The sequence below is a fragment of the Hemitrygon akajei genome, chromosome 3 (assembly GCF_048418815.1).
Source record: "Hemitrygon akajei chromosome 3, sHemAka1.3, whole genome shotgun sequence".
In the NCBI taxonomy this organism is placed as follows: domain Eukaryota; kingdom Metazoa; phylum Chordata; class Chondrichthyes; order Myliobatiformes; family Dasyatidae; genus Hemitrygon; species Hemitrygon akajei.
The window spans coordinates 123,459,395-123,531,483 of NC_133126.1; the positions used below are offsets into that span (position 1 = coordinate 123,459,395).

The 72,089-nt window shown below is 42.3% G+C and overlaps 1 protein-coding gene across 1 annotated transcript; it reads right to left on the reverse strand.

Moving 5' to 3' along the window:
• Nucleotides 1–3,280: 3,280 nt before the first annotated feature.
• Nucleotides 3,281–39,703, reverse strand: map6d1 (MAP6 domain containing 1). The gene is made up of 3 exons (XM_073038250.1): nt 38,801–39,703; nt 11,183–11,408; nt 3,281–4,125 (listed from the first exon to the last, which is right to left on the reverse strand). The coding sequence occupies exons 1-3, from the start codon at nt 39,352–39,354 to the stop codon at nt 4,042–4,044; spliced, it is 864 nt and encodes a 287-aa protein (XP_072894351.1). The 5' UTR covers nt 39,355–39,703; the 3' UTR covers nt 3,281–4,041.
• Nucleotides 39,704–72,089: the final 32,386 nt, after the last annotated feature.

Genomic DNA, 72,089 nt, shown 5'->3' on the forward strand with positions numbered 1-72,089 from the left:
CCACTTTGAGGCAGCTGAAGAGAGTTGGACTATGCACATCAATACTCATGTCATCCTCTAATGCACGGTAGAGAGCATCCTAACAAGCTGGATCACTGCCTGGTACAGACACTGTACTGCGATGGACAGGAAGGCTCTACAACAGGTAGTCAAAACTGACCAATGCATCATTGGCACCAGTCTACCCACCATCAAGGACATATGTACAGAAAGATGCCAGACAAGGGCTAGTAACATCATGAAGGATCCCACACACCCTGCTCATGGGCTGTTCACACCCTGCTCATGGGCTGTTCGTCCAATTCCCATCAGGAGGAGACTATGTAGCATCCATGCCACAACTACTGGACTCAAAAACAGTTCCATTCCCTATGCAACAAGGCTGACCAACACCTCTACCCACTAACCCAACCCCCCAACACTCCTAACCACCACCACTTCATTAATTCTTTTCAGTCACCTTATGTGTAGACACACCTGTGCCTAGCATCACTTTATGAAAGTTTATGGACATACAATCAATGTATATAACTATCTTTCATCTTTATATTTAGTGTTTTTTCATCATTATTATTGTGTTCTTTATCTTTTGTTTTTTTTGTGCTGCATCAGATCTGGAATAACTATTATTTTGTTCTCCTTTACATTTGTGTGCAGGAAATGATATTAAACAATCTTCAACCATAATCCTTTGAGGTATCACCTTTTGAAGATGTCCTCGATGCTCAGGATGGAGCTGGCTGGGTTTGCATCTCCCTGCATATTTTCTGATCCTGCGCAGTGGTCCCCCCCCCACCCCCCATACCAGACAGTGATTCAACCAGTTAGAATGCTCTCCACATTACATTTGTAGAAATTTGATAAAAGTCTTCGGTGACATCCCAATGTCCTCAAACTCTTAATGAAATATAGCCTTTGTCATGCCTTCTTTGTAATTGCATCACTATGTTGGACCCAGAAATGGTCTTCAAAGATGTTGACACCCAAGAACTTGAAACCGCTCACCCTTTCCACTGCTGATCCCTTGATGAGGACTGGTGTGTGTTCCCATGATTTACTCTTCCTTAAGTCCACAATCAATTCCTTGGTCTTACTGATGGTGAGTGCAAGGTTTTTGTGGCAACACACTAAACCAATGGATCCATCTCAATCCTGTACGTCTCCTTGTCACCATCTGAAATTCGGCCAATATTTGTGTCATCAGCAGGTTTATATTTGGTGATTGAGCTGTGCTTGGTCACGCAGCCACGCATGGAGAGAGGGTAGAGTAGTGGGCCTAAGGTGCACCAGTGTTGATTGTCAGCAAGGACATTATTTCCAATCCACACTGACTGTGGTCTTCCAATGAGGAGATCAAGGATCTAGTTGGAGAGGAAAGTACAGAGGCCCAGGTTTTGGAGCTTGTAAATTAGTACTGATGGCATAAAGATGCTGAATGCTGAAGTGTAATCAATAACTAGCAGTCTGACATAGGTATTGCTATTGTCCAGGTCATCCAAGGCTGGGTGGAGAGCCAGTGAGATCGCATCTGCTGTAGGCCTACTGTTGCAATAGGTAAACTGCAGCGGGGGCAGGTCCTTGCTTAGGCAGCAGTTCATTCTGGTCGTGACCACTCTCTCAAAGCACTTCATCGCAGTAGATGTGAGTGCAACTGGGCGATAGTTGCTGAGGCATCCTCTATGCACCTCAGTGACCATTTGCCTCTCCAACTCATCCAAGCAGTCTGAGAGTAGCTGTAGCTGGACACATTTCACACAAAAAGTCATCAGGGACATTTGACTTCTGCCTAATCTTCCACCTTTCACAGGAGCATACCACACTGTTGACTGCCATTTCTGCCCCTGTAGTTCTTACTGGGTTTAAAAGACCTTACCTTGATGTTACTGCTCAACCTTCTTGCCGAAACCTTCCTTGTCAAAGTTTAGACCTCAAGATCAACACAGTGAGCTCATATAATCTTCTTCAAAATGAGCACATCAACCAGAGCTTGACACACACACACACACACACACACACACACACACACACACACACACACACACACACACACACACACACACACACACACACACACACACACACACACACACACACACACACACACACACACACACACACACACACACACACACACACACACACACACACACACACACACACACACACACACACACACACACACACACACACACACACACACACACACACACACACACACACACACACACACACACACACACACACACACACACACACACACACACACACACACACACACACAAAAAAACATTGCCTTACCTTGCACCACCTTTTTAAGCACCCTCCTTGAACACAATGTTAGGCCAGCTGGTAGGAAAACATCCAAAATGCTGAGAATGTGGAAGAAGAGGGATCGTGAGGTCCATGTCCTTAGATATCTCAACGTTTACGTTGATAGTGTGGTTGAGAAGACATATGGACTGTTGCCCTTCTTTAGATGAGGGATCGAGTTGAAGCAACATGGATAATATCGCAGGTCTTTAAAAGTCTGGTTAGACCACACTCGGAATATTGCGTTCAGTTCTAGTTACATCAGTATGTGGAGACTTTGGAGAAGGTGCAGAATTTACCACAATACGGCCTCATTTAGAGGGCATATATTATTAGGACAGATTGAGCAAGCTACAGTTTTTCACTTTGGAGTGTAGGGGGATGAAAGGAGACTTGTAGTGGACAGCCAGTGCCTTCTCCCCAGGGTGGCTATAGTTATACAAGAGGGCATACTTTAAGGTGATTAGAGGAAAATATAAGCGGTCAAAGGCAGGATGGTTTTTTTTTTAAAAAAGGGGTAAGTGCATGGAATGCACTGCAAGGGATGGTGATGGAGGGAAATACATTAGACATTTAAGAGGCTCTTAAATAGGCACATAAATGAAAGGAAAATGGAGGGTGAAATGAGAGGGAAAGGTTAGATTTATCTTGAAGTAGTTTTAAAGCTTGGCACAACATAGTAGGCTGAAGGGTCCGTACTGTACTGTTCCACGTTTATGTCCAAGAGAGGATGCAGAAGAGATTTCCAGGGACAAATAGTTTCACTTGGAAGATTAGACTGGAGAAGTTGGGGTTGTGCTCGGAGCATTGGGGGGTTGAGAGGAAGTCTAGCAGAGCTGTGCTGATATCAGACTACACAGCACAAAGCTGGTCTCCCCAGCCGGTAATTCAAGGACCAACAAGGGCAACGGAAACATGGGGATGCAAGAAATATTTTTATTTTGCAGAGCATGGTTATGGCCGAGAACCCAACTGTGTGTAAAGGTGGAGTCAACAACCAGTATGGACGACCATCCTCCAGAGTCTCACTGCTTTCAACAGTAAACTAGACACATGGACAGACTTCCAGAGCTCAGGGAAAAGAACATTAGAGTTGGACTGAACAGACTGTTCTACTCAAACCAGCCTGGACTTCCTTGTCCTTCAGTAGTTCTATAATTACAGGATGAGAGCCCCATGAACAAGGTGAGTAACTATTACCTATTCCTAATTGGTTTTGGAAGGATCTTGGATGAGCCACTGCAGTCCTTTTTGTGAAGATATTGGGGACAATCTGTTAAAACTGCGGGTGTGTTTTGCTTCAGTTAATGAATGACAAAATGAATCATTCTCCCTCCTGTTAAGAAGCTCTTTGCAGTGGGTTCAGCAGCAATGGTAGAAAAACTCACAGAGATGGCAATTTTCTCTCAACTTTTATTGGCTGATCTACTGCTTGTTGTCCAAGTCCTTCAGTGTGCAATCAGCCAGGCTATCCTTACACAACATGCAGGTGAGACATACGTACATTAAATAGGATTCACTCAAATCCCAATCAGTTACTGTACAATAACAAATATTTATCAGGCAACTGGAGACAACCATCCTGGCAAGGGTCCCTTCAAATGCCAGCAGCCCTCTGTTTTGGAGCTTATGTTGCATAGTTTGTTTTGGCAGATTTAATGCAGCTGCCTTTAGTCTTTGATGGCATCAGCACTGGGACCAGTTCCTCCGAAGGGGAAGCTGTGACTGGGTTTATATGTTCAGCACGCGGGAGCGGGTCTGGAACACTGCCGAGGAATTCGATGATGGTGATAACTTTGTCTTCACCACTGGCTCCTTTGAATAAATCAGAAATAGTTAAGGAAGTTTGTAGTTAAGTAATAGTTAAGTAGTTTGTAGCAATTCCACAGTGCCTTTCACACACAAAAAAAGATGCTGACAGTAAATCACTGAAGCAAGGCCACTATTACTTGGACAATCACACAAATTTCCCTCAGTGTATTAGATGAGAATCAGAATCAGGTTTGATATCACCGGTAAATGTTGTGAAACTTCTTGTCTTTGCGGCCGCAGTACATTGCGATGCATTATAATAAACAGAAAAACTGAATTAATGTACAAATACATATATACAGACACATAAACACATAGATATATACATGTCAATTAAGTTAAACATTTAAACAGTTAAATAAGTAGTGCAAAAATAAAAATATTAAAAAGAATACCACCAGATAATCTGAATCAGCAGCATGGGGCTGAGGGATAAACAGGGTCTGGACCAATCTCCTTCTGAAATATTTATCATTCTGGGTGATTTAACGTCCACCTGAATCGGCAGACGGAGCCTCATAGGTTCAGAGCTGTCACATTATTAATATCCCATTAATTCCCTTCCTACCACAGCAGGGCAGATGAGATAATTTTGAGATTATGTCTGCAAATTGTTGGTCCAGTTTGCATTTCTCAAGGTCACCACTTCCACCTTCTTCAACATTCTAGCGCACAACCCTGCTTGCTTCTGCACAGTGAAACACAGTGGCGAGTGGAGTAGGCAGGAGTTAAACACCCTGCATTCAGTGGAAGAGCCACGGGCTAGTGATGGTCCTGTGGGCATCTGAACCTCGCCACTCAAATATTTTCAATCTCAGTCCCATACATCCAAGGATCAACTTTTTTTTTTAAAAAAAAAAAGCAGAAAATGATAGAAAGCTACGTGATCAAAATAGCGAAATTAGCTATCAATCAGCTCCCTTTGTCCTAGAGGCCTACTGTTTATTATTTCCTTCATACAATTCAGAACGTGCAGTGTTTTTAAAAAGTCTTAAATTAGACCTATCGATCAGAGAGCTGACTATACAATTTTCACGGTTGAGCTTTGGAACAGTTTACATATCACCAAGGGTACGCAGCTCCTGCTGCCAAGTTTCTATGTTAATGGCACAAACAAGAAAATCTGCAGATGCTGGAAATCAAAGTAGTACACAAAATTCTATAGAAAAGAGTGAATAGTCAACATTTCAGGTCAAGACCCTTCATTGGGACCGGATCTTAGCCCGAAACATTGACTGCTACTCTTTTCCATATGAGCTGCCCAGCCTGCCCAGCTCCTCCAGCATTGTGCGTGTGTTGCTTTGTTAGTTAAATGGGTCAGGAAATGCTGATAGGTGCAAAACTTATAGTTTTAGGTGGCTGCTTGTTGTGAGTAAGCTGGCTGGTCATTGGGTCAGGGAGATGGTACATTGGAAAAGAAACACAAATCAGTTCCTTTGAGATCGAGTCATTTCAGAAGTGATATTTAAAGCTTTCTTCCAAATACAGCACCATCCCTATCGCTCCACTGGCAAGGCAATACATGGGCTCCACAGAATACAGTTACCTCAGGTACCTCAAGTATTTGTTTTCTGGATGCCAGTGTATCCTGACACTTTTCTTAAAGAAAGAAAGAAAAAAGTGACCTTGAAATAATCTTTAAACTCCCATGTACAACTCCACATCACAAGTTCGTTAACTCTTCTACGCCCATCTCTGATCACTTCAAAGCCCAAACTGGACACTTAGCCAATTGCCAGCCACTTCCTGCACTTGTTAATCCTATTAACTGCCAAAGTAACTTCACCTGAAAAAAATAGGTCACTGTGTCCTAACTGTTTCTTAATGCAATCCCATGGGATACAAAGATAATCATAATCTTTCTGGAAAAGAACTGAAGGTTAATGACACATAACTTGAAACAATGTGAAAATTTTGCAGCAAATCCAAACATGAGATACACCAATGCTTTGCCAATCTCTGGAACTTTATTCATGCCCTTCCATTATTTTGAAAACTTGCATATTAATTGTCCACTAAAAAGTTGAATAAGGAAAAGGAACAAGGAGTGCAGGGACCTTTTGTTTTAAGCTATATGTTAAAGCAATGGCAATCAGCTCCTCTGGCCCAAATTTAAACTATTTTATGGCATCTCATTTCTTCAAATGTACTTTATTCATAGATAATTTAAAAATATAATTACGGTGAAATGCAAAACTATACAGATGCTATAAATTGAAATTAAAAGTAGATTTCTGGAAATACTCAGGTCAGGCAACATGTGAAGAATGAAACAGTCAACAGTTTTTGACGTAAAGGGTTAATTATTTCTCCACAAAGTATTTCCAGCATATGATAAATTTAACTTGCTTTTCATCCCTTTTCTCATCTTCTTTATTTCCCTCTTCCAAAAAGTTCAGAAAGGAAGGAAACGTTGATCTTAATTCTCCTCAAACCTCCTTTAGTTTCTCCAACACTCCAAAAATATCATTGATAGAGGAGATACACTGATGGCGCCAGCACTCAGGGAGATTGCAGATGCCCAGTTGCTCTCTGCTTTGTTCTGAGCTCCTCCATCCATCAACGTTTTTTTATGTAAAAAGATACTGCAGAGTCTAGTGGGGCACTTTGTTGATGCTCTGCTCAGAGAAGAATTGGCCAGTTGATACAGTACCAGGACAGGAAGGTTAAAACAATGGGTGATCATATCAGCTAGTCAGTGCCTTATCACATACTATTCATATAACTCTTCTGCAGCTCCTGAGGATACAACTTAAATCACTGACTCCATCAGGGAACAGCACACAACTGTGAACTTTTCACCTCCCAATAACTTACCAATGACTGGATGGGCCAAGGGTTGAAAGATCTGCTGCAAGATTACTCCAGCCTGCTTTTATCACTAGAGTCCATACCTTTCCTCCCATTTTCCACTCTTCATAAACTGATGCTCGGCCCGAAGATCAGCTGTCTGTATTTTACAATGCCAACTTGCACATGGTGACAAGTTTCAAGTTTCTAGGTAAAAACATCACCAATAACTTGTCCTGGTCCAACCACGTAGACACCATGGCCAAGAAAATCCAGAATGGCCCCAATTTGTTGATATATATAGCCTCAGTAAAACAACCAACCCATCCCAAACATTCTTTGTTCTCCCCCATCCCATCGGGAGCCTGGAAACACATTATCACCATGCTCAAGAATAGACTCTAGACCACTGTTATAAAACTATTGAATGGTTTCCCTAACATGTGCTCTTGACTCATCACAGCTTTGCACAATCTGCCTGCTCCACCCCCTCTCTGTAACTAGCACTATATTCTACATTTTGTATTGCTTTTTCTTTGTAATACCTCAGTCTACTGACGTGATGCAATGATCTGTATGGACGACATACAAAATGAAGCTTTTCACTGTACAATAATACATCAATTTAATGATGCTTGCTAACCAACAATGGCTGCACATCCCACAATATTGCCATTTTAAAGTTTGTGATTTCAAATCGTTCCTGGCCCTGCTCTTGAGCAGCTCTATGCCCCATGCCACCTCCTCCAATTCCGACCGCTTGAACACCACCACCCTACCTCGGTTTTAATCTCTCTCACGATCTTAGCTATTTAGGCCAAGATCCAGGAATTTCCTATAATTTCCTACCACAACCTCCCCCTTTAAAATGCCCCTTAAAATATATCCCTGACCATCTTCTCTAATAATTCCACCTGGTTTGAAAACACTCCTGCAAACTGCCTGAGACATTTCAGCACATTATAGGCAAAGCAAGAGCACATCTGTGCATAGCAACTTGTTGTGGGCTGCACGCTGCTCATCTACTCATTACTTCACTCTGCTCTTAAACCTAAAAGAATTACTAATAATGTTCTTTCAAATCTACTCACAGGTCTGGCGACCTTCCTACCTCCAGGAGTAATCTACCAGCCTGACTCCTGGATAAGATGGGACTCGACCTCACAAACTACCTCGTCGTGGCTTTGCATCTTACTCCGACTATAATGCAGTACCTCAATGTAATGAAGTATAGACAGCTTGCACGTTTTCCACTGTGCCTCAGTACATGTACAGGGGTGCAGTAGAACAGAGGAATCTGGTAGAACAGATCCATAATTCCATACAAGTGGCATCACAGGTAGATACGATCATAAAGAGATTTTGACACATTAGCCTTCATAAATCAAAGCACTGAGTAAAGGAGATGGGTTGCTATGTTAATTGTTTAAGACATTGGTGAGGCCTTATTTGGAGTATTGTATGCAGTTCTGATCACCTTACAGACAGACATACTTTATTGATAATTGGGTAAGAACAAGTCTCTCCAGGGTCTTCATGATGTGGGAGGTCAATGCCACTGGTCTGTAGTCATTGGAGCCACTGGGGTGCGGCGTCTTCGGTCCAGGGATGAGGCAGGACATCTTCCACAGCACAGGAACTCTCTGGAGACTCAGGCTCAGGTTGAAGACATGGTGAAGTACTCCACATAGCTGGGGGGCACAGGCTTTGAGCACCCTGGGGCTGACACCATCAGCCTTGCTTGGGTGGAGACGTTTCAGCTGTCTTCTCACCTGTTCAGCTGTGAAGCCCACCGTGGTGGTTTCAGCTGGGGGAGGCGTGTAGTCATGAGAGCAGGGTGGGGGCTGTGAGGAGGGGTAGGAGGGGAGAGTGGAGTATGTGTTGGTTGGGGGCCAATAACAGATGAATCATGTGGGGGATGGGCAGGGGCCACAGTATCAAATCTGTTGAAGAACAGATTAAGTTCGTTGGCCCTGTCCACACTGCCTTCAGCTCCTCTGTTGCTAGTTTACCGGAACCCAGTGATGGTCCTCATCCCACTCCAGACCTCTCTCATGTTGTTCTGTTGGAGTTTCCACTCAAGCTTCCTCCTATACCTGTCTTTAGCCTCCCTGATCTTGGCTTTCAGGTCCCTCTGTATTGTCCTCAGCTCCTCCCTATTTCCATCTCTAAATGCCCTCTTTTTAGCATTCAGGATGTCCTTTGTTACCCATGGCTTGTTATTTGAATAACAAAGGACAGTTCTTGCCGGAACACTGCAGTCCACACAGAAGTTAATGTAACCGGAGATGCACTCTGTGAGCCAATCAATGTCCTCTCCATGTGGCTCACAGAGTGCCTGCCAGTCTGTCACCTCAAAACAACCCTGGAGTGCCTCATAAGCCTCACCCGACCATTTCCTCACTCTCCTCGAGGTTGCAATTTACTCTTCACCAGAGGCACGTAGCAGGGTTTGAGATGCACCAGGTTGCGATCTGACCTTCCCAGTGCGGGGATGAGGGAGGAAGAGATAACTATAGGGAAGATATCAACACAATAGAAAGAGTACAGAAAAACTGTAAGGATGTTGCCAGGCCTTGAGGACCCGAGTTATCGGGAAAGACTGAATAGGTTAGGACTTTATTCCCTGGAGTGTAAGAGAATGAGGAGTGGTATAGATAGAGTAAATGCAAGCAGGCTTTCTTCACTGAGGTTGGGCAAGACTAGACTAGAACTGGAGGTCATGGGTTAAGAGTGAGACGTGAAATGTTTAAGGGGAACATGAGGGGGAACTTCTTCACTCAGGGTTGTGGAATCAGCTGCCAGTGGAACTGGTGGATGAGGGTTCAATTTCAACATCTTGGATAGGAGGGGAATGGAGGGCTATGGTCGATGGGATTAGGCAAAATAACAGTTCACATAGACTAGATGGGCCTGTTTCTGCACTGTAGTGCTCTATGACTCCATGATGCAGACATAAATCAACACTTTTCCAGCTTACAATAAATGGCTGAATAACAAACTGAAAAGATCACAAAGTTAATGACAGTGACATCAGCATATTTCTGTTCTGCCGTGGGGCTAGGGCTGAGCATGAATAAAGCACCCACACGTGGTTTGGCTAGTCACCAGGTAAACCTTGCACGAATTCCGTAAAACAGAAATTGTACCTCACCGAAAGGCCTACTGGTTGCCCACACCTGCATTTCAAATACATCCATAAAAGGGATCTCAAGCTGTTGGATTTTAACATGGATCAGTAGATCCATGATCATTGCCAAACAACTGCTGAAGGGAATCACGCAGTGTAATAAAGAGACTCGAGAGTAAAAGCTGCTTGGACAGGAATTCCCACCTTCCAGGGCAGATGTAAAAGGCAATGGAACTTCAGTTTGGATCCCTCTAGCTAATGCAATCACTGTTCCCCAGGAGACTGAAGGTGCCATCGAAGGAACAAAGCCACAGGTTCTTGGAGAAGTTTACTTGTATCTAATTTATCATCGTTATGTATATAAATGCCATGTTATTGCTCCACAGAGCTAAATATGTTAAATATTATGTTGCAAATCCAATGGTTTCACCAAACCACCTACACATTTTGGTCCACTTTATTTCTAAAGTGACAAGGCAAGGTGAGCAAGACTCATGTCAAGCTAGACTGCACATGCCCAAACTGTATTAATTAGGTCAGATTGTATTTAAACCTACTGATTAGATATTAATCGTACTTAGGATCTATATAATACTTGTTTGGTGGCATAAAGGTTATGACTATTAATTAACAAAAACCTCAAATCACACCACCGAAGTTAATCTTCACTCCAATCCCATTTTAATACTTGACAAGGCAGCAAACCTAAAGCACCAAACACTCGAACACAAGCCAAGTACAATGAAGTCTGCTGAGTGGGAAAACAATTACAAAAGTCATCAGGATAGTTTTAATTTCACCAGTGGCCAACAGCCAATGATAGCTAAAGGCCCATTTTAGTTCAGGAGACTCCAATTGGACATAAACTGAGGCAAAGTGTGAAGGAGGAATTTTGGGAAATGAATTGAACATCCAGAATTGGGGAAAAGAAAATGCAGAGCTGATGAGGGATTTTTTTGATTTAATATCACAGAATCAATATCACGTCTTTTCAACTCCAAGTATAATGAACTTAATTATTAAACATGAGCCAAATCCGCTCACATAGACAGGAGCAGAATTGAAATTGATGACAACCAGAAACCCACACTGTAGTTGCCACTATAGGGAATTTAAACATTCTGTGTTAAATGGACTTACTGAGCTCTCGGTCTTCGTTACGTTGCCCGTCTCCGACACTGAAGCTATTTGGTTCTGAGACTTGCTGGAAGCGACCTGAAGTGGCTCAACGCGTCGGAAAGCATCCTCTGTGAAAGCTGCCCGGTAGCTGCTCTCAAGGACAATCTTATCTCCTGGAGGACAGTACATCTGCCTCGCCTTCACCGGTTTGGCCACTTGAACGCCAGTCCAGGGCTGGAACTCCTGTCTGAAACAAAATGTGGTCTTATGTCAGTATTGCTGCCACGTGCATTGCTCAACAACTGCTTTCATCCTCTTTCCTTCCAATGTTACCACATACCGATAGGGTCATATCTTCCTTCCCCACTCCGCCCCCCCAGGATCCAATTAATCTTGGTTATTCCTCATTCACTTCGATTGCAAACCACATCAATATTATCTCTGAAGGTTATTATTTTGTCTCATTTTAAAAAGGAGCAAAGACAAAAGCTACTTCCACCAAATGATTTATTAATCCCAGTTTCCATTCATGACCAGGCTCCACAAGGAAGGACAACAATGAGGTGGTGATGGAGGGCAGAGGAGTGGCTACAGGATTCCTCCAGTCAGTCTAGGGACTGGACCATGTTCAAGGACTCAGAAGACCACAAGAATTAGGCCATTTTGTTCCATTGAGTCTGCTATTCCATTTCATCACGGCTGATCCAATTTTCCTCTCAGCCCCAATCTCCTGCCTTTTCCCCATATCCCTTCATGCCCTGACCAATCAAGATCTATCAATCTGTCTTAAATGTACATAAAGACTTAGCCTCCTCAGCTGCCTGTGGCAAAGAATTCCACAGATTCACCACTCTCTGGCTAAAGAAATTCCTCCCCATCCCCTTTATTCTGAGGCAGTCCCGTGGTCTTAAATCCTCCCACCATAGGAAATATCCTCTCCACATCCAATCTATTAAGGCCTTTCACCATTCGATTGGTTTCAATGAAGTTACCCTTCACTCTTCTGAATTCCAGCAAATATAGGCCCAGAAACCATCAAATGTTCTTCATATGACAACCCAGTCAATCCTGGAATCATTTTTGTGAATCTCCTTTGAACCCTTTCCAGATTCAGCACATTCTTTCTAAGATAAAGACTCAAAACTGCTCACAATACTTCAAGTGAGGCCTCCCCAGTGCCTTATAAGGTCTCAACATTACATCCTTGCTTTTATATTCTAGTCCTCTTGAAATGAATGCTAACGTTGCATTTGCCTTCCTACCACAGACACAACCTGCAAAATAAACCTTTAGGGAATCCTGCACAGAGACTTCCAAGACCCTTTGTGCCTCCGTTTTTTGTATTTTCTCTACATTTCGAAAATAGCAAACCCTTTCATTTATTCTACCAAAGTACATGACCATACACTTCCTGACATCTGTCATTTCTTTGCCCATTCTCTTAATATCTCCAAGTCCTTCTGTAGCCTCTCTACTTCCTCAAAACTACCCACCTTCATATAATCTGCAAACTTTGCAAATAAGTCATCAATTCCATCATCCAAATCATAGACAAATAACGTAAAAAAGAACTGGTCCCAACACAGGCCCCTGTGGAACACCACTAGTCACTGGCAGACAACCAGAAAAGGCTCCTTTTATTCCCACTCTTTGTCCCCTGTTAATCAGCCACCACTTTATCCATACTAGAATCTCTCCTGTAATTCCACGGGGGTTGTAGCTCGTTCAGCACCCTCATGACAGAGGATGAGAGGTGACCTGATAGAGGTGTACAAGATGATGAGAGGTATTGATCATGTGGATAGTCAGAGGCTTTTTCCCAGGCTGAAATGGTTGCCACAAGAGGACACAGGTATGAGGTGCTGGGGAGTAGGTACAGAGGAGATGACGGGGTAAGTTTTTTTATTCAGAGAGTGGTGAGTGCATGGAATGGGCTGCCGGCAATGGTGGTGGAGGCAGATACAATAGGGTCTTTTAAGAGACTTCTGGATAGTTACATGGAACTTAGTAAAATAGAGGGCTATGGGTAAGCCTAGTAATTTCTAAGGTAGGGACATGTTCGGCACAGCTTTGTGGGCCGAAGGGCCTGTATTGTGCTGTAGGTTTCTATGTGAGGCATTTTGCCAAAGGCATTCTGAAAATCCAAGTTCACAACATCAGCCTATTTCTCCTTTATCTATGCTGCTTGTTATTTTTTCAAAGAATTCCAACAGGTTTGTTAAGCAAGATTTTACTTTGAGGAAACCATGCTGACTATGGCCTAACTTATGCACCTCCAAGTACCCTGAGACCTCATCCTTTATAATCAATTCCAACATCTTCCCAACCACTGAGGTCAGACTAACTGGCCTACAGTTTATTTCCTTCTTCCTCTCTCCCTTTTTGAAGAGTGGAATGACATTGGCAATATTCTAGTCTTCCAGAACCATTGCAAAATCTAGTGATCTTGAAAGATCATTTCTAATGTCTTCCCAGTCTCTTCAACCACCTCTTTCAGAACCCTGGGGTGTAGATCATCTGGTCCAGGTGACCTATTACCTTCAGACCTTTCAGTTTCCCCAAGAACCTTCTCTCTAGTTATAACAACTTCACACATACTGCAAGTGTCATCCACTGTGAAGACTGATGCAAAATACTTAGTTTTCTGTATGTCCACCAGTTTGTTGCCCCACCCCCCACCAATTCTACCTTTCCAGCATTGCTTTCCGGTGGTCCATTATCCAGTCTCTCCTTTCTTTTAAACTTTATGTATCTAAAGAAACTTTTGGCACCCCCTTTAATGTTATTGGCTAGCTTAGGGGTAGGCAACCTTAAGCACAAATGATTTTCTAGCATTAATTTGAGGCAATACATAACTAGATGTATTTAAATGGATAATTCCCACGTTTCAAGTTTTTTTATGGCATTTATCTGGTCCACCGTCCACTTATTAATATGTGATCCGGCCCACAGAGGCAAAAAGGTTGCCGACCCCTGAGCTACTTTACTTTTGTATTCCATCTTTACCTTCTTAATGACATTTTAGTTGTCTTGAGTTGGTTTTTAAAAGCTTCCTGTCCTCTAACTTCCAACTAATTTTTGTTCTATTTTATGCCCTAGTTTTGGCTTTTGTGTTGGCTTTGATTTCTCTTACTAGCCACGGTTGTGTTGTCTTTCCTCTAGAATACTTCTTCCTCTTTGGGATGTATATATCCTGCACCTTCCGAATTGCTTCCAGAAATTCCAGCCATTGCTGCTCTGCATAATACTTGCCAGTGTTCCTTTCCACACTGGCCAACTCCTCACTCATGCCTCTGTAATTCCCTTTACTCCACTGGAATAACTGTAACTTCTGACTTTAGCCTTTTCTTCTCAGATTTCAGGGTGAATTTGATCACATTATGGTCACTTACTTGCCCCTAAGGTTTCCTGACCAGTTACATAAAGGGCTGGTATGGAAACACCAATGCCCAAGAATGGATAAGTCTACAAAAAGTGATGGATGGAGCCCAGTCCATCACAGGAAAAGCCCTCCCCACCACTAAGCACATTCATAAAGAGCACTGCCACGAGAAAGGAGCATCTATCACCAAAAAATCCAACCATCCAGGCAATGTTCCCTTCTCACTAGTGCTATCAGGAAGGAGATACAGGAGCCTTAGTTCCTACAGCACCAGGTTCATCAAGTTACGACCCTTCAGCCATCACGTCCTAAACCAGCTTGGATAACTTCACTCACCTCAACTCCGAACTGATTCCACAACCCATCGACTCTACAACTCATGTTCTCAGTATTACTTACTTTTCTTTCTTTGTATAGATTGTCTTTTTTTCCCACATTGATTGTCAGTTTTTGTTCGTGTGTAGTTTTTGTTGATCCTATTATATTTCGTTTTATTGTGAATGCAAGAAATTGAATCTCAAACTAGAATATGGTGACATATACAAGCTTTGATAATAAATTTGCTTTGAACTTTAACCATAGGCAAAAATGCAACCAGTTTGTTAACAACCTTTTGGTTCCATTTCACGTATTCAAAAGGATGTGGGCTTCACAGGCTACTTATATACAGCCCTATTTGCCCTTGAGAAGGTGATGGTGAGCTGCCTATTTGATGCAGTGGAGGCCGTGAGGACCTTAAGATTTCAATCTTGCTTTTACTGTTACTATCTACGTCAGCAATAGTGTTCACCTATTCCTTTAGCTTGTGTCAAAATCCCTCAGTTTTTGTCATCAATTCCAATACTCTCCTGTAGACTCTTCCAACCTCTGTAAAAGCAAACTCAAAAATTGTCGCCTAAATCCCAGTCATCCATCACCCATCCTTGCTCCCGGTACAGCAAAGCCTTTGTGTTAAAACTCTTCACGTTTCAAATTCTCCTATGTCTTGCCTCTCCCCATCTCTGTAATGACACTGTCCCCAAACCCCAGCTCTCACCTCCAGCCTCCACAATCCAATATGAGCTGCTATCAATTCTGGCCTCTTGAATAATTGCACAATTCCTTACTCTGATGAAAGTTCATCAACTTGGGAAGTAACTAGTTTTCTTTCCTCATATGACTAATTGTGTCAAATAGTTATTCAGTACAGAAACAGGTTCTCTGGCCCACCAGGTCTACATTGACTGTCAAGCAACCATTTACATTAATTCTACACTAGTTCCTCCCACTTTGCCATCAAACTATCCCAGATTCTACCACTCAACAACTCCAATGGAAATTTGCACGAATATCCATAATAGTGTGTTTGTGCCAAGTTTTGACCATTCAAGTTTAAACACCTTGAACACCTTGCTCCTGATGAAAATTGAGAGTCTAGTTTACCATTCAACTGCAGTTGATACAAGTTATATTCACTGTTGTATTTTAAAAGTTATAGTTTCTGAGATTAAAAGTCATTTGTCAAAATTAGATGCCAAGCTGCAAGATACATTTCTGTCGGTGGGTATTGCCCATTCCCAGAGGTAACTTCTTTATCAGGGTAAAGTTGCGTCTGTAATGTTAATGTTTTTACTGTTATCCATTTTAAAACTGCCTATATTTCAGGATTAAACAGGCTAAAGGAAAACATCTGCTCCCACAAGTTAATGAAAATTAGGTTTATCATGTCATGAAATTTGTTTTGCAGCAACACAGTACAAGATACAAAAGTTACTACAAACATGCCACAAGAGGAATAACAAGGTAGTGTTCTTTCAACATTCAGAAATCTAATGGCAGAGGGGAAGATGTTTCTAAAATGTTGAGTGTGGATCTTCAGGCTCCTGTACCTCCTCACCGATGGTGGGAATGAGAACTCGTATTCTAGTGGGTGTGGGACCTTAATGATGGAAGTGGCCTTTTTGAGAAACTGCCTCTCGAAGATATCCTCATAGGCAGGGAGGACTGTGCCTATGTTGAGCTGGCTGAGTTGACAGCCCTCCGCAGATTCTTGCGATCTTGCACATTGGAGCCTCCAAACCAGGGAGGGGGGACTGGTGTATATTCTCCCAACTTCCCCTTCCTGAAGTCTACAATCAATTCCTTGGTCTTGCTGACATTGAGTAACAGGTTGTTGAAATACCACTCAACCAACTGATCCATCCCACTCCTGTACACCTCGTCGCCATCTGAGGTTCTGCCAACAGCGGTGCCATTGGTGAGTTTATAGATGGCATTTGAGATATCCACACAGACATGAATCACTAAGTGCAACTGAACTTTGGAGATTTTGGGGTTTTGACCTCCCTGACGCTCTCTGGATATCTACTTTACACCATGAATTGTCTTTCTACAAAGCCAATTTTCTCTGTCTGTCAGAGAAAGCAGGATCTCCCAGTGGCCACACATTTTAATTCCACATCCCATTCCCATTCTGATATGTCTATCCATGGCCTCCTCTACTGTCAAAATGAAGCCACACTCAGGTTGGAGGAACAACACCTTATATACCGGCTGGGTAGCCTCCAACCTGATGGCATGAACATTGATTTCTCTAACTTCTGTTAATGCCCCTCCACCCCTTCTTACCCCATCCCTGACATATTTAGGTTTTTTCCCCCCTCCCCTTTTTTCCCTCTCTCTGCCCATTCTCCATCTCCCTCTGGTGCTCCCCTCCCCCTTTCTTTCTCCCTAGGGCTCCCGTCCCATGATCCTTTCCCTTCTGCAGCTCTGTATCACTTTCGCCAATCACCTTTCCGGCTCTCAGCTTCACCCCACCCCCTCCGGTCTTCTCCTATCATTTCGCATTTTCCCCTCCCCCTCCGACTTTCAAATCTCTTACTATCTTTCCTTTCAGTTAGTCCTGACGAAGGGTCTCGGCCCGAAACATTGACATTGCTTCTTCCTGGCCTGCTGTGTTCCACCAGCATTTTGTGTGTGTTGCTTGAACTTCCACCATCTGCAGACTTCCTCGTGTTTGCTTTTTAAAGCCAATTTTCTGTCAGGTTGGTTCTAAATTTGCTTTCAGATACTTTAACCGATTTAAGCAAATTTTTTCAGCACAACAGCCTAGGTGCAAGTTTTTGATGTCTTTAACACACTCGAGCCATTTTTTGACATTATATGCAGCATATCAAAGTGGATGAAGTCTGGCCTTCTACAGTATGTATGATCAATGGATTTAATGAAAAGAGCCAACATGTGTATACCCATTCACCAAATTAAATTTAAAAAATAATAATCAGCAAGTGCTGTAAATCTGAAATAGAAACCGAAAATGCCTAACCATTCTCACAAATGCATGGAATAATCTGGTTTTATCTACTTTCATCTCGATAAATTTAAGTGATCCCTGGGGCACCTTCTATTGGTTATTCAACTTGCCTACATGAGACAGTGTGAGAGTGATCAGGAACTAGTATACTCAATGGGAAAGACTGGGCAAGGGCTTTCTGATGCTCACCGTCTGCATTAATTCATCCAGCACTGCTGAATCCTACTAAGTAGGCAGGGGTATAGAACATTTTTACTCCACATCTTGACAAATCACCGTGCAAAAGCTTACAAGCAATCTTGATAGTGCTCTTGAAGTTATCCTAAATGTCATTTTAACAGCATTTTATCAAGATTTTAAAAAGTTTATTTATTGACATATAGCGTGGAGCTGGCTCTTTGTGCTGTGGCACCCAACAAACCCCCCCCCCCCCAATTTAAACCTAGCCTAATCGTGTGACCACTTACAATGACCAATTAATATACCAACCGGTACATCTTTGGTACGTGGGGTGAAACCCATGTGGTCACAGGGAGAACGCACTCACTCCTTACAGGCAGCAGCAGGAATTGAACCCGTGTCACTGGTACTGTAAAGCGTTCTGCTGACCACTACGCTACCACGCCGGCCCAATAAGCGTAGTTCCTAATTTCTCTACCCCCACCACCCCACCTCCCACATACTTGGTCTCCAGTGTTTTTCGTTTCTCTTTCTTCCTTTTCCAACTATATTAATGACACTCTTACGCACAATAGATCATCTCCAACATGGAATTTATGAATGCTTGACCACTCTGCAAGTTAAATGTTGATGGTGTGAACTGATCTCAAAGTCCCTTAACATGCATCATCATTTCTTTGCCTTAAAGCAAGTATTCTACCATTTTGTCTATGATTATGATGATAATTTTTTGATCTCTCAAGCTTTATACCACAGAAACACAAGGAAAAGTGCAGGAGTAGTCACTTGACTCTTAATATCAGGATGTTATCCTGACATCATCTTCCTCAGTGCCATTTTCTTTTCTAATCCCACAACCCTGATTTACTTCATTTCCACAATAATCCATCCACATTGTGTAGATGCTTACATTGCACAAATTCACACAGAACTGATAGAATTCTATATAAATGAAAAGTTATTGAATTTCCTGAGCTCTCTCCAGACTTCACTAGAGCAAATGACCACTTTGTTCATTACTTGCACAAAAGGTTCTTGAAACAGTGCCTGAAATAATTTACTATTTTATGTTTTAAACCTCATGGACACCATATAAGATACTGGATGCCAAACCCGACCAAGTTCTGCACTGACGTTAAGAGTAGTCACTCTCATCTCAGCTGTGGAATTCTTTTTGCAGACTTCATACCTGGTCTATCAGATGCCAGATACAAAACGTTCCTGGTGGAACAAGTATGACTGCCAGACAGCAGTGTCCATCACAAATTTTACCACTTTGCTAATAATGGAGAACTGAGGCGGTATTAACTATTCAGCTTGTATTTGTTCTTCTTATGGACAGGACACACTTCGATAATTCCCATATGCCGGTATTGTTGCTGTACCGAAGCATCTTGGCTGGAGGTACAGATTTTCTAGAGCAAAAAAATTAAGAGGCTGGATGCAAATTCCTACTGTTCTAGAACATAGAACAGTACAGGCCATTTGGTCCATGATGTTGTGCTGCCATTTTAACCTACACTAAGATCAATCTCATCCTTCCCTCCCACAGAGCCCTCCATTTTTCTATCCTCCACATATCTAAGAGCTTCTTAAGTGCTCCAAACATATCTATCTGCCTCTACAACCACCACTGGTAGGGCGCTCCACTCACTGTGAAAGAACTTACCTCTGACATCCTCCCTGTACTTTCCTCCAATTATCTTAAAATTATATACCCTTGGATTAACCATTTCTGTCCTGAGGAAAAGTCTCTGGCTATCCACTCTATCTCTGCCTCATCATCTTATATATCTCTATCAAATTACCTCTCATTCTCCTTCACTCCAGAGAAAAGCAATAGATTGCTCAATTTTCATAAGATATGCCCTCTAGTCCAGTCAGCATTTTAGTAAATGCCTTCTCCACCTCCTCTTAAGCTTCCACATCTTATGAGGCAACCAAAACTGAACACAATATTCTAAGTGTAGTCTAACCGAGGTTTTATAAAACTATAACATTACCTCACGGCTCTTGAAATCAATCCCCCATCTACTGACAGCCAACACACTTTCTTATCAACCCTATGAACCTGCGTGACAACTTTGAGAGACGCATGAACGTGGACCCCAAGATCCCTCTGATCCTCCACACTGCTAAAGATTTTGCCATTAACTCTGTAATTCTGGCTTCAAGTTTGAACTTCCAAAATGAATCTCCTCGCAGTTTTTGTTTCAGATGTATTTTGTACAACACAGCCATTTTTTTTTGACATTATATGCAATGAATTGAACTGACAAAAGACTGGCTTCTATCAGAGTCAGATTTATTACGCTGACTTACATGTGACATGAAATTTGTACTGCAGCAGTGGTACGGTGCTAGACAAATTACTATAAATTACAAAATTAATAGCACAAAATAAGATGGGGAGATCTTGGGAAGAGAACTAATGTGTATACTCATCTCTAAATGAAAATCAAAACAAAAACACCAGATGCTGGAAATCTGAAACAGAAACAAAATGCTGCCTCTCAAAGTCCAGCCCTATGCCCCCGTCGTGAGGGGTAGAAATAGGCTCTGGTGAAACGGTGTAGGCCAGTCCCTGTACAGTGGATTACAGAAACATTGATGAACTCCAACCATCCCATTGATTTTGGATGTCGGTGTCAGTGGCCTAAACTCCTCGGAGCTAAGGGCCTCAGCAGCTGCAAATGCTCAGATCAGGCAACATCTGCAGAAAGAGTTACATCTGCTTCTTCTTCCACAGAACCTACTCAGCTTGCTGATTGTTTCCAGCATTTTCTACATTTTCATGGCTTCTGTAAATGGCTACGCTTTGATGTTGACTCTCACTAACTGTCAGTGATGAGAGGGTGTGCAGTTCAAGGAGCTTCTTCCCTGTTATTTATTTAATTATTCACTACATTCCACAATCTGATACATCACAACTGCAATGACAGAGCCACCCATTTAGGGCCTTGCTGACCGCTGTCTATCACAAGCAACCCTGTGTTAACTCTTCATTAAGTTAGTGGCTAATCAGCAGGTACAACTGATGCTGTGCTTGATGAGATCTTCTGCCTGGTCCATTAAGCACAATGACTTTAACGTAACAGCACAGTGAAGATTATTCCTGCTCCAAATGTATTGTGTTTGGCACAAGTAGCACCTTATACAAAACAGCAGATAATGTCCTCAGTTCGAAGGTGGAACTTAATCCCCTACAAGGGCCACACTCCCGTCCGGAATAATGGTTCTGTGGCAGGTGCATTCGAGGATAAAGTTAAGCTTTTCCCCTGAAACCAATACGTTCAGCTTCATTCAGCCAAATCTCTGGTGATGCTTCCAAGTCACTTTGGTGACCATACTCCTTCCCGCAGGAAATATTCAGTGTCCTCATCTCTGACACCTCTACCAAACTGTATTCAACTTGGAGAGTCATCTGCAAGATGGAATTAGGTGTGAAACAGCAGAAAGGGTTTACTGGCCTCACTGGGCCCTTATGTCCAGTACGTGGGTTAATTCTTAATGGAACTTTACTGCCGTTTCTAAATTGTGTTTTGATATAACTCAGTGGCTTGGTTCGTCTAAGAGCATTTGTGAACCAGATGGTTTCAATTAAAATCTGGAGCTTTCATGGTCACCACTGCTGACCCCAGCATTTTATTTAATGAACAGAATTTAAATTTGTCATGAATTCTCCAGCTGGCATGACTGAGTTTAAACTCTTTATCAGTAGATTAGCAGGTCCTCTGGATTTACTTGTCCAGTAAAATAACCATTATGCTACCATCTTACTGTGTAACGCAGCTTCACAGAAATAATCTGGTCTACGGCCTCTACACAGATCCAAGCATCACACCTTGCGCAAGGATGCTTTATCACTGCAGCTTATCCATTATTGATCAACAGTTGGCAATGCTGATAACACATATTGATCTGCTCCCTCTACGCTCACAGCCTGTTTCACTATTGGTATCCATGGGCCAGCATATAGGACAGGCCTGTATATTATCTCAATTAATTCATCTCTTCTCATTCAGATTGGAAGATGAATTTAGGAACTATGATTTCTTCCTCATCGGGCTAGATTATGCTAATTGCTAGGGGTCAGTTCTGTGGGGACTTGCCAGTGTACGTTTCCTGTGTTCCAGACTTGCACGCTGCAAATATGGAATTCCTGATTGCCCTGGTTCATTTAAACCACTACAATCCTGAACTCCCATTGTGTTGGGGCAGTTCAGGATTACCCTGAAAAGGGGCAGGATACACTTCATACTTCACCCCTCAGTGTATAATGACAGAAAAGGTCAGTGAGAAGAAACTTTTTTTTTTTTTTTAAGGATGGCAAAAGTAGCATCTTTGAATTTCTTTAAGGTGTGGAGGTTTAAGGAGGTCACTGTGGGTACTGAGGAATGTGGGACTGTGGTTATAAATTAGATCAACTGTGATTTTACTAAATGGAGATGTAGACGAGTGGTCCGGTAATGCACGCTTCCTCCTAATTCATACCTAGGTTCATATGTTCAACTATTTTTAAATGCCTTTTATCAGGAAGGTGCAGACAAACCATCCCCCTCTGCGAATACATAGAGATTTAAGTGCACCAAGATCGTGGGAACTCACATCATGGATGACCTCACCTGGTCCCTTAATATCACCTCCCTGAACGAGAAGGCACAGCAGTGCCTCCATTTCCTAAGGAGATTGAGACAAGCAAGGCTCCCACTCCCATCTCAACTGCATTGAGAGCATCCTGACAAGCTGCATCTCCATCTGGTGTGGGAGTAGCAGAGCATCGGACTGGAAGTCCCTGCAAAAGGGCTGTGAGAATGGCCAAGATGATAAATGGGTTCTCCCTTCCATCCATCGGGGACATTTGACAGGAGCGCTGCATACACAGGACCCTTAGTATTGTTAAGGATCCCACCCATCCATCCAGCATCCTCTTTGACCTTCTACCATCAGGCAGGAGTCTCCGATGCATAAACACAGGAACGGTCAGGATGGGAAACAGATTCTTCCCTCAGGCCATTAGGCTTCTGAACTCCCTGCTGCATTGTCTTCAAAGTGTCATTGCTTAATCTGTTCTGTACCTTACAATATTTAACTTATGCACTTTAGTTTGTTATTTACATGTGATTTTATCCTTACCTTCTTAAGTCATTGTGTGTTATGTGGACTACTGTGCTTTACAGCCTGGTTCAGAGAAACATTATCTCATTTCTATAAACATTATTTGCCTTTATATGTTATATACATGCATACAGTTACATGACAATAAACTTGACTTGACAGAGACATTTAAGGGAAGATGACAAAGGCCCTCACAGCAGCACAGCCAGAGTAGGCAAGGGTCAGGGCTTCAGCTTACACAGCTAGCCTCCCTCTGCGTACACTGCTGCGCTTCGGGGATCTTGCTGCAATTTGCTTTGTACTTACGACTGTGTGGCTAAGTGCAGCTCGAATGCGATACTTAAGACTGCTGATGACACCACTGTTGTTGGCAAGATCGAAGGTGGTGATGAACTGGCATATTGAACAGAGCTAAAATCTGGGTGAATGGTGCCACACCAACAACAAACTCTCACTCAATGGCAGCAAAATCAAACAGCTGATTACCGACAAGAAGAAACTAGGGTCTGCTAGCCAGTCCTCATTAGGGGGTTGGAGGCTTACAGAGTCAACAACCTTAAATTCTTTGGTTTTATCTTATCAGAAAGCCCATCCTGGGACAAGCACATCAGTGCCATTTCAAAACAAAGGCATGAAAATGCCTCAACTTTCTTAGACATTTGCACAGATTCGGCATGTCATCTAAAACTTTGACAAACTTCCATTGATGCACAATGGAGAGTTTCCTGACTGGTTGCATCACAGCCCGATATGGAAATACCAATGCCCAAGAACAGAAAAACATAAAGTGGTAGATACAGCCCAGTCCGTTACAGTCAAAGTCATCTCCACCATTGAGCACACCTCCAAGGAACGCTATCACAGAAAAGCAGCATCAACCATCAAGGACCCCGGCCACTCAGGCCATACTCTCTTCTTGCTGCTGTTGGGAAGGAGGTATAGGAGAGTTAGGACCCACTCTACCAGGTTCAGGAACAGTTATTATCCCTCAACCATCAGGCTCCTGAACCTAATGTGGATAACTTCACTCCCCCTCAACACTGAGCTGATTCCACAATCTGTGGGCTCACCGTCAAGGACTCCACAACTCCAAGTTCTCAGTATTATTTACTTACTTAACAATTCTTTATTTTATATTTGCACAGTGTCTTCTTTTGCATGCTGATTGTCAGTCTTTGCAAGTTATTCATTGATTCTATTGCATTTCTTTGTTCTACTGTGAATGCCTGGAAGATAATTAATCTTAGAGTAGTATTTGGTGACATATAGGTACTTTGATAATAAACTTACTTTGAACTATCCCAACATAACATAGCTGAGGAGATGGCATTGGGTCAGGGTTGAGACAGGCCAAGCCATGCACACTTTTTCCTTACATTCTGAATCCCTGTTATGGTCTGCAACTTCAAGACATTAAACTAATCGAAACCAAAAACCTTGATCGTCTTGTGGTACTTTAAAAAAAAACTGGAACCTCTCGCTGCACTTCAACAGGTAGATAGTCGTCTCAGGTTCGTTTCAAACTTCCTTGTCACTACTGTTATGTTTCATAATTCCAAAACATTAAAGTAGTTGAAAGCAAAAATATGGAGCCAGGAATAACACGTTAGTTTCTTTTTCACTTTAAGTGAGCCGTGCACGTATGACATGGCTACGCAATGCCATTTATGTGCTTTTACGTACAACCCACAGTGAATTATCTAAATGAATTGCTTAATCAAATATTCACATTACTGAAATATTAAGTCATTCTCCTTGTCAAAATCCTCATTTTACTGTAACCCATTTGGCAGGAAGTGTTGCATTTCATTAGCTAAGAACACAGTAAACAGTAGGAGATGGCCAATCAGCTCCTCCAGCCTGTTGTGCTATTCAATGGTTCCATTTAATATCAGAGAATGTACACAATATACAACCTGAAATTCTTACTCTCCACAGACATCCTCAAAACAGAAGGAAAACCCCAAAGAATGGACGACAGAAAAATGCACGAACACCAAAGCTCCTTACCCCACCACGCACCAGCACGCAGCATCCACTACTTATTCCAGCATAAAGCATCAGCATTCCCACCACCCAAGCAACAGCAAAGCCCCAAAGATACACCATGGTACATAGAACATCGAAAACTAACTGTTCACTCCAACGTCCCTCACACTAACAAGGGAGAGACAGATATCGCTCCTTTCACAGCGAGGATTATGTTTTGTGCAATCTTGTCCTCAACGTCACTTTTTAAGTAGTAAACACATTCTACTTGATTCCTTTCTGCTTTAAATTCTGCTAGTCTCTGTCTGGAGGGTAATGAGTAACTATCTCAATATCTCTGGTGTAGCAAATTTGCAGCACTCAAAAGAAAGTTTTCTGTCTTCATCTGAAATGGGCAACACCTTACTCTAAACCAATGTCCTTAAAGCTATCTGGAGCAAACCACCTCAGCATCTGAGCAACCCTCTGGAATTTTGATTCAGGGACATCACTTCAAATTCCTCTTTACCTGAATGAGTGTAGACCCGTCCGATCTTCACACAATGTTTTCATCCCTAGAATCAAACTAAGGTAGTTTTCAAGGTAATTATATCCTTTAAATATGGAGACCAAAACTACATGTATTACTTATGATGCAATCTCACTAATACATATAAAGTTGTATCTACTTACCCCTTACAATAAGAGTTCAATATTACATTGGTCTTCATAATAACATGCCTTACTTGTATTTAATCTGCACCATTTCATCATGGCTGATCCATTTTCCCCAGTTTCCTGCCTTATCCTGGCATCTCTTCATGCCCTGACTAATCAAAAATCCATCAATCTCTGCCTTAAATATACCCAATGACTTGGCCTCCACAGGCCTATCACAATGATTTTCACAGATTCACCACTCTCTGGCTAAATAAATTCCTCATCTCTATTCTGAATGGATGTCTCTCTATTGAGGCTGTGCCCCCTGCTCTTAGACTCCCCCAATAGAGGAACCATCCTCTCCACATCCACTCTATTGAGGCTGTGCCCCCTGCTCTTAGACTCCCCCAATAGAGGAACCATCCTCTCCACATCCACTCTATTGAGGCTGTGCCCCCTGCTCTTAGACTCCCCCAATAGAGGAACCATCCTCTCCACATCCACTCTATTGAGGCTGTGCCCCCTGCTCTTAGACTCCCCCAATAGAGGAACCATCCTCTCCACATCCACTCTATTGAGGCTGTGCCCCCTGCTCTTAGACTCCCCCAATAGAGGAACCATCCTCTCCACATCCACTCTATTGAGGCCTTTCAGCATTCGATAAATTTCAATGAGATCCCCCTTCATTCTTCTGAATTCCAATGACTACAGGCCCAGGCCCATCAAACACTCCTCATATGATAAGCCTTTGAATCCCGGAATTTTTGTGAACCTCCTTGGCACCTTCTTCAATGTCAGCAGATCTTTTCTTAGATAAGAGGCCCAGAACTGCTCACAATACGCTAAGTCAGGTCTCACCAGTGCCTTATAAGGCTTCAGCATTACATCCTTGCTTTTATACTCTAGTTGTCTTGAAATGAATGATAACATTGCATTTGCCTTCCCCACCACTGACTCCACCTGCAAATTGGCATTTAGGGAATCCTGCACGAGGACTCCCAGGTCCCTTTGCACCTCAGATTTTTGACTTTCTCTCCATTTAGAGAATAGTCTATGCTTTTATTCCTTCTGCCAAAGTGCATGACCATACACTTCCCGACACTGCATTCCATCTGCCACTTCTTTGTCCATTCTCATGATCTCTCTAATTCCTTCTGTAACCCCTCTACTTCCTCAACACTACCTGCCCCTCTATCCATCTTCATATTATCTGCAAACTTGGCCAGAGCCAACAATTCCATCATCCAGATCATTGACATATAAGACAAGAAGAATCGGTTCCAACACAGATTGCTGTGGAACACCACTAGTCACCAGCAGCCAACCAGAAAAGACTCCCTTTACTCCCTCTCATTGCCTCCTGAAAATCAGGTACAGTAACGCTCTATACACACTAGCAGCTTTCCTGTAATATCATGGGCTCAGTACTTGTCAAAAGGCTTCTGAAAGTCCAAGTACACAGCATCCAGTAATTCTCCTTTGTCTATCCTGTTTGCTATTTCTTCAAAGAATTCCAACAGATTTGTCAGGCGAAATTTTCCCTTAAGGAAATCATGCCGATTTCAGCCTATTTTATCATAAGCCTCCAAGAATCCTGAAACCACATCCTTAATAATTGACTCCAACATCTTTCCAACCACTGACATCAGACTAACTGGCCTATAATTTCCTTTCTTCGATCTCTCTCCCTTCTTGAAGAGTGGAATGACCTTTGCAATTTTCCAGTCCTCTGGAACCATGCCAGAGTCTACTGATTTTTGAAAGATCATTACTAATGCCTCCACAATCTCTTCAACCACCTCTTCCCATACCATCTGGTCCTAGTGATCTATCTACTTTCAGACCTTTCAGTTTCCCAAGCACCTTCTTCATAGTAATGGCAACTTCACTCACTTCTGCCCCCTGACACTCACGAACGGCTGGCATACTGCTAGTGTCTTCCACTGTGAAGACTGATGCAAAATAATTAATCAGTTTATCCGCCATTTTCTTGTAACCTGTAACTACGTCTCCAGAATCATTTTCCAGTGGTCTGCTGCCTACTCTCGCCTCTTTTACACTTTATATATCTGAAGAAACTTTTGGTATCCTCTTTAATATTATTGACTAGCTTACCTTTGTATTCCATCGTTTGCTTGCTTATGACTTTTTTAGTTGCCTCCTGTTGGTTTTTAAAAGCTTCCCAATCCTCTAACTTCTCACTAATTTTTATTCTATTATATTGTTGTCTCTTTGTCTTTTATGTTGGCTTTAACTTCTTTTGTCAGCCACAGTTGCATTAACCTGCCTATAAAATATTACTACTTCTTTGGGATGTATCTAGCCTGTGCCTTTCAAATTGCTCCCAGAAACTCTGGCCATTACAGCTCTGCTGTCATCCCTGCCAGTGTCCCCTCCAATCAATTTTGGCCAATTCCTCTCTGATGCCTCTGTAATTCCCTTTACTCCACTGCAATATTAATACAACTGACTTTAACGTCCTCTTCTCAAATTGAAGGGTGAATCTTTCATATTATGAACACTGCCTCCTAAGGATTCCTTTTCCTTTAGCTCTGAATAATTCCAGTTCATTACACAACTCACAATCCAGAATAGCTGATCCTCTAGAAGACTCAACCATGAACTGCTCTAAAAAGCCAACACGTAGGCATTCTACAAATTCCCTCTCTTGGGATCCAGCAACAACCTGATTTTCCCAATCTACCTGGACATTAAAATCCACATGACTATCGTGAAATTGCCTGACATGCATTTTCTATCTCCCATCTTTTCTACTGTTCAGAGGTCTGCAAATAACTCCCAATTTTTTTTTATTCCTTCAGTTTCTTAGCTCTACCCACAATGATCCTATGCCTTCCAATCCTATGTCACCTCTTTCTAATGATTTGTTTTTTTTTTTAAACCAGAGCCACCCCACCCTCTCTGCCTAACTGCCTGCCATTTCAATACAATATGTATCCTTGGACATTAAGCACCAGTTATAATCTTCTTTCATCCACGATGCCCACAATATCATATATGCCAATCAGTAACCGTGCTAGAAGTTCATCTACTTTATTCAGTATACTGCATTAATTCAAATACAACACCTTTAGTCCTGTATTCATCACCCTTTTCAATTGTCCCCTTTTTACATTGCAACTAATCCCACTGACTGCAATTTTGCTTGATCATCAGTCTCTCCCCGCTAAGTCTCACTACACACTGCTGCTGTTTATAAACCAATAGACAATAGGTGCAGAAGTAGACCATTCAGCCCTTCGAGCCTGCACTGCCATTTTGAGATCATGGCTGATCATCTACTATCAATACCCGGTTCCTGCCTTGTCCCCATATCCCTTGATTCCCCTATCCATAAGATACCTATCTAGCTCCTTCTTGAAAGCATCCAGAGAATTGGCCTCCACTGCCTTCCGAGGCAGTGCATTCCAGATCCCCACAACTCTCTGGGAGAAGTAGTTTTTCCTTAACTCTGTCCTAAATGACTTACCCCTTATTCTCAAACCATGCCCTCTGGTACTGGACTCTCCCAACATCTGGAACATATTTCCTGCCTCCATCTTGTCCAATCCCTTAATAATCTTATATGTTTCAATCAGATCTCCTCTCAATCTCCTTAATTCCAGCATGTACAAGCCCAGTCTCTCTAACCTCTCTGCGTAAGACAGTCCAAACATCCCAGGAATTAACCTCGTGAATCTACGCTGCACTTCCTCTACAGCCAGGATGTTCTTCCTTAACCCTGGAGTCCAAAACTGTACACAATACTCCAGGTGTGGTCTCACCAGGGCTCTGTACAAATGCAAGAGGATTTCCTTGCTCTTGTACTCAATTCCCTTTGTAATAAAGGCCAACATTCCATTAGCCTTCTTCACTGCCTGCTGCACTTGCTCATTCACCTTCAATGACTGATGAACAACGACTCCTAGATCTCTTTGTATTTCTCCCTTACCTAACTCTACACCGTTCAGATAATAATCTGCCTTCCTGTTCTTTCTCCCAAAGTGGATAACCTCACACTTATTCACATTAAACGTCATCTGCCAAGTATCTGCCCACTCACCCAGCCTATCCACGTCACCCTGAATTCTCCTAACATCCTCATCACATGTCACAGTGCCACCCAGCTTAGTATCATCAGCAAATTTGCTGATGCTTCATCCAAATCGTTGACGTAAATTGTAAACAGCTGTGGTCCCAATACCGAGCCCTGTGGCACCCCACTAGTCACCACCTGCCATTCCGAGAAACACCCATTCACCGCTACCCTTTGCTTTCTATCTGCCAACCAGTATTCTATCCATGTCAATGTCTTCCCCCCGATGCCCTGAGCTTTGATTTTACCCACCAATCTCCTATGTGGGACCTTATCAAATGCCTTCTGAAAATCGAGGGACACTACATCCACTGGATCTCCCCCGTCTAACTTCCTGGTTACATCCTCGAAAAACTCCAACAGATTAGTCAAGCATGATTTACCCTTGGTAAATCCATGCTGGCTCGGCCCAATCCTATCACTGCTATCTAGATATGCCACTATTTCATCCTTTGTAATGGACTCTAGCATCTTCCCCACCACCGATGTCAGGCTGACAGGTCGATAGTTCTCTGTTTTCTCCGTCCCTCCTTTCTTAAAAAGTGGGATAACATTAGCCATTCTCCAATCCTCAGGAACTGATCCTGAATCTAAGGAACATTGGAAAATGATTACCAATGCATCCGCAATTTCCAGGGCCACCTCCTTTAGTACCCTAGGATGCAGACCATCTAGACCTGGGGATTTGTCACCCTTCAGTCCCATCAGTCTTCTCATCACCATTTCCTTCCTAATGTCAATCTGTTTCATTTCCTCTGTTACCCTATGTCCTTGGCCCATCCATACATCTGGGAGATTGCTTGTGTCTTCCCTAGTGAAGACAGATCTAAAGTACTCATTAAATTCTTTTGCCATTTCTCTGTTTCCCATAACAATTTCACCCAATTCATTTTTCAAGGGCCCAACATTGTTCTTAACTATCTTCTTTCTCTTCACATACCTAAAAAAGCTTTTGCTATCTTCCTTTATATTCCTGGCTAGCTTGCGTTCGTACCTCATTTTTTCTCCCCGTATTGCCTTCTTAGTTAAGTTCTGTTGTTCCTTAAAAACTTCCCAATCATCTGTCCTCCCACTCACCTTAGCTCTGTCATACTTCCTTTTTTTTTAATGCTATGCAATCTCTGACTTCCTTTGTCAACCACTGTGGCCCCTTTCCCCCCTATGAATCCTTCCTTCTCTGGGGGATGAACTGATTTTGCACCTTGTGCATTATTCCCAAGAATACCTGCCTTTGCTGTTCCACTGTCTTTTCTGCTAGGCTATCCGTCCAGTCAACTTTGGCCAGCTCCTCCCTCATGGCTCCATAGTTTCCCCTGTTCAACTGCAACACTGACACCTCCGAGCTGCCCTTATCCTTCTCAAATTGCAGATAAAAACTTATCATATTATGATCACTATCTCCTAATAGCTCCTTTACTGCAAGATTGCTTATCAAATCCTGTTCATTACATAACACTAAATCCAGAATAGTCTTGTCCCTGTTCGGCTCTCATACAAGCTGTCCCAAGAATGCATCCCTTAGGCACTCTACAAACTCCCTATCCTGTGGTCCAGCACCAACCTGATTCTCCCAGTTCACCTGCATGTTGAAATCCCCCATAACTACTGCGACATTACCTTTGCCACATGCCAATGTTAACTCCCTATTCAACTTGCACCCAATATCCATGCTACTGTTTGGTGGCCTGTAGACAACACCCATTTGGGTCCTTTTGCCCTTGCTGTTCCTCAGTTCTATCCACACAGACTCTACTTCTCCTGACCCTATGTCCCCCCTTGCAAAGGACTGAATCTCATTCCTCACCAACAGGGCCACCCCACCCTCTCTGCCCACATTTCTGTCCCTACGATAGCACGTATACCCTTGTACATTCATTTCCCAGGTCTGATCTCCCTGCAGTCATGTCTCCGTTATCCCAACAACATCATAGTTACCCATTCGCACCTGGGCTTCAAGCTCATCCGCCTTATTCCTGACACTTCGTGCATTCAGATATAGAATTTTTAGCCCATTTCTCCTCTCTGTTTGAATCTCTGCCTATTGTGCTTAACCCAGCTCCCCGAACTCCCATCGGGCTATACGCCCCTAGAATTTTGTTGTCCTTTCTAAATTTACTTATTCTTTCAGCACATTTAACTCCATGTTCCGTCAGACCATCCCTCTGTACATGCGTCCTCCTTATCACTTGTTCCGCCTCACCTTCCTCTACTACACACTTAATATTCCGGAACCGTGTAGTCCCCACCTGTCCTTTGTTCTTCATCTCGCTATCCTCTCTCACATTCTGGATCCCCGCCCCCTGCAATCACCCCATCCCTCAGCACTATCACTCTGGCTCCTATCCCCTTGCCAGATTAGTTTAAAATAGTGGTCACCAACCTTTTTAAGCCCAAGATCCCCTACCTCAGCCTTAGTGAAAGGGAAGATCGACTCCAAATCAATTAGTTACACACATGTGCACTGGGGCAGAAAAGACCGGAAGTGAAAGCCCGCAACCCGGAAGTAGAAATAATGTATGAACACCAGGAGTCCCCACCCTTTTTTGCACCACGGACTGGTTTAATATTGACAATATTTTTGCGGGCCGGCCAACGGGGTTGGGGGGGTGTTAAACATGACGGGAATACAGCGATACTCAAAGCAGGTTTCTTATGTCCAGTCCATTCCGCAATTTAGTTTTCGCCGCTCTCGGCACTTAACTTCTGTCCTGCTGAAAAAACTCAACGGGTTTGTCTTTAAGTGCAGGGTGCTTGGACTCAAGGTGCCTAAGCAGTTTTGAGGGCTTCATTGCCTCATTAGACAGCCTCCCGGCCTGAACTCCAGCCTTCCACCCGCCGCCTTGGCCAGGTGCAGCTGGTCGTGGGTGGGTTGAGAGGACAAGGTGAGGGCCAGAGGTCCCTGTGCTGGGGCTGTGGTGGTCGCAGTCCGGAGAGAGCGACCGACCAACCGAGCGAGGAGTGCTACAGGACACCCACCCACCCTCCTTGTACGATCTATCGGCCGACAAAAGTTTGTTTCAGTAGATTGCAGCGAGGTAGCTGCTCTGCTACTTACAAAACCCTGAGCCCGAATTAGATCATGTGCGAATATTTTAGCACCGGGTTCCCCACGAACATTTGGTGTGCGAAACAGGTTTAGAGGCGGCGCCCATCTGTCCGTGTTCCGGGCCAGTACCAACGGCACTTTCCACCAGCCAGGCGACTGGTTACCCGAGGCCAACCTGGCGCGAGGGTATCACAGCGTTTAGGTGACTGATGACTTCACACAGGTTCAAGTTCAACAGTGGGCGTGACAGGGAATGAGGAAAGGTGCAGCTGACTCATCGTTTCCTCGTGGTAGGGGACCACTGAATTACACCGTGTAGTGCGGGGGAGCTACACGCATGCACACTGGGCAGAAAGAACGGAACTAAAACCCTGCAACCGGAAACAATCTCTCAACAGTATTTGTGTATTTATTTTTCTCTTTTTTTCAGGATCTACTGGGAAAGTCTCAAAGATCGACCAGTCGATCATGATCGATGGGTTGGCGACCACTAGTTTAAAACCTCCCCAAAAGCTCGAGCACACCAAGTTCTTGCTAGAAGTTGAAAATATTGAAGCTGCAGCACAGATTTCTGGGGCACATGCCAGAAACCCGGGGCACATGTTGTCCGTTTTTCACCCTATTCCAATTTTATAATTGTTTGTAAGCAGGAATTGAATTGTAGATAAAACTGTCACATCTTTAGGCATCACTCATTCTGCAGATCTCTGTTCTCTTTGGATATGGAGAGTTTAGCAGATTTTGTAATGAATAAACAATTTTAGGAACAAGAATCTATCAATCATGCAATGAGGTATAGTCTCTGATCAATGGTCAATTTAAATTACAAAAACTTTTAATGTTAAAATGTAAATAATGTATTCTGCAACTAGGAGTTGAATGATACTCCCTCCAGAAACAATGGAAACAAAGCAAGAAATCAGATTCTTCTTCAACATTTACAAACACAATACATTTTGTCTTCAATGTACCACACGCTCATTTTACAAACCAGTGTGAGTGTGTGTGAAACAGAGAGAGAAAGGGGGAGAAAAAGAGGGAGATGAAACTAAAAATAAAGATGCTCAGGCAGAGAAAGAACAAAGAGTGAAAGAGAAGCAAATAAACAAAAGACAATAGAAACAAGAAATGCTTGCCTGTACACTCATTTGCATTCAGGGCAAGTCTCAGAATTATCTTAACTGATTCATTACAGGGGTTTCAGGCAAACACCATGTCCAACTGAAGGTCAGGCATCCAAAGCAATTTATGATATTTCAAAAACTGGTTCATCTATGATGAACACAGAAGGTCCAAGTGCCCATTTCCAATGACAGATCCCAGTTCATAAAAGAATCACAGAAAGCAGAAGACACAGCAAGCAGCTATTCATCTCAAATCTATTCAAGTTGAAAATGCCAGCTTCCTGTATTTAGTCTGTGGATAAACATATATTCATATATTTGCCTCCAGCAATGTTTCAGGACAGTTACTGACCCCTACCAGCCTTTGGGTGAGACTTTTCCTTCATTTCCCATTTAATCCTTCTGCAAACTACTTGAATCAATGCCACTAGGTTTGATCACATTGCTGAGAAGCAGGATCTTCCTTTGACTCGATCAATGCCTCTCAGAATTTTAAAAACCTCAAGTAACTCTCCCCTCTGCCTCTCTGTTGCAAATTACAGCCAACCTGTCAAAACCATCCTCATGCCGCATTTCACAGTCATCACAAGCGACTTTCGTTACAGGTTTATAGCACGGTACTTCATCACACCTGTCATTCCTCCAATGTTAATTAGTCTTTTCCTGCTAAACATTTCCTCTTTCAGCTTTTGACCAATCGTGTTAAAATCCAGCAACCACTCCAATCCAATTAATTTGTAGAGCCTGATGACAGGTCTCAATGGAGGGTCTCGGCCCAAAATGCCAACTGTTAAGTCCTGATGAAGGGTCCCGGCTTGAAACACTCACTATTTATTCATCTCCGTAGCTGCTGCCTGACCTGCTGAGTTCCTCCAGCATTGTGTGTGTGTTGCCCTGGATTTCCAGCAACTGCATAATCCCTTTAGCGATGTTGAACGCTTTCAATTTGGATTGCCAGAATTAGTTGGGTGCACCACAGTACCAATGACTTCTTATGAAATGAGGTACAATTATCTTTGCACAAATGGTCCACACTGGAGGCGACTCATCATTCAATCATACACCCACATAGCTATTCTTGAATTTCTAATATTCTTTAGCACTTCACACAATTACCATTCAGTTTGCACTTTCAATATTTATATTACCAGTCCTGACCGTACAGCATGAAAAGAGGCTCCTCAATCCAACCCTTCCTTGTGACCAAGATGCCTATTATCTACACTTATCCCGTTTGGCCCCTATTTCCCCCATCTACCTGTCTAACTGTCTTTTAAACACAACAGCTGTACCCACCTCCTCCACCAGCTCATTCCACATTCACTGTGTGAAAAATTACCCCTCAGATTCCCACAAAAAATATTTTCCCTCTCGCCTTAAACCCTAAACCTATGCCCTCTATTTATAGCATCCCCTACTCGGGGGGAAAATCATGACTATAAAACTTAAATACACCTTTGAATTTTATAAATCTCAATGTCACCGTTTAGATTCCTTCACTTCAAGTAAAACGGCCCCAGCCCAACCAATCTCTCCTTGTAACTCACTCAATGTCTTTGCAAATCTTTGCTACACCCTTTCTACCTTAATCACATCCTTCCTATAGCATAGCGACCAGAATGACACACATTACTGCAACTTCAGCAGAACCAACACGAGCGTGACCAACTCCTAATATCCTGCTTCCTCCACATCAGCTGTATTGCAGCAACTGAGCAACATTGCACAGAATGGATCGCAGCAACTTGCCAAGGCTGCGTCTGACATCACCCAGTTCTCTCCACCATCTTCCTCAACTCTGACACCCTTGCCAGACATTCTGCATTGATGAAACCACTTTTTCCATGGTTAAACTCTGGAAAGATTAGCAACACTTCAACATAAACCTACAACTGGTGTCATTCACTAGCTGGTCACCAAGAACCACCACCAGAAAGGTTGCAGTTCTGGTGTCCTGGCTGTCACCAACTGTACTTCTGCGCCACAGCACTTTTCTCCCCCTCTGCAGCTGCCCAGACCCAGACCGCTGCTGCTCAGCACTGTCCACATTCCTGTGACCTTCAGTTGTGACCGTCCCAATGCACCCTGGCCGATCTCCATCCTATTCTGTCCGCTCAGCCAAAAGTCAGTTACTTATATCAGAGGCTCAACAATGCAGCATACTTTTGACCTCACCAAGGTATATTGACTTCCTGTCTCCCATGTACACAAATAAATCTTCATATTGTAATTCCCTTTTAACTTTCCCAACCCAAGCCCATCATCCTTTCGACTTACAAACTTCCATTTACACCTACAGCGGCTGCATTGACCAATGGTGTTTAAGCCACTCTTTGCACATATTTAGTAATTTTTTCTTGAACCACTCTTATGAAAATCCCACCTCCTCAAACTTTGACCCTTCCCAATATCCCATTTTTCTGTGCCTATTATGATCCCGTATACACTTTTAGATGGTCTTCAACATTTAAGTATTATACAAAAGCAAAATGCTATTACAAAGAGAATGTTGCAAGGCAACATTTTACTGAAGGGGGATGAATCCTTGGACACTCCAATGTACAGTTGATTAGTATTGTTACTAATTTAAAAGTCCACAAAGAAATTGCAATAATTTTTAACCTGCAGAATCTCTGAAATGATTTCAAAGACAACTTCACACTATAAGACATAGGAGCAGAATTAGGCCATTCAGCCCATTGAGACTGCTCCACCATTCTATAATGGCTAATTTATTATCCCTCTCAACCCCATTTGCTTGCCTTCTCTCTGTAATCTTTGATGCCCTTACCAATCAAGAACCTATTAACCTCTGCTTTAAATACACCCAATAACTTGGCCTCCAAAGCTATCTCTGGCAATGAATTCCACAGGTTCACCACCCTCTAGCTAAAGAAATTCCTCATCTCTAAAGGGACATCCCTCTATCCTGAGGTTATGCCCTATGGTTCTGGATTCCCCCACTATGGGAAACAGCCATCTACACTTTCGATATTTGATAGGTTTCAAAGGGATTTCCCCCTCCCAGTCTTCTAAACTCCATCAAGCACAGCTCAGAGCCAAAAAAAAACTCTCATACATTAACCCTTTCATTCTCAGTCATTCTCATGAACCTCCTCCAGTTCTTCTCCAATGCTAGAACATCATTTCTTAGATAAGGGGCCCAAAATGCTCACAATACCCCAAGTATGATTTGACCAATGGGTTACAACCTTGCTTTTCTATTCTAGTCCTCTTGAAATGAATGCTAACAGCCTTCCTCACCACCAACTCAACCTGAAAGTTAACCTTTAGGGAATCCTGCACAAGGATTCTCAAGTCCCTTTGAATCTCTGACTTCTGAATTTTCTCCCCATTTAGAAAATAGTCTATGCCTTTATTCCTTCTACCAAAGTGCATTACTGTACTCTTCCCTACACTATATTCCATTTGCCACTTCTTTGCCCGTTCCCTAATATGACCAAGTCCTTCTGCATTACTCAACACTCCATCTATCTTCGTATTGTCCGCAACACTAGTTGGTGAACTGCAATAGATTTGGGTTTACCACAAGAGTGCGCATGTTGTGGGTCAGGTTGTAAGAAGCACAGATTCCAAAGAGTGACAGAGAACATAGCAGAGTGAACGAGGTATTTGGATGTTGTGACCACTCTTAAACAAATGGGATTGAAGCAGTTAACTCCAGTGCTGGTATGACTTGTCTTAAATTGAAATGTGATGACCAGAAGTTGCTTAGATAATAATTACATGGGAGTGTAAATGGACCCTCTCACTCAAAAATCACAATTCAAGAAAGGAATAATATGTCATTTGGTGGAGTATTAGTAATGGAACATTTAAACATGGGGTGAATGTATCTAGTGTGATTCACTTGTATGCACAAATTGCACTAAGGGCTATTTTTATAATGAAATGAAAAACAGTGCATTTCCGATGTGTTCTTTAAAAAAAAATCAAAACTATTCCGAGGTTCTGCTTAATCACAGCAATAAACTAATCCAAAATATCAACATTATGCTGTGCATCTTTAATATGGAGATGATTAAATACTGCTCCTGAATAAAGCCATAATTTTTCAATGTCAGTTGCCCTTGTCCATTTATTCTAATGAGGAATGCAAATCTATTATCGCTACTGACAGCCACACAGACCCCATGTTAACATTAAGCAGCATTTACTTGAAGTTTTTTAAAAAAAAAATCCACCGATAAATTTAAACTGGTTTAAAGTTGCAATTCATCAATGTCAATTTTAAATTTACCAATTCCAAAGGATAAAATATTTACATTCGAAGCGAATGGGACAAAGCAATGATACGACAACGATACAGACAACAAAACTGCAGGACGGCTGCTGAGGGTTTGTAGAAAACGTGAACGTCCGGTTCTCAACGATGATCCTCACCCTCCCATTTGCACACAAACCCTCTTCTCTTTCCGAGAGAAACAAATGTGCCTTAAAAAGGGAAAACGAACCCCTAATAACGAATAATATTTATGTAATATTTGTATAACCGAAATGCAAACAACTTAAATCACGACCATGACAATATTAAGCATTTTTGATAATAACTCAGTTGCAAAGTCATTAAGTTTCATAATTAAGCCCTGTTAAGTGCATCGTTTAAAATATGCAAGTGAGAACGTCGATACATGAACAAATCCCACGGAACTGAGAACTGGGGAGGTTGAGCTTCACGACAATGCAGTTTTTTATGGCTACAATGAAGTGCCCAGAGTGAGACCAATACGAGGCACATCCCTTGTCACTGACCTGTAGGAGGTGGTTTTGACTGCGGGTCTGATCGCCTCCTCCCGGGTGTGCCTTGGGACAGGCTCCCTGGGATTTGCTGGTCTCTCTCCTTTCTGCTGGTCTGCAGTTGGCCCAGGGTGGAGCGTGTGAGCGCTGGAACTGCTGGGCATGGAAAGCTGGTCCTGTCCCGTCTTTACCCAGGGGTAATTCTCCTTTTTAGGGATGGGCCAAGCCTTGAAGTCCAGTTTGTACTGGGTGTCGCTGGAGAAAGGAACCTCGGACGGATGGTACTCCCGCCTGGGTTTGCAGCTCGCTTCCTTGCGCACCGTCCAGGACTTAAAGTCGTGCCTGGAAACCGATTCCTGGACCGAAGCCTCTGTTCTGGGCTCGGGGGCCAGGGGCGCGTTGTTGTTTAGGATTGAGTCTGCTGGGACTTGCTGGGTTACCGACCTCACCTCTTGCTCTATGACCTCGGAATAATTCTGGACAGTCAGCGGTACCGAGAGGTCGGACTTATCCAACTGGCTCCAGAAACGAGACAGGCAGCAGACCCTGCTGATGCACGGCCAAGCCATGACCCCAGCAGCCCGGGAGAAGGCAGTGCAAAGAGAACGACGGCTTTCAGACCCGAAGCCTTGCCTGTACTATGCGCCCTTCACCCTGCGAGAGCCTCCTCTGCTGGCTCCTCCATGGCCGCGTCCAAATCCGCAATTTTAGCAGAGAGATTAGCGAACCGGCGCATGTCTGCTCCCCTCCCTCTCTCCAAGGCGGCCGGTGAGCTGCTGCATTGGAAATTCAGTTCACGTGTCCGCAGTCCCTCTTCGCCTAGACCACCCCCCCTTCCCACGGCAGCAGCATAAGAGCATCACACAGGGTAAATGTCAGACGCGCACCCGCACTCCGCTCCGAGAGCGATCCCTTTTTAAAAATTACTTTCTAGAGATCAGCGACTGCCTTGCAGTCCCCTCATCACTCGCTGCTGGTTATAATTGATCGCGCAAAAAATACCCAGTACAGAAATGTATATTAAGCATTAAATATCCACGTGTATTTTGAATTAGCAAGTGCATAGGCAGGGGCATGGCGTTGACGATGTAGAGATTCAGCTGCTGTGGAATTTAAATTCAGTTAATAATTTGGTGCTTGAAAAAAAACTCTAGTCATGAGTAATGATGACTGCAGAATCACTAGATTATTATATATATTAAAACATAAACCTGTTTCACTTATATTCTTCAGGGGAGGAAGTCTAGTTGACATTTGACTCCAGGCTCACCTATGTGGTTGAGTATTTAATGCCTCTGTATTGAGTTTTGGGTTTAAGCGAAGTTATGGGTTAGCAATTAATCCTGAGCTTTATATTGGTGTAGTGATCCTGAGAAAAAATGTACAGAAAACATATCAAAGATAAAATTATGTTTTCTCTGTCTTCATTATATCTGTAAGGAACTTGCTTCTTTCTAAACTCTCTCTCTCCCCCCCATTTAACCTTTTGTTTCACTCAGTGATTTCACCTTGGTTGACTGGGTCGTTCAGCATAGACACAAGCCCTCTGCCCATCATTTCCACACACTCAAGAGTTTTATTGCCCATAGTTACCTGCCTTTGAACATCAATTCCCTAAAATGCACAACAGACGCAAAATGCTGCAGGAACCCAGCAGGCCTGGCACCTCCTCAGCGCAAAAGGTTTGGGTGGGTGGAACCTGTTAGATGTGTTGTTGTGTATTTGACATTTCAATAATATTTGAGCAACCTTGTATGCATTGGTTGATGAAACATTCCACCACGTTTAAATAATTGATTACGGGTTACACGTAAAAACACGCTCGTTGCATGCGTCATCGCGCTACCACGTGATCCACGGGCGCTTTGCTCAAAGACGAAGCTGTGTCCGTATTTCGGATTCTCGTATCTTTATTTGAATTAGTTTTATGTTTTGAAGTTACAAAACATACGACTGGCGGCGAAGTATTTTAAAACAGCCACCGACCTGTTAAAGTACAGCAAGGCGTTCGGAATAAAATAAAACGCAGCTGAGTTCGAAAAGCACGTGTTCTTCGGTCGGGAAGACACCGTCAAGTTTGTAAAATAAGGCAGAAAACGGAGGAATGCAGGGGCCCGTAAAGAGAAAGGAAGGAGTCACGGGTTCGTAAAGAGCAATGGGTGAAAATAATCATTTTTAAAAAATCAGAAATGACTGGTTTCATCGGGAAGATTGAGGAGTTACACAACGGGCAATTAATTGGCTCATGTACACCGAACCGTTGGAACAGTATTTTGAAGCAAATGCAATAGAGAAGCGAGTGCCAATTTTGCTAAATTCATTGGGTTTAAGAAGATAAACTGTACACAGGGTTTGGGATGGCTATACCAGCAAAAGAAATTGGAATCAGCAGACGAACATCTAATAAGTTAGGAGTGTATACAGTGGAGATGTTGGCAGTGTTGGTTGCGTTGAGATGAGTGGAGAAAGCTAGACAAGTCAAAGTGTTGATATGCACAGATTCATCGTCAGTTCTAGCAAGTTTAAGGTCTTTTCACTCAAACAGCCGGCAAGATGTACTTTATGAAGTCCTTCAGTCAGGCACGAGAGTTGCAAATCAGGGAGGTCAGGTTAAATTTGTATGGGTTCCAGCACATGTAGGAGTGAAGGGGAATGAGAGGGTGGATGAGATGGCAAAGAAAATATAGAAATGCATGTTAGTATCAGTAAAGCAGAGGTTAAGTGTGTAATCTGGGGGGAAAAAATGAACCAAATGTGGCAAGAAAGATGGGACTGAGAGGGGAAAGGGAGGTATTTATATCAAATACAAAAGAGTGTTACAGGTACTAGGGTAGGCAGTGGATACAGAAGAGAGGAAACTGTGCGGACTAGGTTAAGGCTGGGGCACTGTGCACGAAACAAAACATTGACATTGATAGGGAAACACCAGACAGGATTGTGTGAGGAATGTCAGAAAGAGGAATCAGTGGAACATGTAGTTCTGAGTTGCAGGAAGTATGGGATACAGAGAGAGATGATGAGAATTAATCTAAGGGAATTGGGGGTGCAGGAATTTGCATTAAAAGGGTTGCTGGGCATGGGTGAGAAAGCACAGGTTAGGGTATTTTTAGCTTTCTTAAGGGGTACAGGGTTTTTTTTTATAGGATATGATGGATAAACAGGAATAGGGTACTAGGATGGCCAAAGATGTGAGGATAAAGTGTAGGTTAGGGTGGGTATGTGTGTGTGAATGGGTGAAGGGATTTAGAATGTAAGTCTATCGTCTGATCCACACTCCGGAGCAGAAGGTGGCAGCAATGCACCATTAAGCTGGGTGCCAACTGCCGTAAAACAAGACAGAGAGAGATAAACTCTACCAGTATCCAGTGAAGGATCTCTGACACAATAGGTAGGCAGGTTATGCTATAACTAGAGGAGTGGCCATAGTGGATTTGGTACTAGGTGTTGGACCAGGTCAGATGGGAGATCACTTGGTGGGTGATCATGTTGGAGATAGTAACCTGACCTTTACTGTATAGCCCTGGGGAGAGAGACAGGAACAGATGGAAAGGTGAAGTGTTGAATTGGGGAAGAGGCTCTATGATGCTTTTAGGTAGGAACTTGGGAGCATAAATTGGAAACAGATGTACTCTGAAATGTACAAAGAAAGATGAGGTTGTTCAGGGAGCACTTACGTGGGGTTCTGGAAAGGGTGGCAGGGGAAGGAGCCATTGTTGACAAGGGATGTGTGCACCTGCAGATTCTCTCTTGTTAGATATATGGAATATCCCTTTCAGGGAGAGAGAGAGGGGAGTTGGGGTCTGGTTAGGGTTTTACAAACGGGGATGTAGAACAAGCTGGAGTCTTAAGTCTGCTCCAGTTTTAAAGGACCGTGGACCAGTCCAGGATGTCCAGCCGACAATGGGCTTTCATGCCGGAAATTCTAAACCCTGAAATGCTGGGCTGCCAGTCCTGTCCTTCAACTAATTTTCTGTGAATGCAATATGTTGTTCATTCTTCCTTGACGGAAATGTGCTGTTGCTCGTGCAGTCAATCCTTCTGCAAGAAAGAGGTACTATCTTGTGTGGATTGTATAAGTAGTAGTCAAAGACTCTACCCTAGATACAGATGCATAGATAGCACAGGAAACACAGTTAAACATATCCTAGATGTTTATCTTGTCAAAATAAGTATGAATCTCGAGCCAGCTATTTCTCTTACGCAGTGATCCCTCTGAATTAAGTTTTTATTTAATGCCTCATCAACCCTACAAGATGTTAGGCCACCGACAGTAGCTTGCCAAAGTCCTCTGTATTGGGCCGATCCTACGACCTTTCTGCAGGTATAGCCCATCTTCTTTGTACGTCCTTTCTCTCCCAAGAGTGAGGTCTTTGGAGCTTCTGTTGGTGTTTCTATAGCGTCGGGTTTTTTATGGGATGGGGTTTGCTAGCTGCATTCCCAACCTTCCTTTCACATCCAGACTTGAGACTGTCCTTGGCTGAGTTTGTAATTTAAGTGACTGCACTGAGAAGTTAGGATATGATGTGTCCCCTAAATGTCAAATGTATTCTTACTGCTGATCAAAACAGAAGAAAAAAATCCTGGTGGTCTGTCTTGGTACAACTTGGAAACGGCAAAGTCTCTCCCAGAAACACACACAAAATGCTTCCATAGATGCTGCCTGGCTTGCTGAGTTCCTCCAGCATTTTGTATGTGTTGCTTGGATTTCCAGCATCTGCAGATTGAAGCCCCTCCTAGAGTCCTCACTGTCTGAAGAAGAAATAACCCTGGCTGTTTTCTACAATGTTCAGGTCAAATGAGTGAAGGGAAACCTGGATCTGACATGAGGAGGTGGGGGATGAATCTTGTCCTTCCCTTCAACCTGCGGCAGACGGATCCATCTTTGCTGGCATTAGTAAGAAGTGATTCACCACACAGTCAAACATCAGCTTGATTCATCATTGACATTTACATGTATTGGATCTACTGCCACATGTCAGTACGTCGTGCCACAAACAACAACATTCAACAATTATAAAGGTTTATATAAAATAAATTTACAAGTATGGATATGGAACAAATGTGCGTAAATACTTAAATGCCAGCACGTTAACAGCATTGCAAAAACAAAGCGGTTTAAAGTTTTTGCAGTGTGGTGAGTGAGATAATAGAGGGTGTGAGGGAAAACTAGAATAGTTGATCAGGTTAACTGCCTGGGGGAGGAAACTTATAAGAAAGCATGAAGTTTTGTTCTAATAGCCCTATAGGGGGCTTTTAATAAAGGCCTGTGTGGGTAGTATCTGCAGGGATTCATCCTACCCACTTTGCCCTGGACACTTACAAGTCCTGCAGTGCTGGTAGGCTGCAGCCAGTGTTGTTTTCTGCTGTCCTGACAGTTCACTCTTTTCATATACTGGGAGAGGATGCTGCACTAAACCAGGCAGAGTTGGCTGATGCGGAGACTAAATCCTGCCTTCACCGTGTTAGTAGTGCTGACATCATGTTCAATGGGACAGACTCGGAACAGGCCTGGACGTTCACTGGCCATGTGGATTGATAGCAGCATCAGCAACGTACACCATGACAACCTGTAACTTCAGAGCAGAGTGTCTCCTCATTCCAGCTTTACCATCAAGTAGGGTTCCACACCTCTTTAATGAGATGCACAGGAAGACATATGGGTCACTCCCAAGCACGTGTACAATTGAGTACTGAGCTACAAGCATGCTAAATCGCAAGTACAACGGGAAACGGGCAAAGCCAAACAGTCCCACGGCCAATGAATCAAAATCCTGCGTTTAGTGACTAGGGCTGGATATATTAGTTATCATTGTTGATGGTGGTGAAACCCAGTATGTGAATGCCAAAGAGAAAGTTGAAGTATTTGCAGTCAGGTGCAGCCAAAAGTGCTGAATCAATGTTCCCTCTGCTTTCATCCGTAGCTCCATGTGACATCAAGAAATGGCTAAAAATCACTCGATATAACAGAGGCTTATGGAACTATACAATATCCCAACTAGAAGGCATACTGAGCAGCATGTTTTTAAGGTGAGAAGAGCAGGTTCAAATATGATAATATTTTTTATATTTACACAGTGTGGTAGATCCCTGGAATGTGCTGCCAGAGTAGAGGCAGATAAGGTAGTTGCACTTAAGAGGGTCTTAGATAGGAATATAAATATGCAGAGAATGGAGCAATATAGAACTCCAAAGTTTAATTAGGCATCATTCGGCATACCATCAAGTGGCAAGGAGCCTGTTCCTGTAAGGCATTGTTCGAGGTTCTAAACAGCGGAGAAGATTTGTACTCTGGATCCAGTCCAGCTTTGTGCAGCACACCCAGTAAAAGTGAGGTGTAAGCGGAGTGGTCAGTGTTAGAGTAGCAAGGCTTGGGCAAGAAAAGACTACAGCTTGAGCAGCTAGAGGTTTTACAAGTAAGGCACCTGCTGTGAGCGGAGGGATTTCAGTGTACCTGACAGGCTTCCTGATGACTACATCTGTGGGACGGTTCTGCGTTGAACTGCACCTCTTCACTGACAAGGTCAGGGAGCTGGAGCTGGGTGCACTCGGGACTGTCCAGGAGGCTGAAAACCTCACAGATGAGAGTTTTACTGAGGTGGTCACAACCAGAGTGCAGGTTCAGATGGGAGACGACCAGGAGAAGTTAGGGGAGTAAGCAGTCAGTGCAGGGCTCCCCTGCGGGCATTCCCCTTTGGATACTGCTGTGGTGGGGGGATTACCTATCAGGGCACAGCAGCAGCAGCCAGGCCAGTGGCACTGTGGCCGGCTCTGAGGCTCAGCAGGGAAGGGTAACGTCAGGCGGAGAGATAGTGGTAGGAGACTCAGTAGTTAGGAGAATGGACAGGAAATTCTGTGGCTGCAGAAGAGACACCTGGATGGCTTGGGTCCAGAATGTCTCAAGAGTGGCTGGAGAAGATTTTCAAGAGGGAGGGTGAGCTTCCAGAGCTATACGTTGGCATCAATGTCAATGAGAAAGGGGAACGAGGTACTGCACAGTGAGTATAGAGAGTTAAGGAAGAGGCTGAAGAGAGGGGCCTCCAAGGTAGTAACCTCTGGGTTACTCCCAGTACCAGCAATAGGATGATAGTACAGATGAACAAGCGGCCGAGGAGGTGGTGCAGGGGGCTAGGTTTCAGATTTCTGGATCACTGGGAACTCTTCTGGGGAAGGTATGACTTGTACAAAAAGGACGAATTGCACCTGAACCTGAAGGGGACCAATATCCTTACAGACAGATTTGCTCGCGTTGTTGGGGTGGGCTTAAACTAATTTGGTGGGGGCTGAGAACAGAGTGATAGGGCTAAGGGTGTAGCAATTGGTATACAAGTCAATGCATTGTTTAGTGAGACTGTGAGGAATGACAGGCAGATGATCTGAAGTGTAACATGGGGCCAAAGTTTAAAAAGAGAGATGAATTCAGTACTGACGGTGTTACATTTGAATGTACGCAGTATATGGAATAAGTTAGATAATCTTGTAGTGTAGTTAAGATTGGCAGCTAGTACATTGTGGGCATCACTGAGTCACGGCTGAAATAAAATCATAGATGATGGCTTAACATCCAAGGATGCACATAATATCGAAAGGACAGGCAGGTAGGCAGAGGGGGTGGGGTGGCTCCATCAATTTAAAAAAAAATGTAATCAAATCTTTGGAAGGCGATGACATAGGATCAAAAGATATAGAATCTTTGTGAGAAGAATTTTAAAAACTGCAAGGATAAAAATACCCTGAAGGGAGTTATATACAGACCTGTGAACAGTAGCCAGAATGTGGCCTGTAAATAATAACAGGAGATAGGAAAGGCAAGTGTTAAGGGCAATGTTACAATAGTGATGATGGATTTCAATATGCAGGTTGATTGGGAAATTCGGGTTGGTGCTGAATACCAAGAGAGTAACTTGGTTGAATGCCTACGAGATGGCTTTTTAGAGCAGCTTGTGGTTGAGCCCACTAGTGGAAAGGCAATTCTGGAATGGGTGTTGTATGATGAACTAGATTTGATTTGGGACCTTAAGGGAAAGGAATCGCTAGAAGGCAGTGATCATATATGATAGAATTCACAGAGGGAGAAAGTAAAATCAGATGTATCAGTATTCCAGTGGAGTAAAGGCAATTACAGAGGAATGAGAGAATGGCTGGCCAAAGTTGATTGGAAGAGGACAGTAAAAGGGAAGAAGATGGAAGAGCAATGACTAGAGTTTCACTAGATTCTGGAATTGTTCTGCAGGAATGGAAAATTGTAAAGGTCACTCTACACTTGTAAGGGGGGAGGGAGCAGAAGAAAGGAAATTATAGTCCAGTTAGCCTAACTTTAGTAGTTGGAAAAATGTTGCACCCCATTATTCAGGATGAGGTTTTGGGGTACTTGATAAAATAGGCCAAAGTCAGCATGGTTTCCTTAAGGGGAAATCTTGCCTGACAAATCTGTTGGAATTATTGGAGGAAGTAACAAGCAGGATAGATGAAGGAGAGTCAGTGGGTATTGCTTATTCAGATTTTCAGAAGGCATTTGACAAGTTGCTGCACGTGAAGCATGAGGCTGCTTAACAAGATAAGAACCCATGGTATTACAGGAATGATACTAGCATGGATAGAAGATTGGCTGACTGGCAGGAGGCAAAGAGTGGGAATAAGGGGACCTATTCTGGTTGGTATTAGAACCACTTCTTTTCACATTGTCAACGATTTGGATGATAGTATTGATGGCTTTGTGGCCAAGTTTTCAGATGGCGCAAAGATAGTTGGAGGGGCAGGTAGTATTGAGGAAACATGGAGTCTGCAGAAGGCTTTAGACATTGAGAAAATGGACAAAGATGTGGAAATGGAATATAATGTTAGTGCATGGTCATGCACTTTGGAAGAAGGAATAAAGGCATAGACTTTTTTCTAAATGGGGAGAAAATTCAGAAATCAGACATGCAAAGGGACTTGGGAGTCCTCGTGTAGGATTCCCTAAATGTTAACTTGCAGGTTGAGTTGGTGGAAAGGACAGAAAATGCTGTCTTCTTTCATTTCAGGAGGACTAGAATATAGAAACATAGAAAACCTACAGCACAATACAAGCCCTTCAGCCCACAAAGTTACGCTGAGCACATCCCTACCTTACAAATTACAAGGGTTACCCATAGCCCTCTATTTTTCTAAGCTAAATGTACCTATCCAAAAGTCTCTTAAAAGACCCTATCGTATCCGCCTCCACCACTGTTGCCGGCCGCCCGTTCCACACACTCACCACTCTCTGCGTAAGAAAAACTTGCCCATGACATCTCTGCACCTACTCCCAAGCACCTTAAACTTGTGCCCTCTTGTGGCAGCCATTTCAGCCCTGGGAAAATGCCTCTGACTATCCACACGATCAATGCCTCTCATCATCTTATACACCTCTCTCAGGTCACCACTCATCCTCCGTTGCTCGAAGGAGAAAAGGCTGAGTTCACTCAACCTGTTTTCATAAGGCATGCTCTCCAATCCAGGCAACATTGTTGTAAATCTCCTCTGCACCCTTTCTATGGTTTCCACATCCTTCCTGTAGTGAGGCGACCAGAATTGAGCACAGTACTCTGAGTGGGGTCTGACCAGGGTCCTATATAGCTGCAACATTACCTCTCAGCTCCTAAACTCAATCCCACAATTGATGAAAGCCAATGCACCGTATGTCTTCTTAACCACAGAGTCAACCTGCTCAGCTGCTTAGAGCGTCCTATGGACTCAGACCCCAAGATCCCTCTGATCCTCCACACTGCCAAGAGTCTTACCATTAATACTATATTCTGCCATCATATTTGACCTACTAAAATGAATCACTTCACACTTATTTGCCATCTGCCACTTCTCAGCCCAATTTTGCATTCTATCAATGTCCCACTGCAACCTCTGACAGCCCTCTACACTATCTACAACACCCCCAGCCATTCTTTGCCTTCTGTGGACAAGCCAGTTCTGGATCCACAAAGCAATGTCCCCTTGGATCCCATGCCTCTTAGTAAGGCCCTCAGAGGGCGATGTTATGCTGAGGCTTTATAAGGAATTCTTCACTCCTGGAGTAGGGTGAGCAGATTTGTCCCCTTAACCAAGAAAAGATGTGCTGGCATTCGAGAAGGTTCAAAGGAGGTTCACAAAAATGATTCTGGGAAAAGGGCTAACGTATGAGGAGTGTTTGATGGCTCTGGGCCTGTATGCACTGTAGTTTAGAACAATGATGGGGGAATTTCTTTGAAACCTATCCAATACTGGTGGAACATGGTGCCAGCAAACAACGTTACCAAAGGCAACATCCTTGAGATGGTTCACGAAGCAACTGCTCTCACTTCTATAATATCTTCTTTTTATTTCAGATGTGGCTCTGCTACTGTTGGAACCTGTAATCTACATTTTGGAGGCATGTTTTTGGATGGATAAGGCTTTGCTGTCTCCAACGGGCAGCGACCAAAGCGTGCAGCATGGAGGCCAGGAAGCCAGGAGGTGGGGCGTGAGCTTATGATCGACTCCATCTCTCGCTGATCTCAGCGATGAAAGCGCCGAGGAGGATTGAAATCGTCGAGGCGGGTGTGGAGGGCGAGCGATTGTTCAGTGCTGTCTACCAGCCTCTTGTTTGCTGCTGCCGGAGGACGATGTCTGTGGGGCAGTCTCTCTCCTCATTCACTGCTCTCAAGGGAAGGTCCTTGCATTTGTGATCTTTCTCTCCCTCGATGCTGGTGGAGGATGGTTTCAGAACAAGGTTTAATCGCTGTGGATTGTAGATTTGGGCTCTAATTCAGGTTTATGTTATGTTCTAATTCTGGTTGCTGCTTTCTTTGTTATTCCTTCTGGGTGATTTTTGAATCAAGGTGGCCTGCAGGTAGTGAGCTTAACTGAAATATGCCTTTTGTTGCTGTTGGTGTGATTTTCTTTTGTGCATGGGGGTGTGTGGTGAAGAAGGCACTTAAGGTCTGAATGTTTTTCTTTTTTTGTGGTTGTCTGCGGGGAAGGCAAATTTCTGTGTTGTATACTGCATACGTACTTTGATAATAAATGTACTTTGAATCGATTGAAAGGCTTAGATAGAATGAATGTGGTGAGGATACTTCAGATTGTGGGTCAAAGGGCACAGCCTCAGACTAGATGGACTCTAATTAGAACAAAGATAAGGCATTTTAGCGAATCAGTGGGATTCACTGCACTGGATGGCTATAGAGGCGAAGATATTGAGTATATTTAAAGTGAAGGTTGATTGGTTCTTGATTAGTCAGGACATCAAAGGTTACGGGGTAATGACAGGAGAATGGGCCTTCTCAGCATGATGGGATGCTGGAGCAGACTCAATGGGCCAAATGGCCTAATTCTGCTCCTGTGCCTTATGGGCTTATGTTCTCTCACCTTGACCCTGGAATCTACCCAGTAAAATGGGAAATTGCCCAGGTACATCGTGTTTAAAACAAAAGGACAAAGATAATTACTGCCCTATCAGCCTAATCTCAGTCATCAGCAGGTGAAGGATGATATCACCAACAGTGGCACCTACTGATGGGCACTTGGAGTCTCACTAGGGTCCAGATCCTATCATAGTCTCGGTCAGGACATGAACAAAAGAGATGACTTCCAGAGATGCAGTGTATGACTACCTTGATATCAGGAAAATGTTTAACACACAGTGTAGCACAAAGGAGCCCTGATTGAGGTACTTCAATGAGCATCAGTGGAAACCATTTCTATGCTTGGAGTCGGACCTCATACAAAGGCAGATGCTTGCGTTGCTGGAATCAATTATCCCAGCCACAGGATATCACATCAGGAGTTCCTCAGGGCAATGTCCCTGGCTCAAACACCCTTAGCTGCTCCATCTATATTGTTCCTTAGAAGTGAGGTTAGGGCCATAAAGTCATACATCACTGAAGCAGGTCCTTTGGTCCCACTCATGCAATCCGACCAGGATGTCCCTCAAACCTCCTTCTAAACATTTGAGAATCAGAATCAGGTTTATTATCACTGGCATCTGTCGTGAAATGTGGCAATTTATCAGCAGTATTACATGATATAGAAGAAGAAAAAATAATAATTACTGTATATGTATATTGAATAGATTAAAATAGTGCATAAACAGAAATAATAAATACTAGAAAGGTGAGGTAATGTTCATAGGTTCAATGTCCATTTAGGAATTGGATGGCAGAGGGGAAGAAGCTGTTCCTGAATCACTGAGTGTGTGCCTTCAGGCTTCTGTACCTCCTACCTGATGGTAACAGTTAGAAAAGGGCATGCCCTGGGTGCTGGGGGTCCTTAATAATGGACGCCGTCTTTCTGAAACACCATTACTCAAAGATGCCTGGGTACCTTGTAGGCTAGTACCTAAGATGGAGCGGACTAAATTTACGACTCTCTGCAGCTTCTTTCAGTCCTGTGCAGCAGCTCCCCCCTCCCCCATACCAAGCAGCCTTTCAAAATGCTCTGTAGATGTTTTTGAGTGTTTTTGTTGACATACCAAATCTCTTCAAACTCCTAATGAAGTATAGCCGCTGCCTTGCCTTCTTCAAAGTTGCATCGATATATTGGGGCCAGGTTAGGTCCTATCTGTGTAAAGATGGTCACTGTTGATTTACAGGGTTCATTTACATACATTTGCAATCTCTCAGCAAAATCAACAGCTTATTCCTGCTTAACGCAAGCCTTAGATAGCATTAGGCATGGACTGGCAAGTGGCAAATAACATTCAGACCAGTTGCCATTCAGTGATCATTTCCAACAACAGAAGGTAACCACAAATACTAGATACACACTTTCTCAATGCCCAAAGAGTTATGACTAAGCAGAAACTCAAACAGACACATAAATACTCCAGTTACAAGAGCCTTAGTTGACTTAATAGACTCTTAGTAGACAGTTGTGGTAAGGCAAGGGTTACACACAACATGCAGCTACATGTAGTCAAACCCAGACAAGGGAGACCAAAGTGAGACCACCAGAGCCAAATTTACTTGCTGCAGACAGACGGGTGAGAAGGACCATGCCAGTGTGTAACCAGCCTAGAAGAACATAGCTTCCCTTTTACGTAGCAGGGGGCTGGAGACAGGCAAGGTAGGAGTAAAGGAAGGATGTGCTTGTGGACCACGCCAACAACTAAGAGACAACTGCCCAAGTAACTTCAAAATATCATCGGTTGTCAGCTTGATGATTTGATTGACTTTAACACTACTGTTGTATGGTCAGATGATTGATCAGATCAGTAAGGAGTTCAAACATAAACTATTTACAAAATGGTCAATTTCTGTAACTGATAAACCAGTTCTATATAAAAATAATAGTTCTCTGTCCTGGCTTCAGAACAGTGTGGGTGACAGGGCCCATGCTGTTCTCCTTGTGCACAAGTAAATAAAAATATGTTTCCGTCACAAAGTGTTAACGTAAGAGTGTGTGTGTGTGCTCTGGGCCCAGCTATCTTAATTATTTAAATTTATTTTCAGCAACGATGGTTGGAGGTCTCACCGAGATGAGTAACCCTTGACTTCGTTATACGGGAGAAAGGAATTCAGTCCCAGTAGCCGATCAGTGCTAAATCCGAGGCTGTTCATATTTGAGCAAGGGACAGTCTGCTGCTCGAACACAAATTTCCGTCTGTTTTGAGAAGTTAAGGTATGCCAACATCTTAGTCACCGACATAGGAAAGTTGCTCCATTTTAAACGGGTGCCGCGGCCCTGCTCATGCCCAGCATGAAGTACAGGAAAATTCGACAGGTATGTGGTTAAAAAACATAATTCCGAAGTGTGTGTGTCTGTGTGTGAATGGTAGCAAGAAAGTCCCCAATCTGGGAACTCGGAAGGGCTCCTGGAGAGTGCATGTTTCTACATTATGGGCCAGAAAGCATTAAGTGTGTTGAGAATTGTATTGTTGGAATGGACTAAGTGAGTGTCTGCAGACATTGTTGGAGAAAAGAAAATATGAGAAAACTGTGATTGTTCAATGTAGATGTGAAACGCAAAGACAGATGAGTTTAGTAAAAAATCGGCAAAAGTAGGCAAAAGTTAATGAAGGAAAATACACAGAAAGAACAGGTCAAGGATAATAGTGTCAATCTCAGTGTTTGAAGAGAAACAGTTAGCACCGGAGTCTGAGGATGAACTCGATGCTGTACCCCTGCCTTCCCCAGGCATGGTGTCAACAAGCCCTTGCCAAACGGCACAACTCGGTGTGTCCAGCACCAGCTGGGGCCCTGCCACAAGTGGCAGTTCACAACTGCACAAGAGACAGAGGGGTTGAGCAAAATGTTGATTTAAATGTACCTTGAACTGATCTAGTAGGAGCTCTAAGAAAATGTTTCCTTCGCACTGTAGATTGATAAAAAAGTTTATTGTTGGGCAGGAAACGATGATGTTAATAAATATACAGAATGCATGCATAAATGTTTTCAAAAGTACTCTGGATTAACTCTACAAGTGGGGCTGCCCTTCTTAATACAGTACCGTAGATGCCGGATTATAAGCCGCTACTTTTTTCCCACGCTTTGAACAGCTTTGAACACTGCGGCCTTTACTACGGTGCGGCTAATGCATGGTTTTTTTTCATGCCGCCAAAAACATTTTGCCTCGTAACAGTAGACCAATAAAATTGATGAGTAGTTCACAGAGATCCAATGAAATTGTACGATAAATCAAGTGCACTTTCACAATTAAATTATTGTAAATCAGTCATTTGTACTCACCCTCATCAACATGGAAAACACTCGAAGAAAAGCATTGTGCTGCCTTTATGGCAGTTATTTAGTTTATAATATTTTTGCTTAGTAATTCATTTGTTAGTATTTTCTAGTTAAAGTTAGAAGTGTTTTAAGTATATTTGTTTTCTGTACTACATCGCGGGATACTATGACGTCACACCCGGTTTCGCCGCGTCTTGTGGGAAATACCGGTTTGCGATAAACGGAAAGGTGGGGGGGAGCGCATTAGACCCGAGCGAAAACGCTGCTTTTAAGTTAAAGGTGATCAATAACTTTTCCTGGTAGGCTGCAGTATATATTTTTTTACCAGTCGTTAGGAGATATTGGAATGTTGTTCGTGCTCTGTTCAGTAAAAAAGTATACGCAACGTAATTTATGTGTTACCGATACGTATGTATATTTAAAAGTAGCAGTGTTACAGGCACGGTTCGAAAAAAAGCATTTGCAATATGTATTTGTTTATGTTACCATATGGATTTAATTAAAAGTTAAAAAATTCTCACGTGTAATATCTTTCTGTGTAAATATCTCATATTACAACGTGGGACACCTGCGGCTTAAAATCCGGTGCGGCCTGTACAAGTACAAAATTGATTTTCTTTCTAAAATTAGAGCCTGCGGCTTTTAATCAGGTGCGCTCTGTTGTACGGAATCTACGGTAAATGTACTGTAAATAAATTGCAACCCAGGTTAAAGGAAAATTTATGCTGTTACTTGAAGAGTTAGGTAAAATTGAGAATGTTTTACAAAAGCAATTACATCATCAAGGGATTAAAGCTGTTAGGGCAGTGGGGACAATAATTGTGTGCGACTTCCCAACTGCTCCATATAGCCTCTGGGCAGTATTGTACATTGTTTTAAAAGCATTGTGATTGCTCTCCTATACAATTTGAATATTTGTTTAACTTACCATTTTGTTTTAAATTTAATCAAATTAACAGTACCAAATTTTGGTTAATCATTGCCAGGTTAACCTCTGCTTAAAAATTCACTGCAAACTTCAGTTTTGACATTACCTACTTTATAAACATATGACTCATGTGACCTACTTGTGACTGGTAATTTGTGCTTTGAACTGTGTAGTTGTTTAGAAAATACTATTCTAAATGTATGGGTTTCCAGTGCTTTGATCCAACAAACATAGAAATGGGACAGTGGACATGGTCGGGGTAGACATGGGGATGTCATGAGGGGTGTATTTTTGTTCACTGGGCCTGAAGGTGCCCCTGGGTCAAGGCAATTTTGATAAACAGTTTCCACCTCCACTGCACTAGTATAGACTATTCAGTTTACTTTAAATAATATGTTCTCAAGCTGTATTTAAGAACACGTGTGATTTTAATTCTGCCTGTTGTAAAATGCCACCTGATGTGAACCCGCATGTAATTTTTCCTTGACGTCTTTTTCTCCTCATCTGATACTGAGAAAAAAGATAGTAGAAAAATGTAATGAATATGCAGTGTCTGCATCTCATATAAGAGCTGAAGCAGTACATAGAAACATAGAAAATAGGTGCAGGAGTAGGCCATTCGGCCCTTCGAGCCTGCACCGCCATTCAGTATGATCATGGCTGATCATCCAACTCAGAACCCTGTACCTGCTTTCTCTCCATACCCCTTGATCCCTTTAGCCACAAGGGCCATATCTAACTTCCTCTTAAATATAGCCAATGAACCAGCCTCAACTGTTTCCTGTGGCAGAGAATTCCACAGATTCACCACTCTCTGTGTGAAGAAGTTTTTCCTCATCTTGGTCCTAAAAGGCTTCCCCTGTATCCTTAAACTGTGACCCCTCGTTCTGGACTTCCCCAACATCGGAAACAATCTTCCTGCATCTTGCCTGTCCAATCCCCTTAGAATTTTATACATTTCAATAAGATCCCCCCTCAATCTTCTAAATTCCAGTGAGTATAAGCCTAGTCAATCCAGTCTTTCTTCATATGAAAGTCCTGCCATCCCAGGAATCAATCTGGTGAACCTTCTTTGTACTCCCTCTATGGCAAGAATGTCTTTCCTTAGATTAGGGGACCAAAACTGCACACAATACTCTAGGTTCGGTCTCACCAAGGCCTTGTACAACTGCAGTAGAACCTCCCTGCTCCTGTACTCAAATCCTTTGCTATGAATGCCAACATACCATTTGCCTTTTTCACCGCCTGCTGTACCTGCATGTCCACCTTCAATGACTGGTGTACAATGACACCCAGGTCTCGTTGCACCTCCCCTTTTCCTAATCAGCCACCGTTCAGATAATAATCTGCTTTCCTGTTCTTGCAACCAAAGTGGATAACCTCACATTTATCCACATTAAATTGCATCTGCCATGAATTTGCCCACTCACCTAACCTGTCCAAGTCACCCTGCATCCTCTTAGCATCCTCCTCACAGCTAACACCACAGCCCAGCTTCGTGTCATCCGCAAACTTGGAGATGCTGCATTTAATTCCCTCATCTAAATCATTAATATATATTGTAAACAACTGGGGTCCCAGCACTGAGCCTTGCAATACCCCACTAGTCACTGCTGCCATTCTGAAAAGGTCCCGTTTACTCCCACTCTTTGCTTCCTGTCTGCCAACCAATTCTCTATCCACATCAATACCATACCTCCAATACCATGTGCTATAAGTTTTCACACTAATCTCCTGTGTGGGACCTTGTCAAAAGCCTTTTGAAAATCTAAATATACCACATCCACTGGCTTTCCCCTGTCCACTCTACTAGTTACATCTTCAAAAAATTCTATAAGATTCGTCAGACATGATTTTCCTTTCACAAATCCATGCTGACTTTGTCCAATGATTTCACCTCTTTCCAAATGTGCTGTTATCACATCTTTGATAACCGACTGTAGCATTTCCCCCACCACCGATGTCAGACTAACCGGTCTATAATTTCCCAGTTTTTCTCTCCCTTTTTTAATTTTTGAAAAGAGTTAAGGTAATTTATTTCATGTGAGTATCATTTCATCTTGAGAAAAGTAAAGGGATATTACTTGAAAAAGATGCAAATGTGTTTAGTTGAAAATTCTGAGGATCTGTATTCAAGATATTCTTTTATAGTATTGAACACTGAATCTGCCATCGACTTGTAAAGGCTTGAATTCATTCTTCAGCACGTGATTGATTGCTCCTGCCTGCCAGAATGCCTGCGGAGGGGCAGTACACATCATACACGTCCTATAAACATATAGATGAATATAGCGTATCTAGCAAATTAGATAGATAGATAGATAGATAGATAGATAGATACTTTATTCATCCCCATGGGGAAATTCAACTTTTTTTCCAATGTCCCATACACTTGTTGTAGCAAAACTAATTACATACAATACTTAACTCAGTAAAAAATATGATATGCATCTAAATCACTATCTCAGAAAGCATTAATAATAGCTTTTAAAAAGTTCTTAAGTCCTGGCGGTAGAATTGTAAAGCCTAATGGCATTGGGGAGTATTGACCTCTTCATCCTGTCTGAGGAGCATTGCATCGATAGTAACCTGTCGCTGAAACTGCTTCTCTGTCTCTGGATGGTGCTATGTAGAGGATATTCAGGGTTTTCCATAATTGATCGTAGCCTACTCAGCGCCCTTCGCTCAGCTACCGATGTTAAACTCTCGAGTACTTTGCCCACGACAGAGCCCGCCTTCCTTACCAGCTTATTAAGACGTGAGGCGTCCCTCTTCTTAATGCTTCCTCCCCAACACGCCACCACAAAGAAGAGGGCACATTTATGTTCTCAGAAAAATGTTGTTAAGTATTTGTTTCAAAAGTTTTGTAGAATTCTTTGAGTTATATGTTGGGTTGAAACTGTGGGGGGAGAAAAGGCTGCTTCCACTCACGTGGCTTGTATGATTATACATTAAAGTTGCAGGGAAACTATAGTGTTCTTGTGCAGTGTGTTGAAACTCTAACTAGCACCAAGTTAAACCGAAGTCAATGAGGACAGGATTGCAGAAAGATTAACCATTTACTGTTCACATTTCCACATTAATGTATGGTGAAAACTGTTGATAAAACAATACAAAATATATACAGTATTTGTTTCTTTCTTGGCATCACATTTGCATCATAAATACTTGTAAAAGTAAAACTACAACAAACTATGTTACATTAAAGTCTCATTAAAGTACAACATACAGTCAGAATCTACCTACGCCATCAACAACTTTGAATACACTTCAACACAAACTTTCCAGCAACGCTTTCAATAGCATAAGAAAATAAATGTCATCAACCATCATTTCTTTTAACAGAATCAGCGTTAACATTTTTACTTCAACATATCGACTGTCATATGAACTTATGGCGTTGCTTCTATGATGTCTCTTAGTGTGTAGAAATGGAACTTCTCTCGCGCTGATCATGCACACACATGCCTCCACCTTCCCGTTTCTCCAAACCGGTATTTACCCACAAGACGCAGTGAAACTGGGTGTGACGTCGTCACATGTCGCGTTACATCACAGAAAACAACTGCAACGTAGTTATCAACCTTAACTTTAACCAGAAAGTAGTTACGAACGAATTTCAAAAGCAAAAATGTAATAAAGCTAAATAAATGCCTTAAGGGAACACAGAGACAGTTCTATAATCATGCAGTGTAAATGTTTGGATGCATAGTATTGCTGATAGCAGAAGATGATAGTTTATTGGAGTATTTTTATATTTTGTGTTATATTTTTGATAATTTAAAATTAAAGTGAGATGTTCCCATGGAATAACCGAAGGCCTGAATGACAAATAGCAGTATAAATGGGAAAAGGATGGAACTTGATTTAATGTACATCTCATTGCCTATTATACAGTTAACTGGATGTACTGTAATTTATTTTCATTCCATAAAGTGACTGATACATGAACACAGCATATCTATGTTTCATTTGCCATATCCTTTTTTTAAAGGGTTTTTCACATGCATGTGTTATTTTGTTTGTTATGGGCCAGGACTGGAAATACAATAATGAGAAGGCTCGGGCAAACAACACTGACTGGGGCGGTATTCATTGCAAAGTGCCATTGTGGCAAAATCTGTAAAAACAACGAAGGCCTTGAGGTCCACCAAAGCAGGTCGAGCAGTGGAACGAAGGTGCAATGCATGGTCTCAACGTCCAATGAGGTGATGGAGAACTCCAGCCACAGATCTGAAGATCTCTCTGCACTGCCAAACATGAGACCAAGCGAGTGCCCCCTCTGACACCCTAATCCATTCATCACGGAAAGAGAGGATCAGATAGCCTAGATCATATATGTCAAACTCAAGGCCCGCGGGCCGAATTTGGCCCGCGGTGGAATTATCTTTGGCCCGCGAGATAATACCTAATTACTATTAAAGCTGGCCCCAGTAATCGAAGCGCCTATGGCGTATGATATGACTAATGCTGAGTTTATTCAGGTACCAGGTTTTCAGGGTTTTTAGAGTTTATTCGGCAGTCTTGCTCGGCAGTCTTCTTCATAAGAAACGGAATTTGTAAAGTGAAACACTTTGTAGTTATAGCAGAGACTGAGACACATGAGAGCAGGCTGAAAAAACGGAGGCAACGACAGCTGCGTTTGCACACGTCCGACTGATCCGGCCCGCATGAAGCTGCATTTTGCTCAATCCGGCCCGTGACCTAAAATGAGTTTGACACCCCTGGCCTAGATCATCAGACAATGTATCTTGGAAGCAGTTTGAAAGATGATCTGGATTGCATCTGTGAAGCTACAGGAAAATTGACTCCCTCACAGCCATTGTGTTCAACTTTGCTAAAGAGTGATTCAGCCTAATGGAGAAGAAAGGGGATCTTAAACCATCATGGCAACCAAACAGGAGATTTGACACCTGAGAGGTGAGATAAAGACTCTGAACAAACAAATCAAAAACAGTTCACTTGACGAAAAAGAAAGTGTCAAAGATCTAACCAGCAAACTGCTCAAGCTTAGGAGGGTGGAGCAGCTGCAAAAGTGAAGAAGGGAGAAAGAAGGAATGTGCAGTTTGTTAAAAACTCATTCGAGTTCATCAGGGCTCTTCTCAGCCAGCAAAAATCTGGCACCCTAACTAGTTCAAAGCAGGAGGTTGAAGAATTTCTGCAGGAATCACACAGTGATCCCCAAAGGAATCAGGGACTAGAATTCAATCAAAAAGTCCCGCAATCCAAGCAAGCGAGCCGAACGTGGCAAGAGGTCCAGGATATCATCAAGAGAGCAAAGTCATCTGCCACCCTGGGACCAAGTGTTATATCCTACAAAAAGTCCCAAAACTTATCTGGAGATTGTGGAAGAAAATGAAGAAAGACTAGAAAATGGCTGAAGGATGCTTTGTTCCCAAGGAAGAAGATTCCTCCACAATCACCCAGTTTAGGACAATCTCCCACCTTAGTGTGGAGTGCAAGATATTCTTCTCGGTGCTTGCAAGAAGGCTGACCTCTTACTGGAGAGTCACTATGTCAACACATCCATACAGAAAGGTGGCATCCTGGGATTTTTCTGGGTGCCTTGAGCACAGCTCAATAATCAGCCAATTGATCCACCAGGTCAGACAGACTTATAGGCGACTTAACAGTCGACTGGTTAAACCTAGCCAATGCCTATGGATCAATTCCACACATCCTCATGGAGGTTGGCCTGGACCGCTACCATATCCTGCCAGTAACGTGAAACATGATCGCCAGCTACCTAGGAGGATTCACGCTACGTTTCATTTCAGCCCACTTTACAACCAGGAGGCAAGATCTCCAAAAAGGGAATCCAACTGGCTGTACCATCTCCCCATCTTGTTTGTCATGGGTATGAACCTCATCTCAGCAGAGGCACACGTACATTTGAGACATGGTTGTACTAACATGGTCTTCTATCAAGGCTGTTCTGGCTTTTCACGGTGTACGTTCCCTATGACCCCTGTAGAAGGCATTGTGAGGAAAGTCAACAAACACCTCCACCCAAGTTTCTCTTCAGTTGGGCTCTACATAAGATCAGGCCAGCTACAGCTCCTGTTGTCATCGGTAGTGGAGGAGTTCAAGATGGCAAAGTGTAGAGTTGTGTTAACACTGAGGGGCTACAATGACAAGCTGATAAGCCAAGCAGGAGTCAGAACAAGATCAGGCTGAAAGTGGGCTGCCAACTCGGCTATAGACCAGGCAGTGAGCTCCCTGCAATTGAGAGACATCATTGGCAGCCCATGCTTGGGACGGCAAGGCCTCGGCTCAGCACACTTCCAACAATGGGAGAGTGCAAGTGCAAGGGATAGGTGTGACGTGGTCGAGGCAGAGGTACGGAACTGTGAGGGTGAAAGGCGGGTATCAAAGGCAGTGGAGTTGGGGTCACAGGGCGCTTGGATGAAATGGGATCTTCCCAAGCGCAGGATTATTTGGGCAGAGCTTTGGAGACCGCAGCTCTTCCACATTTCTTTCCTCCTGTGATCCGTCTACGACACTCTCCCTACACCAGCACAGCTGCGCACACCAGGGCTGAGAGAAGACCCTAACTGCAAGCTTTGTGGTCAGCGGGGTTCACTGGCACACAGGGGCAGTATGGGTCATACCACAAGGTCCTGCTGTCCCTTGCTGACGCACTGGAGTGGGAGAGGTTTTAAAAGAGACCAACTGGCAGAGAGGCAAACAGGGCAGTCGTTGTCATCAAGGAGAGGGCCACGCCAGTCATATTAAAGAGACCTAAATCCAAGCTGCTGAAAACTGCCAAATCATGGGAGATGAGGGCCGCTGTGGGGAGGGAGCTGCAGTACTCGGAGGTGCTGCAAACCACACTTTGACCAGACATTGTACTGTGGTCCGTTGAAGACAAGAAAATTATCTTGGTGGAGCTCACAGTACCACGGGAGGAAGGACGCGAGGAGGCTCACGGGGGGAGGGCCCTGAAGTACCAGTTCTTAATCCGGGAGTGCAGGGGCAAAGGATGGCAGACGTGGCTATTCCCCGTGGAGATCGGCTGTAGAGGGTTCCCGGCAAGGTCAGCATGGGGGTCACTGTCTGCCCTGGGCCTGGATGGAAGGAGCAAGAACCAAGCAGCTCGCAGGATGGGGGAGGAAGCAGAGAGAGCATCGTGCTGGATATGGAGCAGGTGAGAGGAGTTGAGCTGGAAGTCAGGAGAAGGTGGGTAGTGACTTGGCCACCACTGCTGACTTGCCAACTGGAAAGTGTAGTGGTTAAAGGTCGAAACACTCTATGAAGGTTGGGCATCCCCTGATGACATCTGTCCCAAGCCAAAGACTACAATTATCTCATCAGGTAACTGAAGAAAACACCCCAGTGTATGATGCAAGCTTCGGGTATAACCTTGTCCGAATCGGATAAATGATGCCATAACTTTTAATCATTTTTATCATGAGGATTTTTTCCCAGGTTTGGGATCCCTGAGAAAATCTCAAGTGATAATGATCCTCACTTTACAGGTGGAGTTATATGGGTTGACGAAAGCCTTGTACTGTAAGCATTATTTCACCTGCCCTTACCATTCTCAATCTTAAGGGGCAGCTGAAAGGCAGAATGGTGCCCTGAAATGCAGGTTAGTTAAATTGTCCAACCAAGCTAAGGTGGCCAGAGGAACAGGCACAAAATGCTGTAGGAACTCTGCAGGTCAGGCAGCATCTGTGGTGAAGAGGAGACAATCGACGTTTTGGGTTGAGACCCTTCTTCAGGACCAGACATGCTTCCACTGGACCTCATGGCAATGCGCTGCACACCCAACTGTGTAACAGATCCATCTCAATTAGATACTTCTGGGTTGTCCCCTCCCTTTTTAATTACACAGATGGACATCCATATTATGAATGAAATCATGGTGCAGTATTGTATAGTACTAATACAAGCTCTTAAAGGTTCCCATCAACACCTACTTGAAGCCTGGAAGATCATGCTGGCAGCTGAGTGTCAGACTTACCGGCTGTGAGTTTGAGTACTGATGAGGGCTCACTGACAAAATGCCCTGAAGCCCCACTGTGAATGTTCATTCCAAGTGTTGCTGATTACATATACAGCTTTAAATGTCCAAGAAAAGCCTCGCATGTTAAGCCAGCGATGCCACCAGACCACGGAAGAGGTGGCCAGAAGGTCATTGATGATAAGGACTGATGGACTGAAGTTATGATCTTTGCTATTTGCCACCTTAAATAATCACTATGCCTTACAAGGTTTGGGTATCTGGACGTCTATTTTCCACCTAAGTGCAGAAATACCTCCCTACACTAATACTCCAATCGCTTTTCTTTGCCTTACTGTAAGTTGTGAATATGCTTTACATACTAGAGAACTGTCAGTGTTCTCTAGAGAGTGTCAATACTTTTGGAAGCTGGATTGCCAATGCGTTTACACCCCTGAATCGTAGTGAGTTTGATTTTATGTTTACATTGATAAGGAAATTAGAACTGTAAAGGGCATATGGGACTGTACTGCCCTTATGAAGGACTCTTGCCAGTGCAACTCTTTTGAGGGATAGGATCAACCTACTTATGATTGCATAACCCCTCCAACCCCCCCCCCCCACTCCGAAGCTGCTCCATGGGGATAGGGGTGAAGTATGTTACTGTAACCTTTAAGGGACAGGACTAGACTTAGTTAACATGAAGTACTGGTGACCCTCCATGTAGCCAACAGGCTTATCACTGTCTGCCAGGAGTACGCTTTCTAAAATGAATTATTTGGCCTGAACCAAAGCCATGGAGGGGTTGTTGTGAACTGGCCTACGTAGCACCACAGATGTATCACCTGCCTACTCTCTCTCTACATCCCACTGTGTGGGGCTGCCCTCAAAGACTATGGAGACTGAGTGGTTCTGGGTTGTAGTGTTCCTGTTCTGGGAACCTGCCGGACTGCCTCATGAAAGCCTTACGATGGCCTCAGAGCTGCTGGGGAAATTGGCCAAAGATACGAGCCAGGTCATCAATGACATCACTACTGAAATACTGGCAATCCACACTGGCCCTTCAAAATCAACTAGCACTAGATTTTCTGTTGTCTGAGAGACGTGGTACTTGTATCATTATTAGCCAGGAGTGTGGAACGTATGTCCCTGCTGTCAACAGCCAGCTGTCCAAGATGAAACTGTCACAGAGTTTGAGACTTTGTGTAATTGAAATTCAATAAGATTCATGTTGTCCTCTACAGGGCAAAGTGGAAACTATGGTAAGGCAAGGGTTAAAGAAATGTTCAGGCGAGGATGACTGCAGTGGTGTGTAGTCAAACACAAATGAGGGAGACCTTTGAAGTGAGATCGCCAAAGCCAAATTTACTTACTGCAGTTAGATGTGTGAGAAGGACTGCAACAGTATATAATCAACCTGAAAGAACAGCTTCCCTTTTCCATAGTAGGGGGTGCCAGAGAGAGACAAGATAGGAACATTTACTGCACACTACAGGCTCTTCGGCCCACAATGTTGTCTTGACCATGTATGCTATTCTACACTGTCTAGAATTTCCCTAGCGCATTGCCCTCTATTTTTCTAAGCTCCATGTACCTACCTAAGAGGCTCTTAAAAGACCCTATCGTATCTGCTTCCACCACCGCTGCCAACAGTGCATTCCACACACCCACCACTCTGTAGAAAAAACTTGTCTCTGACATCCCCCTTGTACCTATTTCCAAACACCTTAAAACTATGCCCTCTCGTGTCAGCCATTTCAGCCCTGGGAAAAAGGCTCTGACTATCCACACGATCAATGCCTCTCATCATCTTATACACCTCTATCAGGTCACCTCTCATCCTCCATTGCTCCAAGGAGAAAAGGCCAAGCACACTCAACCTAACAAAAAGATGTGAAATATACCCAACAACTAATTGCTGTACTAACTTCAAAATACCATTGATTGTCAGCTTGAAGTTTTGATTGACTTTTACCAGTACTATTGTGAATAGTGATTGATTTGCAAGTAAGGATTCAAACATATATGTTATGTATTTACTATTTCTGTAGTATTTGAGTAATATTGTGTGTATGTGTATGTAGATATAAATATTGGTTGATTAAGCATTTTTGTTTGGATAATTCATTATGGGTTATATATGTAAATACGTGAAATTCATTTGTCATGATGCTTCCAAGTGTGAAGTGTACACCTTGTTTAAAGTAAGCATGAAGTTAGACTCAAGTTTTAGACTCCCACATCTTCCTTTGAATTAGTTTAATATTTTGAAGCAATAAAACATAATAGTGGTGACGAGGTGTCTTTAAAATGAACACGAGACAGCTGAAGCACAATGAGAAATGGACAGGTGAAAACCAGTGCAGCATATGCAGAGGCAGCCAAGTTTAAAAGGCAAGCTGTGCAGCATGTGTTCTTCAGAAGGGAAGGCACAATTGTGTTTAAGAAAAGGCAAAAAATGGCAGAATTCAAAGGTTCATAAACAGTGGGAATCAGCTGATAATAATCATTAAAGAAATCTGAAATGGCTGGCTACATTGGAAAGATTGAGGCATTTGATTACACAATGGGTAGCAGACTCATGTGTACTGAGCTAATTGAATAGTATTTTGAAGCAAATGAAATAGCCAATGAGAAATCAGTACTAATTTTGCTGAGTGTATTAGGTTTAAAGGCATACAGTTTGTTTCGAAGTTTAACTGCTCCAATCGAACCAGCAGAAATGAGCTTTGCTGATATTGTGAAAGAAATGTTAAATATTAAATTGGACCTTTGAACCTTTGAAATGCAGGAGTACTTAGAACCAAAACCATTGTTGATTGTAGAACGCTGTAGGTTTCATGAGCAGAATCAAAAGGAAGGGGAGTCCATTTCAGCTACGTGGCTGAACTGAAGAGATTGGTCGAGCATGTTCTGTTCAGTGATGGGCTCAATGATGCACTGAGAGATTGTTCAGTTGGTGCAATCTTACAAGAAAGCATTCAAAGTTGGCTCCTAACTGAAGCATAACTCACATTTAAAAGAACAGTTGAAATTGTTGTATTAATGTAAACAGCAGACAGAGACGCAATTGAATTATAGTCAGGAATGAAAGTGAACGTGAACAAAATTTTTACATCTGTACAGAAACTGGCCTGGCCAAACAATTTGTGTTTTTATTGTGGCAGGGGTTCACATACACCAGACTACTGCAGGTTTAAGCACAAAACTTTCAGAAAATACGACAAAGTAGGACTTGTACTAAGGGCATGTCAGGCAGGCAAAATAAATGAACTACACAGGCAAGAGAAAAAACTAAAATGTTAAGTTGCAATTTCAAGAAGAACACTAATCTGCATACTGTTGATGAAAAATCTGATAGTGATCAGAGTGACACAGGACTGCGTAGCCTTAAGATTTACAATGTGAAAACTAGCAATAGACAAGCAATATGGCTTACTCCATAAGTGAACGGCAAATTAATTAAAATAGAATTGGACACTGATTCAGCTGTCTCAGTCATTCCACAAAATGAATTTGAATCGCATTTCAAAGATACTAAACTGAAGCTTGCAGATATCCAACTAAGAACTTATTCTGGAGAAAAGATTACTCCTGTAGGAATGATGTTCGTAACAGTGAAATGCAACAAACCATGTTAAGCTTGTATGTGGTAGAACAGGAGGACCAGTATTTTGGGTTGAGGTAATTACAATTTGATTGGAGATACATCCACAATTTGCATGCCACATCCCCTGCAATAGAGTCAACTGAAAGTGAATTAAGAAGAGTCATGGATTGTGCCACAGTTGTCTCCATGTGAGGAGAACCACATGAAATGTACTAAAAACAGTTGTTCCCCAGCAGAGAACAAGCAAGTGTTAGTGTCAACCCCTGTGCCTCTGGTTGGAAAGCATATTGGACCAAAGAAGGATCATGCTGCTCAGAGGAATCGTGAAAGTGATGAAAGCAGTGGCTAGACTACAAGTTTTTGTAGGCAACATATCTGAAAAAGCATCTGATATGTTTATCATGCAGTTACTTGCAAAATGGGACTTGGTTTTAAACTGGAGGAAAGTTCAAGGATCTGCAGCAAAGTTCAAGAATTTGAAAAGCAAACATGAGGAAATCTGCGGATGCTGCAAACTCAAACAACACACACAAAATGCTGGTGGAACACAGCAGGCCAGGCAGCATCTATAGGGAAAAGCACTGTCGACGTTTCGGGCCGAGACCCTTTGTCAGGACTAACTGAAAGGAAAGATAGTAAGAGATTTGAAAGTAGTGGGGGGAGGGGGAAATGTGAAATGATAGGAAAAGATCGGAGGGGGTGGGATGAAGCTAAGAGCTGGAAATGTGATTGGCGAAAGTGATACAGAGCTGGAGAAAGGAAAGGATCATGGGACGGGAGGCCTAGGGAGAAAGAAAGGGGGAGGAGAGCACCAGAGGGAGATGGAGAACAGGCAGAGTGATGGGCAGAGAGAAAAACAAACAACTAAATATGTCAGGGATGGGGTAAGAAGGGGAGGAGGGGCATTAACGGAAGTTAGAGAAGTCAATGTTCATGCCATCAGGTTGGAAGCTACCCAGCCGGTATATAAGGTGTTGTTCCTCCAACCTGAATGTGGCTTCATCTTGACAGTAGAGGAGGCCATGGATAGACATATCAGAATGGTAATGGGACGTGGAATTAAAATGTGTGGCCACTGGGAGATCCTGCTTTCTCTGGCGGACAGAGCGTAGGTGTTCAGCAAAACGGTCTCCCAGTCTGCTTCAGGTCTGAAAGTAATTATGTAGGGTGTACATGTAGTAATTACCGAGGAATGAAATTATAGGGTGTTTTGCTTTACCTTAAATTCACTCAGATTTTTCCTATCTTTTGATTATTTATATACCTTTCGGTCTTTTACTGTTTTTCAATAGTATATGATATTCTATATTTCTTATTGCTGGTTTTTGTTTTTTTCATTGTTTTACCATTTTGTCATTTTGTTTTTTTTTCCTCCCTTGAATGCCTTAAAATAGTCATGTAGGAAGCTATCTAAACCACTTCCCTTTCTAATTATTTTCTATTTGTTTCTTTACTCCTTTTTTTTGCACCCGCAAGTATATGTTGTTTTACTTATTGATTTTCCTTATTTGTCTTTCCTTTTTACTGAGACTAATACTTATATTTTCCCATGTTTTTTTTCATAAATAGTGAACTTATTTACTTTGATATTTTGTTTTTGTATATATATATTTACAATTGTTTATTCAGCACAGCTATACATATATATTTTCTGGAGCCACTGGAGTTTTGGGTTGGGAACATTAGATTTAGACTTAAGCCTCTCTTGGCTGATTTCTCTCTTTGTGGGGAGGGAGGGGGGAAAAGGGTTCTTCCAGAAAGCTGATTGGATGTTTTTACTGTTTTATTTATTCGCTATCTACATGTCTGTGATTACCTTTTATACATTACTAAAGGATACTTGATGGATTCTTTTATTAATATACTCAGTTTTAATGCAAAAGGTCTAAATAACCCTGTTAAATGAAATAAGATTTTCTCTTATATCTGGAAACTTAAAACTCGCATAATCTTTCTCCAAGAAACCTATATTCATAAAGATGATATTTCACGTTCTTTCAAAGGATGGAAGGGTATACATTTCCATTCACCCTCTCAATCTAGATCAAGAGGCGTCTCTATCCTGTTTGATCAGAATGTATCCTTTATTCACCATAATGTAATTTCCGATACAAATGGGTGCTTTGTTATTGTTTTGGGTAGTCTTGAGAATAAACTAATCATATTTGCGAATGTATATGCTCCAAATACAGATGACTCCTTGTTCTTTGAACGTCTTTTCTCTTTTCTGCCTGATTTGAATCGGTATTCCTTAGTGATAGGTGGAGATTTTAATTTTTGGCTTGACCCTATATTAGATCGCTCTTCAAGTAAATCCCCTGTCACTAATAAATCAGTCCTACTTTTAAAATCTTTTCTACTTCAATGTGGTATTCTCGACGTGTGACGTTTTTTACACCCCCAAGAAAAGGAATATTCATATTTCTCTCAGTTTCATCATATGTACTCACGGATTGACTACTTTTTTATAGATAGAAACTTGCTTCCACTGGTTCGATCCTGTGATTACAAGGAGATTGCTTTGTCTAATCATGCACCTGTGCTTCTGGCTTTAAGACTACCTGTTTACTCTGTACCAAATAGAAGTTGGCTTTTTAACTTATCATTGTTATCTGATAAAAATTTTCTAAAATTTTTGGAAAACCATATTACTTTTTTCTTTAAAGAAAATTTTAAAGGAGATACTGCTGGTAATATAGTCTGGGATACTTTTAAAGCATATATTCGTGGAGAAATTATCTCTTACTTACCTATATAAAGAAAAAAGCTGACAAAGAAAGGTCTGACCTAGCAGCGATATTAAAAAATCTTGATCGAAAGTATGCCCTATCTCCAGATCCAAGTATATATAATAAGCGTATTGAAATCCAATCCAAGTATAATCTTCTGCTGACTTACCCAATTGAACGACAGCTGTTGAGAGATAAAACTCAATTTTACATTCACGGGGATAGAACAGGTAGTTTATTAGCCAATCACTTAAAATCTTTTACAGTTAATCGTCAAATCACAGAAATTTTTAAAGATGATGGTACTAAGACATCTGACCATTCTGAAATTAACAATGTATTTAAAGACTTTTACCTTAAGTTGTATCAGTCTGACTCTTCTTCAGATGAAACCTATATGAATGCTTTTTTCAATAATATCAACATTCCTACATTGTCTGCTGATAGTCTAACACAGTTAGATCAGCCTATTTCCAATGAAGTTGTGGCTGAGGCTACGTTCTTTACATTCTGGTAAGACCCCAGGACCTGATGGCTTTCCTGGGGAGTTTTATAAAACTTTCACTACGTTACTTACACCTTATTTATCCTCTGTTTTATCAGAGTCCTTTAAATCAGGTAAACTCCCTCAATCTTTTTATGAAGCTTTTATTTCTCTTATTCTTAAAAAAAATAAAAATCCAGCTGAATGTTCTTCATACAGACGATTTCTTTATTAAATGTTGATGCAAAAATCTTATTCAAAATCTTAGCTCGAAGACTTGAAAATATTTTACCATCTATTATATCACATGACCAGATAGGATTTATTAAAAATTGTTACTCACATTTTAATATACGTCGGTTATTGAATGTGATATATTCACCATCCAAAAAAATATCAGAGTGTATATTATCCGTAGATGCAGAAAAAGCCTTCGATAGGATTGAGTGGAATTATCTTTTTAAGACCTTAGAAAAGTTTAATTTTGGGCCTAATTTTATTCTTTGGGTTAAATTAATTTACTTGTCTCCTACCGTTCAGGTTATTACTAACTCTCAAATTTCTAAGCCCTTTAAATTACAGTGGGGAACTAGACAAGATTGTCCTCTTAGTCCTTTACTTTTTGCTTTAGCTATAGAACCCTTAGCAATAGCATTTCGAGAATCTAAGGACATTTCTGCTATACTAAGGGAAGGTATGACTCATAAAATTTTGTTATACGCTGATGATATTTTACTTTTTATCTCTAACACTGAAACTTCTTTACCTTCAGTTCTTTCTTTAATTTCCCAATTTAGTTCTTTTTCAGGATATAAGCTGAACTTACACAAAAGTGAGCTATTTCCTTTAAATGACCTAATGTCATCAAATGCCAAATTTCTGATCCAAGTTATTACAAGTCAATTTACATATCTAGGTGTAACAATTACTAAAAACTTCAAGAATTTATTTAAAGAAAACTTAAACCTCTTATTGAATTATGTGAGAAAGACGCTTTCTAAATGGTCTCCTCTTTCTTTATCCCTAATTGGCCGAATTAATTTGATTAAAATGAAGATTCTTCCTAAATTTTTATATCTTTTTCAGGCCTTACCTATTTTTATTCCTAAGACCTACTTTGATTCTTTAGATTCAATTTTAACATCTTATATTTGGAATAATAAACAAGCTCGTTTAAGTAAAGTTTACCTACAAAGAAATAAAGAGATGGGTGGATTACCCCTACCCAATTTTAGTTTTTACTATTGGGCTGCCAATATAAGGAATATTACTTGCTGGTCCTGTTATATTTATCATAAAGATTGCCCATCATGGGTCTCTTTAGAAGTTAATTCTGTAAAAAATTCCTCTATTGTCTCTCTTCTTGGATCATACTCTTCTTTTTCAGCAAATAAAATAACAGATAACATAATTGTTAAACAAACTTTAAGGATTTGTTCTCAATTTAGGAAATTTTTTGGTTTAGCAAATTTTTCATTATCATCTCCCATTCTCCTTAATAATTTTTTTATCCCTTCCATGACTGACAAAGTCTTTAAAGATTGGGATGAACTAGGTATTAAGTGTTTTTGGGACCTGTTTATCTCAGGATCTCTTGCTTCATTTGACCAATTGTCAAATAAATTTGCACTCCCAAAAACACATTTTTACAGATACCTTCAAATTAGAGATCTCTTATGTTTCCAATTAACTACTTTTCCTATAGGTCTTGATAAAAATTTACTGGACGATCTTTTAAATTTAAAACCTTTTGTTAATGGTTCCATTACCGTTATCTATAACTTGTTGATTGATTCTAGACAAGACTTTTTAGATAAAATAAAAAAAACTTGGGAGGATGACCTAAATTATCAGATTTCTGATGATAGATGGAATAAAATTCTTAAATGGGTTAATAAATCATCTTTCTGTGCTCATCATTCTCTTCTACAATTTAAAGTGGTTCATAGAGCTTACATTTCTAAACAGAAGCTGTCCAGTTTTTATCCAAATGTTTCTCCACTTTGTAATAAATGCAACTCTGCTGATGCCTCTTTAATTCATATGTTTTGGTTTTGCCCTAAAATTGAAAAGTTTTGGCAGGAAGTATTTCATACCTTCTCACAAATTTTTAGGGCCCAATTTGACCCAAATCCCCTTACTGCCTTGTTTGGTATTATTGCAAATGAAGATATAACTTTAAATACTCCTAACCTACAGGTTTTAGTTTTTACCTCTCTTTTAGCAAGAAGAGCAATCTTACTTAAATGGAAGGAGTCTACCCCTCCTACACATCTTCAATGGCTACATGATATTATGTCTTATTTAAATTTAGAAAAGATCCACTGCTCAGTCTTAAATTCGAAACAATCTTTTTATGATATCTGGGGACCTTTCCTAAATTACTTTTCCAATTTATAAAGTTTAACAGTGCACAGACTTTTATGTATATTTTTATCTTCTCTTCTTAAGCGAATATGTTTTATTTCTAATTATCCATTATCATCCATCAGCTTTTTTCTTTGGTAGTTGGTAGGGGGTTGACTTTTTTTAATATAAAAAATTTATTTTATGATGTATGACCTATCTTTAAATTTTTGATTACAGAGTGGTATACCTTTATGTGTTATGCTATAACATTTTGTTCAATTTTATTACAATATATGAATGTACACAAGTTATGTTGAGATGTATCTATGTGTTGCACTCTGTAAATCTTGTTTTTTCTTCTGAATAAAAACATTGTAAAAAAAATATAGAAAGAAAGGTCTCACCAATATATAAAAGGCCACACCGGGAGCACCGGACGCAGTATACCACACCAGCCGACTCACAGGTGAAGTGTCGCCTCACCTGGAAGGATTGTCTGGGACCCTGAATGGTGGTGAGGGAGGAAGTGTAAGGGCAGGTGTAGCACTTGTTCCGTTTACAAGGATAAGTGCCAGGAGGGAAACCGG

Excerpts from the sequence above, each read along its gene's own strand:
- map6d1 (XM_073038250.1), bottom strand. The coding sequence starts at position 39,354 with ATGGCTTGGCCGTGCATCAGCAGGGTCTGCTGCCTGTCTCGTTTCTGG. Across the intron at positions 11,409-38,800 it reads GTCAAAACCACCTCCTACAG|ACAGGAGTTCCAGCCCTGGA; the intron begins GTCAGTGACAAG and ends ATTTTGTTTCAG. Across the intron at positions 4,126-11,182 it reads TAACGAAGACCGAGAGCTCA|GAGCCAGTGGTGAAGACAAA; the intron begins GTAAGTCCATTT and ends ATTTATTCAAAG.